We start from the raw sequence: 52,028 nt of genomic DNA, 5'->3' as shown, positions 1-52,028 counted from the left end.
TCATTTATCTGAATCATCACTATTCTAAACATGAACAAACATTGAATTGTTTCTAACCATGTGTGTCCCAAATTTTAACAGATGAAGAATTCAATTTCATCTTGACATGTACACGCCTATTAAACAACGAGTAGTGATCTATCAACTATAGTAATAAAACACTTGACAACCAACATTAGGAACCACATTGACATGGCCCCTATAGTCACCATTGGATCAATCAAAATCTGTTTCTTTGACCTATACTAAATACATGAACAGCTGAATTTTCCTTTGGGACATGACATACTCCAAACCTGTTTGGTATTAAGATTATATGAGCGCCAAGCTGTTAAGAAAGTTACCTGATTTGTAAAGCATGACCATCTGTAGTGTCAGTCTCTAAGTGAATATTTTGGGTCAGGGTTTGAAGCCAAAGTGAATACTGAAACTTCGCTTGATGTGAGTAGAGCCGTTGAGGAACTAGATTAGGGATAACGTCCATGTTTCGCATATGAGTTATAAGGCCATAGAAGTTAATTGGTTCCCATTCATCTTCTTTCTTAATGGTACCGTAGAAGGCAAATATGAGTCTAAGAAGAAAGAACCACATATAAATGTATCATTGTTTTGTATTATACAACAGACAACCGGAAACAAAACAGGCAAAAATGGGAATGAACCCGGGAACACACAACACATTAGTGACGACATATAGTTTGAAATGCACATACTGCCATATGAACGGTGAAAGAGGATGTTATCCATTTGGCAAATTAATGGAATGTGGATTGGTATTAGGTTGAGAGAATATACTAAGTGTGCACAGACATTTGAATCTGTTGGGCACCGCTGTTCAGAATCCTGATGTACATTCTGAAGAGATGAAAACTAAAAACCACATTTGACGGTTACATACAATTGGAACAGTAACCACCTGATTAACAATCCCAGTTAGACTCATGTTTGATGAGAGTATTTGGGAGATTAATCAGAATTTGGGCAAGTGACTATCACAATTGTATTGGAATTCCACTCAAATAGTCACACGAAAACTGTATGGATCTCATTACTCACTGTTTGCAAGAGCCAGCGCAAAATTTTCATGGCAGCATTTGCCGTTAGGTGGACTTCTTTTTCCTTTTGGTTGCCGAGACATCTAATTAGAGAAAACACATGAAGATGAAAAAACACATGTTTCTAAAATTGTAAATCTTCCCCTTGTATCAAACAATGTTGTAACAGTATAAGAAATCTCTTCATTTAGTCCTTTGAAGAAATTCAAAAAACCACAGAGGGCTTCATCACTTAATTGTTTACAATCAAGCCTGAATTTCACTGCTGCCAACCTGATTTATTTGTCTTTTACTTTTCCTCTTAAGAAAGTAATAAGAAATCCTTTCGCACAATAAATCGTTTGTAATGGCACTCATAAGCCATATGAGCGTAATCGCAACTTGGAGCAATATGAGAATCCTTTAGACCAATCAAAATTTCAACACAGTATCAGATTGCTGTCTAACAACAAAATATCAACAGGTTGCAGTACAAGTTGGGCGCAAAATTTCCGACTGCTAACCTGTAAGTGGCACATGGTCGGACAAGTTAATTATATTCTATCCCAAATGAAAATGATTTAAGTTAACTAATTAAATATTCAGTATGTGAATACAAACTAACCCCGCGATAAATACAACTCACATGCAGAGTTTTCAAGTGAAACTCTAACGACCATCACTTCTTACTGTATGGGAATTAATTTTCATACTTCACTAAATCCAAAGTCAAAAAAGCAATGGGTAACATAGGAGAAGCGTATTTCTTAATTTCTCATTGGCCACATAGATAACAGCATATTCATGAAATAACTAGATTGTTTGCACGCAGCCATGTAGTATGGGTGAGAACAGACTTAGATTATAGAAGGAGCAAGGAAGTGCGAGCCTCAATAAAAAACAAAAAATGGGCTAACCGGGGGGATTTGTTGTGTAACTGGGGTTAATAAAGAAAGGGTATGTGAGTGTCAGCCGACATCCATTCAATTATACTTATCACCACTCAAAGAAATTTTAGAAACACGTACAGAACCACACACAGATGACCGGATGATCACTTGGATTAATTCAATGGACTGGATGCAATCATCAGAAAGATTGTATCATGAAGCGAGACATTTTTTGAGACTGGTATAATTATCAGCAGAATCATGAGTCTGAATCAATTTACGAGGGAAATATAAAAAATTTTGCATATCACAAACAGAATTTTTCTTCTTTGTAAAGCACAAACAAAGATAAAAGCTTCACTATTAAAGCTGGGGTGCAATTTGATACGTAAGATAATAAACATGCGCTACAAAGAATCGAATCGTATCGGCGTTCTCAAAAATTGTGATCAGGCGTCCGAATTTTCTGAATATATCGGGATTGCGCAGAATTTTGAGGCGCGTCTGGCTAAAGACAGAGCTTTCGTGGGTTTCTAAAAATGAAATTAAAAAAAAATTAGCGGAAGGACGCAATGCTGCTGCATAACCAGGTGAGTTTATACATAAGTTTAAAAAGAATTTTTCTCTACATAGTCTGCTTCAAATAACAAAGCGTATAAATGTGTTGGATTTATATATAACAAGAACATCAACGAATAAAAAAACAACTAATAGGCTAACTAATTGATCTAGTCTTCTCAATTCATTCTAATTTAACTTTCTATAGTTGTTTGGATTTCAGTTTCTCGAACTGTTCAATTCATGTAAAGCAGCATATTTAACACCACCTTATTGATTCAAATTATTATGATCAATATATCATGATATGAGAATACAGTAGATTAATATAGGTATGCACGGCGCAATCTCATATATATTTTTGTTTTCGTCTCGTAACTCTTCCTCAGCCCAGCGTGGGCTGAATAATAGGAGCAGGTAGACAAAAATAGTATTAGTATAAAAGAATGCATCATTGGTCATCAATTTAAGAACGGAAAGGGTATTGACCTACACTCAATCTCGGTAGAATCGTTACTGGCATCTTTATTTTATCATTTTTGGGGCTGTCCACCCGAGACAATCCATTGCACACAAGCGAGCCAAAAACACTACAGCACAAGGAACCGAGTATGTTTTGGTGAAAATAGGGAATTTTTTTTTTTCATTAATTAATATACACATAGTATCTAACAATTGAACAAACTACATTTTTTACAACACAGCACAAGGGATAATGAGATTTGTCCTTTTACACAATATGATGCTAGACCCTGACACTTTATAACAACTTATCTCTCTAGGTCCAAAGAGCGATTTTTCCCCAAATCATCCTACTCAAAGTAGCGATTATTTCACCAAGTCTGGCATACACTCCAAGTTCGAGATTGTTCTTGCACGAGAATAACCCCAAAAGTGACATAGTGTACATCTGCTACTTGGCGAGCAGACAATTTTGAGTTAGAGGAAAAAATCGCTACTTGGACTAGCGAGATTACGTCAGAGTCATTCTGGGAAATACTTCCCAGAATGAGGTATTATTTAATATATTTTTTTAAAAAAAAGTTAAAACGAGAAAAAACTCATTGAGACTAAATGATCATACCAAAAAAATTAGCATGAGGAAATGGAATCATAATTCAAATTTTGGAGACGGGGAAAGCGGAGAAGGAGAGGAGCAAGTTGCATAGAGGAGAGGGAGCACTAAAAGGTGAGTTTAAATAAATAAATAAATAAATATAATTAATTCTTATTTTTCTATTATAAAAAAAGAATTTTTCTATAATGTTATAATACTATTGCCTATTAAAATATAAATATATACATTTTCGTAGTTAACATTATTGGTGAAATTGTGGGGGACAAACTTCAAGATGAGTTCAACTAGATTCTTTAATTTGTTAATTTCTTAAAATATTAACAATACAATTTAGTTTTCAAATTAATGTGTAATTATGTTGCAAATATTATTTTTTATCTAAATGGTATCATGTTTACGATTCATTATAATTTAGCATTACAAAAAATGAAAAACAACATCTTAAGTCTTAATTAGTTATATTCAAATTAAAAAATATATAAAAAAAGTTGTGCAAGAAAAAGAAAGTATCTTGTTTAACATTCTTGTTCTTAAAATTAAATGGACAAATATATTTTCTCATACTAACATGGTTAAGTTTATAAATGAGTAAATTTGATTTGTTTAAATCAATAACCCAAGTTAGTTTGATGAGCACTCAGTCTTTCAATATGCTTAATTACATTAATTTAGATCTAGCAAAATGGATACAAATCTGTTAATCTAAATTAAATTCAGCATGGGGTCCGCTTTAAACAGAAAACCTTATACTCAGCCCACCTTGTTAATTGATTCAAATATAGAAATTATATCATTTTAATATCGAGGCCTTATCACGGTAATAAAAAGGAAATTGGGTTTCCCAAGTCCGAGCGGATATTCTATCAACCTGCTTAAAAGCCCATCAATTGACTAACCATAAATCCCAACCACCCAGAGGAGCTCCCCGCCCGGGCCCCGCCCAAAAGAAAAGCCCCCCCCCCCCCCAGGCGCATGCATGCTGACATACAAGATTGGGAGATACAATCAAGTCTACCATAGTGTTCACTATTTAGTGAAGGTCAAGTGGCTACATCTCCCCTCATAGTTGTTAGAAGAATACGGTTGTATTTTAATTGCTACTTGATAAAAAAATATTGTATTTAAATAGAATATTGGCCATTGAGCGTGCGACTGCTGCGACAGTCTCAATGAGTAGACAGATTAATTATTTATTTTAACGTGATATTGATATTGATAAAAAACATCTAAGTATTGGGGGGAATAAATATTGGAAGCCCCGCCACTTTTGTTTTTGTTTTCGTCAGAAAAAAAATATATAGAAATTAAATTTTAAGTCCGAATTGAAAATTGGATGGTTTTAATAAAGGTTCCGAGCGCTTTTCAAGTTTATAACCTTGTTTTAAAAAACTGAACTTAAGAATTAGTTATACACACAATTGGGGTAAGGTGTGTCATATCCTCACTTCAATATATTGACACAAAATAAACTTATTAATAAATTATATAATAATGAAATGAACAATTCATCCGTCACGCGCGTTATATGGGAAACTTATTCACCTGGATCCAGTCTAATATAAAGATCCTTTACTTAAACGCTCGAACAGCGAATTAATGATTTTTTCACCCGATAATCCGGCGCCGTAATCCATTAAACGGAGTTATCCACGGTAAAAGGATAGTAGCTATGCACTGAAGCTTCTGACTTGGACGTTTAGGAAGGGTGCATTCGGTCAAAAACCCTACTGAGAGATGTATTTTGACGCTCATAACTTTATCATTATTTTCTACGTCGGTTTTATATATATATGTGGGACTGACTATCCTACGAATCCTTCATTGTTATGAAGAAGAGCCATTTTGGAGAAAAAAAACGGTACTGATTCTGATCCTAGAGTTCTGTGGAGTTATTCCACGCGTGCCCCTCAAAAAACTTGTGCTACTCTGATATTAAGACTAAGATTAATATTCTTTCAATCTCTATTCGGTATATGATATCTAGACCTTTACTTAAACCTGGTTTTCGGAGTCTCATCACAATAACGGCGTTGATTCAATTAGCTAAAATATCGAAGAATCGTTAGTTTGAAGGTATTTCTCTCTCCAAAACCTTCTTCTATGTGAAATAAATACCTCATAAAATGACTAGTATTGATAATTTAGAACCGATTAAAGAAGCAGTAATTGCATAGTCCAAATACCTCTCTCTCTCGTCTCGCGGAGAAAATCTTTAGTTGTTTGTTTCCAATATATTCAACACACTAGTGTCATGTAAGGTTTGAAGTCCTAATGGAAGCCTAAGAGCGCGTAAACCTTGCGGGTTTGCCGACAGAAGTGCCCCAGACCTATGTGGGATGAAAACGAAGAACTACTTGTCATACAACTGGCATTCGTGATCAAGGATTTGAAAAGTTAGAAAAATCACATAGTAGAGTAATAAATTTCATTGTTATTGCCTTAATTTTCCTATTCACCCCGTGTGTTTTTTTATTCCCCCATCCTAATTTTTATGTAGTCAAATAGGATTCGCGAGAAATTGGTACACATCCCGTTGGCCTATTCAATTTGACCTTAGGAGGGAGAAATAATGGTATGAAATTATGATCACAGCAAAAGATATAGAAGCCAAAGATGCCAACTTTTCTATCCGAGAGGCTTCCTTAAATCACGCAATCATAATATTTAGTGGAGAATGTTTAATAAAGAATTTGGAATCAATGAGAAGAATAGTTCAAACTATATTGGGGCTTCTAAAACCACTTTTGAATCAGAGCCTATTTTGATAGATCTAAGAACAAAATTTCAGACAAGGGGTCTAGAATCACAATTCAAACAATAAAGAGTTGAAAGACAGCTTAGCTTTAATCAATCTAAATTAGACAAAAACAATGGGTTAAAGGGCAGTTAGACAGCATCCATAGTCAACTCTAGATCAGAATCAAACAGCCAAAATAAAAAAACAAATAACTCATTCATCCGTCTGCAAAAGTAAATATAAGTGCAATTCCAATACACGAATAAAATTGAGAAATATGAAAAATATTATGAGGACAAAATACAATTCGTCTGCGTGTATAGGATAACGGAGAAGACCCTAAAGGCTCAGTGAGAAGTAACGAATATTCGTAAAAAATAGATCTACGCTGCTAAAAGACTATGAAAAGAATGCACAGAACAGGAAGGTTCAGAGTGCCCTCGAAGACCTTGATGAACAAAAAGGTTTAATGTTCAGCATGAGGGTACTGAGACACCAGAATGCTCGGACGAGTAATGGATAAAGCTTTCTTCATCCGTGAAGAATAGGTGTACTAAGACATGAGTCCAGTTGATTGAAGAAAAAGAAAAAATTAAGTGAAGAGGCGTAAATGATGTAAGACCCCAACGACACCGAATAATAAAAAAAAAAAAAAAAAGCCAGTGCGAAAAACATGTACTTTCAAAACGAAGCCAGTCAGGTTCAGCCAAGGATTGGATCTGCAGAGAGCAAAAAACCGATATCGTTTTCGGTTGAAACAGTGCCCTATAAAAGTGGTACTAGAGAAAGATATAATTTCATCTAGATGGCTGCAAAGCCCATACATGCACACCCCTAAGAAATGGAACTAAAACCTGGATAAAGGCGAAAAGAATTTTCTTTCAAGAAACTGCTCATCCCGGCAAAACCCACAAAACGGAGTTTGGGAAAAAAAAAAAGAAAAGGGGGGGAGGGGGGGGGAAGGGGGGGGGGGGAAAGGTTTTTAAATTATCTTGAGAAATTCAATAGAAATTCAAAAAGCGCAAGAGATAGTTTCACAGAGGAGTTCCCCATAATAGGAACCAAAATTCATAAAAAATGCGTCATTGAATCTGGATAGTGTGGAATCAATCATATAAATTTGCAGATTACCACAACTAAGATTAAACAAAACCTGGAGAGATTTTTGTTGGTAGATACGGTCAAGTAACAACTACAGACATCATTACACAATATAATCCATAACACTATAACAAAACGTCAGCGAAGGTAATCGCTGATCATAGCAGATTGTCCTCAAACAGAGTTTTAAGGATATTCCGGCTAGTTGATAGAGGAGACGAGAGCTGTATGAAAGCCAGAATGGGCGCTGCACAAAAGATCAGAGTCGGTATGCATGTGTGACTACGTTGAGAAGAGTATGCGTTTGTAGAATCCCATTTGGTATAATAGGGTAAGCTCGGACCATAAATCATCAAGCCTTACCAAAAAAACAACAAAGTCTTTATAAGCAACTACCAGAACCGTGAGCGAGATTGAAGCCATGGAAGTGGAAAACAAGCGTAAAAAAAATAAGCATAGAATTATAAGAGAATAACAGAAGTGATACGATGAATACTCTCGGAGTCAAAAGAGAATAAAGACAGTAAAACAGAAATGTATAAACGAACTTTACTGTATGGGCAACACACTTTAATCAAGATGAGAAACAGGTGTCGTAAATCTGAATCTAGAATCTGTCGGGGGCCAAAGATCACAAAGTTGGGATAAGCGGAAGAATCTGGCTAACCAAAAAACCACTACGATAGGCCAGAAAGCGATAGAAACTAATTTGTGTTGAAGGATTGGCACATAAAAGAAATATCCAAGTCAGGAAAAGGAGAAAGCACTTGGAGTCAAATTTGGAACAGAAAGATCTAAGAAAGGGCATAAAAAACTGATGAATAGATATACAATAGATCACTTAGAGTCATAGAGAGGATGTCAAAGGAATCTTTCCAAAGAGAGAGTCTGGACGATATCACTATGTCCGCAAGGAAAATCATTTGGATAATTGTGACTATTGTAAGGTTACTTGTGGAAACAAAGAAGTAGGGCCATAAGCTTATATGTATGATCCAGAACAAGCAGAAAAAGGAAGGGTAGCCTCAAGAGCTCTTGATGGGACGTCTTCAACAAGTTCTATGGAACCTCTTATAGGGCAGAGGAATGACTCAATGATGAGAGGATGATATTCTATTTGTCGATTCTCAGAATCACTCTATGAAGCTGATGAAGAAGAAGGAGGAAAAGATTCGAGAAGAATCTTCTATAATTATAAAGCTAGTCAGGCAAGACGACTTGATGAGAGCGGTAATAAGCACCAACTAAGGAGTTTTCTCAAAGAGCAAAATGAAGAAGAAATCTAGTGAGAAGGTAGGAAAAAAAAGACTGTGCCAAGCAACTAAATCTTTTCAGAACAAAGGTAAGGATTTGTGTCAGAATGAAGGGATGCCTCGAGCTGAAATTTGGTTGACAACATACCACAGACCTCATGGGATACCTTACAAGAAGAGAACCTATAAATAAATTAGGTCGAAGGGGGGAAAGAGGTGCAAAAGAACGGGCAAAGTATCCAGTCAGGATGCAGGTCGTTTATGTGTCCACAAAGTTCAAACATAACACGGGGGGCACACAAAGTCCCTAAAGGCAGCAATGTCCCAAGTAGTCAACTATATGGTCCCCTATTAAATTAATTGACAAGTTGGCAATCTAGTCCAATTATAATTAGAAAAGCGCAAAGAAATCTAGTAACACTATCATTATGCAGTTAGTGGAATGGAAAGGCTATGGTATTTTTTGAGTCGTACCATTGGGGCTAGGAGGAGGGCAATAGCTACCTTTGCATCTCGGAAGCAGCCTGTATAAAAGTTATACCAGATTTACATAATAAAGTCAATATACAAGATAGATGGGTGTGGGGAGTCAAAGCTCTAACATATAAAAAGAAATTAAGTAGCTAAAAGTTCGTGTGGGACAAGATATTGTTGAAAATGTAGCCCAGAAAATACGGCAGGATGGCAATTATAAAAGACCATAACATTGCCAGATATCAAATTTGAAGATTTCTATAATACGGGTGAAGTCCAGCCCCTAAAGGGGAGTTAATTAGAATTGCACGGGGGGGTCAACTCTTCGGACCAAAATCAAAAAACCGACTCCGTTTCAGATGATTAACAAACTAGAGTAGGAGTGTACATCACGAGAGCAATAAAATTTGGCCACAGATGTGGGTGCAAAACACAGACCTGAGCACGAGAGAGTGGCAAGAATTGAAAATCTTGTAAGCCAAAGGATGGTCAATGATCAAGGTGAAACAAGAGCAAATCGAAATTAATAGAATAACTTGCGACTTAGAAAATAATTTCAATTTACATATTTTTACAAAACAGAAGCTTAACCTAGCGTCAACCATTTTCATCCTAATTAACATCAGGTACTAATATAAAAGGAAAGTTATAATTTATTCGAAAAGGTGGTAGAATATTATTAGGAAGGAAAATCTTGATATTGTGTGAAAACTAAGAAATTGTTTAGAAACGTGATGCCGTAAATATAAGTCCTAGCATAGTAGAACGAAAAGAAATTAATCTGGAAGAGTGCATAAGATGTGAAGAAACGTTTTCAGAAGAGTGGTCGAGGGAAAAAGCAATCCACGGAGGCATTATGGCAGCAAGGTCATCCATAAGGCTGATATGTGCTCAAAAAATTCGGATCATTATCGGAGTAGGAATGTACTATTATCCCCAATACCTGATAAGGGAATTTGAGAAACACATTCTGAACTATAAATTTGAGACTAATTAAAGCACAAAAGTACCAAGTTAGCAAAGACAGAATGCTGCATTTATGTGGGTGACAAAATCATAGCCGAGACCAAAAGTTGATTGACGAAGCTAAATAAGTAATTAATTGTGAGTTATAGAGATCTGAATAGAGAAACAAGAGAGGATGGGTATAACTTACCTAACCAGGAATCTCTTAGAAATAGAATAAGAAGGGAGAAGCCCTCAATTTATTCTAAATTCAATCTCAAATCAGGGTACTAACAGATAAAGGTCAAGGAAAGAGCAGTAGCTCTTACAGCCTTCACTACACCAATTGGGCTTTTTGAATGGCTAGTTATGCCATTTGGATTAAAAAATGCCCTAGGAATCTTCCATAGAATGATGGACAAAGCGTTTGAAGGAATGACTAGATTTGTTGCAGTTTACATCGATGATGTTCTAGTATTTAGTAAAAATACTAGGGATCACCTAAAACATTTGAAGCAGGTGACACAAGTGTTCAGAAAAGAAGAAATGGTTCTTTCAAAAAGAAAAACCATTTGGATGAAACCCCAGATTGATTTCTTAGGGTTAAAAATTCATGGGAGTGAAGAAGAACTTCAACCTCATATAGCAGAAAGGCTATGTGAATTTCCTGATGAATTCAAAGATAGAAGGCAGTGTCAATGCTTTCTAGGAGTATTGAATTATATCAAAAAATTTATAAAGAATTTGGCAGAAAAGGCAGCGCCAATTTAGAAAAAGGTTTCAGTAAAGAATCCCTAGAATTGGACTTCAGAGGATACTGAAGTAGTAAGAGCCTTAAAAAAAGAAGCCAAGAATTTGCCAAAATTAGAATATCCAGACGGTACAGAATTAGATATAATTATAGAAACCAATGCCCCAAAAGATTGATAAAACGTAACACCTCAGTAGATATTGTAGTGGGTGTTTTAATGGAGCAGAATTGAATTACCCAGTACATGAAAAAGAGTTGTTAGCAGTCCTTAAAGGAATTAGGGCTAATGAACTGTTCCTGGGTAAACCATTCATTGTTAGAATAGATAGTTCCTATGTAAAGCATTTCATGGGAATTAAGTTAAAACGATGTATCCAAGCAAGATTGGTTAGGTGGAGGAATGAGTTACAATATTATTCATTTAATGTAGAACATATTAAGGGAAAAGATAATATTATTACTGATATTTCAACCAGATACTTAAATTCTTGCAGATCAAATGGCGAGTAGTAGTAGCAGCAGTAGCGGCCATATCAAATGCCCAATTTGTCAAGAAAGGCATAAGGTGGCAGATTGCCCAGTTGCCATATTTGTTGACAAACAAAGACAGATAACTTTCAGCTTTAGAAAATGAGAAGGAAGTAGTCAAGGAAAAGGAAGTGTTTCTCATAAGAGAGAACGTCTAGTTTCAGTTTTGGAACAGAACCAAATGAAGAAGGGAACTGCATCCAGAAAGGATGATAAGCCCAGCGATAAAAGTCATATTCAGTGTTTTGTCTGCAATCAATTTGGACACTACAACACCAGTGTGTTCAAAATCCTAGATCCAGAAAGGGAAAAGGAGAAGGCAAACAGAGAATTGACTTAGCTACAATCAACATTGATGTTTCAGAATCCAGGAGGGATAGAGAAACAATTGAAGTTGATTTCATGATTGAAGATTTTCTAGGAATGACTCTAGAAATTACAAAGGGAAAAAGAGTTTCGTTAGAAGGGTTAATCCAGCAACACCAGTAAACACACCTTTTTCAGTAAGCCTTAGAGAAGTAGTAGAAATTTTGGAAGAATTCGAATCCATTATTTCAAAAGACTTCAGGGTAATTAGTAGGGAAAATACGTCCAAACTCATTAATTAGCAGATTAATCTCAAAGTTGAGATGGATATTCAGTTAAAGAAATACAATTTTACTACAAGAGCGATAGTAGCTATTTCAGAGCATCTTGAGTTGAAAAAGTTTTGGATGAGAAGTGGTCTGTGTATTCCAAAATTATACATACCAAGAAATATTAACCCTGAGTTGCTAATAGCAGTACAGAAGGCATTGAGAACAAGAGAAGTCCAGTTTTTCGGTTTCAGCAAAACAGGACAGGCTTTTAATGTTCTTCCATCAATGGTAAAGCATGTGCTAAACTTCACTAATCTAGGACGGATTTGGTGGACTGGCTACATCGAACCCATTGAGATAAAATCAGGCAAGATTTTGTTTTGGAATCTTATTCCAGAAGATTGGAAGGATGGAGCAATCTCTAATTTTCATGAAGAAGAACCAGACTGGGAAGATTTCCAGAAGCACAGAAAGTTCTTTGATTTGGTTCAAACTTTATGGGGACTTTATCTTCTAGAAGTTAGAACAGTTTTAGATTGTATTTTCTTCGCAGATCATGAAAATTTAGTTGCTATTGAAGGAAAATTTCTCAAAAAATTTGAAGAAACATCTTTAGCGGAGTATGCTATTGAAGTTAGAAAAGTCATCGATTAGATTAGAGATTGGGAGCTTCATCTTCCTTTAACTCAGGCCATGAAGAGCAATCTTCAGTTAGTACTCATAGAGCTAGCAAGAAAGGAGCACGATGAAGAAATCATTAGTACCCTAAAAGATCTCTGAAGAAAGACGAGATCTAGTGACAAATGTACAGATTAGATGATAGTCCAGATAATCATCATATCTCAAGCCAGATTGAGCGAGCTACTCAAGAATGTCATATTAGACACCTATCTAGAAACGTGTCATATCCCAGGCCTCGCCGAAAGAACGATTCGTTGGGTCATATCTTTTGTATTTAGTCAAAAGTAGCTTTAATTAAAGTTGTCGGTAGCTTGTTTTATTATAAAGGTGAGTCAACAAACATGTGTTGTCCCCTCCTTTATTAAAGTTGCTTTTACTTTATGCTTTTTCTTTATGTCTTGTTTGTAAGGCATCTGCTTTTGAGAAAACAAGTTGTGCTTATCCTCTCGCAGTTACTTGCCTATATAAGGGAGCTTCGACCCTTGTGTTCGGAGAGGGAAAATTAAGAACCATTAATAGAAGCATATTCAGTCCAAAGATCTCTCTCTCTCTTTTGAGTTGTTCTTTCCATTTTCAAACACTATTGCGTGAAGGTTGAAGTCCTAACGGAAGCCCAAAAAGCTCGTAGGCTTGTAGAGGTTCCACAAAAGCACCAAGCATAATAGTGGGATACGAAGAACTACCTGATACAACTTCTATTAATTGTGTGTGCTTAATTACATTAATTGTGTTGTACAAATGATAAAAAAATGATGGTTGCTATTATTACTGTATGAACTAAGGATGAGCTCAACCACATAATCTAATTAAGAGAAATTATAAAATAAAATATAAATAGTTTTTCAAGGCATTGATCTAATTAGAAGAAATAATAAAATATAAACATTTTTTTAAGATGCCACTTTGAGTTTGTAACAGTGCCTCCTACTGCTTTAATTTCAAATCAGATTTTTGTTTGAACCAGATTTAGATAAAAAAAATAGTAAAAACACTGATTCATCTTCACATAATGAGCATCAATGCACAAGGGTGCAATGCATCAGTTACTCTACTGTCCTTTCTATAATTTGTGACTAACTAGTTAATTTGTAATTGATTAGTTAATTTTAAGTTTCAAAATTCACAGCTCAAGTGAGCCAAATTAACAGTGAAATTATACTCAAATTAATAAGAACTCGATCAAATTATTTGTTTTGAGTCGTATAAGTTGAAGTGAAATTTTGATCTTCAAGTATTAAATCAATGTTTTGAATGTAAAAACGGTATAAAATAGAATAGAGTTGGTCTTTATACTTTTGCGTGTTCGTTACAAAATTTTTCATTTTATTTTATCCTTAGTTTGTTCTATTTTAACATACCAAATAAATTATAAATAAAGAAAAGTAAAGAAACAAACCCTTTATTTTAATTTAACATACTAAACAAACTATAAATATAGCAAAAACAAAAGATATTGACCTTTCTTGAGATTGATAAAAAGACAAAGACCTTTCATGAGATTTCAAAAATTGCAGGGACCTCTCCAAATATTAAAAAAAATTCAAGAGATCTCTCCTGAGATTTGTTAAGAAAAAGACATAAATCTCCCCTTATATTTTGTAAAAAAGATAAGTCTTCTAAAGGAAAATTTATATTTTTTTGACAAAATTTCAAAGGAGGTTTGTGAGAATTTTTGAAACCTTAATGTCCCGTTTGGAACTCAAAAAATATTATAAAAATGAAAGAAAAATATCAATAAATCCACATTTTCATGTTGGTTATCAAGGAAAGTGAGAAAGAAAATAAAGAATATGCCAAATCAATGAACAAAATATTAATTTTCCACATCATTAATATTTAATTTTTCTTAATTTTTAGTCATATAAAAACAAACTTTCATTTTTATGGTATTTAATAAAGAAGAAAAATATAAGTAAAAAAGGGTCTCCTCCGGTCTTCCTTATTTCTCTTTCCATTTCTTTCCTAAAACAAAAGATTTAAAAAAGGATGTCAATTAGATATTTGAAGTTTTAGGAAAAAAATTATTATTTTTTTGGTCATATCTCAAAGTATATTAGCTATTTTACTTATAAATAAAAGAAGGAAACAAACTCTTTGTTTTAGTAAATTAATTGAGCACAATCAGTCAAGCCCAACCCACCTTAGGGAAAAAAATAAAAAATATAATTAAGAGGAAACAACTAGAAAGAGGGAGCTCAATTAATTGCATGACCCAATTGATGAACACATTCATACATAACATACAATAAAATTGAAAGACATCAGCACGTAAGAAGAAGTATCGGAGGTTCAATTTCAGACAGATACACTCACGAAGCCAGCGTTACCTGTGGATGGTGAGAATTTATTTTATAAATTAGCGGAAATCGTGGATGATGAGAGTTTGCTTAGTGAATTAACGGGGACCGTAAATGGTGAGAGTTTTCTGTGAATCAGGGAGAATCGTGAATGGTAATGAAAATGTGTCTCGGGGGTCGGATTGACTGAATGTTTAACTAATGTATGGAAGGCATGTTTGCATCCGAACTTTACTTTGATTAGCGAGACCCGAGGACAAATGACTCTAATTCGTAGGTTTAATACCATATTAGGGGATTCAAAGGATTCGTTGATGGTTGAAATTTTTATGCAATAAAAAAAAAAAAAAGTATGGTACGTGGGATTCTACACACAGGAACTAAAAAAACCTTGTGGGTAGTGGGATGGAGCTTGACCAATGATGAGGATTTAATTTGAAGCGTGTAAAGTAGGAAGGCGGGTGGAGAGTTGACCATGACGTTATTGCTAGCAGCCGCCAAGGCCCACCGCCCCTCCACTCACGCGGACGTAGTTGAAACGCGAGGCCGCGTTTGGACTTTCAAGTTTGAACGCGCCAATCGCCCCGCCGTTTTCGGTCATCCCATTCGCCACCCCCTTCCCCCCCCCCCCCCCCAACAGTTTAATTTTGTTCCTTTTATAGATTAAGTAATTTTTAAATTTTAATTTAATTCTCGAGTAATACACAAGTCAAAATTAAATATAAATGAATAATTTTATCTCGCCTCGTTATAATCGTCTCGACAACAAGCTTGCTTAAACTCATTCAATCAACAATAATAGGACTGAGGAAGGTTCGATAGAAGGTAATAAGTTTGTTTATATAATTATTTAATTTATTGAGTTTAAATTTCATAATAAAAATAAAAAAAAGTTAATTTGGCAATAGATAAAAAAGTCTTTAAGAAATCATTTTCACATTTTACTGCACAAAATGTGATAGGTTCAAAAAAAGTCATGTTACTCGTAAGCAATTGGATAGTTTGGTCAATATGGGTTCGTTTAGTTTATTCATTTGTTTAACAAATAATTTTGAGCAAGTGTATTCGAGTTCAAGTTAAGCTTGATTCAAGCTCAACTTAAGTTCAATTTAGTCAAAATTTTAATAAATTCGTTTAGGAACAGTAGAGTTTAACCCGACTTAATTCATGAATTCATAAATATTTTTCCTTCTTCTGGCAAAGACAAGAGTAAGTGTACAACAGAATAATTAAATATAAATATATTATAAATTTATATTTATATTTATATTACATTTATATAAATATATTTATATTTAATTACTTGACACTTGAGTATTGACATGTGCATGATGATTTTAAATTCAAATTTTTTTAATCTAATAATTAAAATTTGGGTTATGTTGTATTCTAAAAATGATCTATATCATTTTTTATGCCTCAAAACTCATTTGAATGTGGACATATATCACCTTAAATACAAAGAAATATTTACGCATCAAAGTCACATGAATTTTCTAAATTTGTTCTCTCAATATCTTGTAATCCTAATAATTTTTATGTTGTATATTTCGAGTTCAAATTTTTAAAAACAATTTTAAAAAATGTGTACTAAGTAATGAGTTATTTTCCATTACATATGTTTGCCTAATGGGTCTCTAATAAATTTTGAAAAAAAAAATGAACAATCTATTTGTTTTAATAGATTAAGGCGTCTAATCTCGACATATTTCAAAATAATTAATTATATGTTCAATTTTTAACCATTTTTAAGTTCATCAAAACTTCTCAAAAGAAAACTTGATTAAATTATTAAATTTAATTTTTTCTCTACTCTGAAATCAAAAACCCTCGTCGTACTAAAGTCCTATCTCTTCTCAATACTTGAACATAAATGCTGAAATATTTAAAATTATAAATGTGGGTTATTGGTTGCGGATGGGAAACAATGTTGCATACAAGTAATAGAGATGTGTCCAGGGAGTTGGGTTGGTCGAACGTCAAACTAATACACAGAAGTCATGTCTACATCCAGACTTTACCCTGATCGGGGAGACTTGGGGGCGGAGGACATTGATCCATAAGTTTGGTGCCGCATCAGGGGGTCCGAAGGGTTCGTTGGTGGCTGAAGTTCCTATGTAATAAAAAAAAAAAATGAAATGTGATAAAAGTTTTCAAGAGAAGAGAATTGGACAGTTCTTACGAATTCAAATACCAAGTAACACGAGGATGACGTAAATATATTAATGGTTTTAGAGAGAGAAGCTCTAATGTAGAGAGAGAAAGTTTATAACGAAAATAAGGATAAAAAAGCTCTCCAAATGAAGTGAGAAGGGTGGTATTCATAATATTAATTGAAAGTGTGACTTCTATCGAATTAGTTAGGATTATAGTCGGGTATTGGATTTCTGCCAATTAGAAATAAAATATTTGACTGACATGTGATAAAATGGAAAATAAAGCAATATCACATGATTCGAGTAGCACTTGAATTATATAAGGAAGAGTCAAGGGAAGTGGGTTGCCCTTCACAAATCCCAATTCGAGTCAAGTCAAACCTCTCTATAAGATTGATCAAGAGAAGTTTCCCATAATTAATTTCAAGTACATACTAAGATTACATTTAATTTACGGAATGTCTATTATTAGGAATAGATCCGTTTGAGTAGATTAATTATAATTAGTTATACGGGAAATTATTGTTAGTCTAAAACATATAATAATGTAAATTTTTTTATGAGTTTATAATAAGAAATAGATAAGGAATAATTGTCAAATTTTATCATGAAATGTTTATTCCTTTTTCATTATATAATGAATTAAATAATTAGGAATATATCAAGAATAACTAGTTAATTGATTTTTAAATTAATAAAAACTTTAAATTAAAATGTGTAATAATAGGAACAAGTTATAATTTTAATTTGTAAGAAAATATGGCAAATTAAAATAGAAGGTAAAAATAACGGCCTTGTTTAGTTATGAAAATTATTTTATTTTTAAAAAAATGTAAAATATAAAGAGTTTATTCAGTTGTGAAAAGTAATTTTTATTTCTTTATTTCTAAATATTAAATAATTAAAAAAGATAACTTATTTTAAAATTTTTCAAAAAACATATAAGGTAGTAATATTTTGGGATCATGAATTTTGGAGGTCTAAATTTGAATTTTTGTGGATTTGGAATTAATTTCATGCATAAAGTAAGAAGTTAGAAATATAAAAAATAATATAAATGTGTTTTTCAACATCTCTATATAAATTTAATAGATTGGGAAGCCAGATGAAAATTTTGTAATTATTTAAAAAATAAAAATAAAAAATAAAACTATTTCGACAAGAAAATAATGCGAAAACATTTTTTCGTTGTCCATTTATTTATACAAATGCCGTGAAATTGAAAATTTGCCTAACTTTATTTTGTGATTCTTCGAAATTTTAAAATAAAAATAAAAGTTATTTTTCACTACTAAATAAATAATTGTCTATATATCAAAATGCTAGTAGTTTTTTTTTTTTTAAATAAAATTAGAAATGTTTTCCTAAGTTCTTTTGGCACGTGGTATATAAAAATGCATGTTTTGTACGGTTCTTTTGATTCATTAGACGAGACAGTAGAAGTTGACTCATCTCCCGTTCCATCCCTTCTCACCCTTTTGAGATTCGAACATGTAAAACACCAAAATCTAATATTAATATCTCATCAAGGACACACTCCATCCCTTCTCACCCTTTTGAGATTCGAACATGTAAAACACCAAAATCTAATATTAATATCTCATCAAGGACACACTCTCGCTAGCGTAAGTGTAAGAAAAATTTATTTTAGCATAAAACAATTAAATCATTCTTTAAGTAATGTCTTAATCATTTTGAGTGTAATATCATATTCAAATCTTTGAAAGGGCTACAAAATATGAGTTGAGCTATCTACTTGTCAATACATATGGTGAGTCAAAGTTAGTTATATTTTGATACAAACTTTATTGACATACGTCTCTCCCAACTTTAGTAACTTTAATTATTATTATACCGTTAAATGGTCGATGAGTTTTAAATCTTACAAATGACTTAATTTTGTAGAAATACTTTAGGCACGTGTCACGAACATGCCTTTCGACTTTCCATAATCATGAATAATAACAAGAATGTATACTGCATGAGTAAAAATTAAGAATAGTCGTGGCTTAAATGTCTCAATATACAATTTTTCTTATTAAATACTCCCATTTTCTATGGGAGTTTTTTTATTTTGAAGAGTAGAAATTAAGTTTTGGTTAACTCATTTTTTGAGTTTTTACAAATTTAATTCTTAATTTTGAGAGAAACGTTATAAATTTGAAGTTTTAAAAGTAAAAGATTAGTTTTTTTCTTTCTATAATAAAATTTCACATTCAGTGTTTCCTTTATCTTTCACTGATGTTACGTAATTGCCGATGCGAATTTATTAAACTAATCACTTTAATAATGTTGTAATTAAAAAAAAAAAAAAAAAACTCATTGATGACTCATACCTTTGCTTGGTAATTTCCATTTTCATGTGACAATGATTTTAATAATCCCTTAATTTCTAAGGCTTATAATGTTTATAATGTTTACTTTGACTTTTGAACCCAAGTTTTAGTCCTGCCTTATTATTGCAGTAGGTGACATGTTTTAAATATGACAATAAAATATATTTTTTTGTGAGATCCATGTTTTATTTATTTATTTATATTTTGCTTTTATAATTTTCAAGTTAGATATCAAGATTGGAGTCCTCCACTTTTTTGGCTAGTGTAACAAAATTACTATTAACTTGTCTCCCCGAGATACAATATGTTGGTTTGAATCATATGATTTTTCATGATTTTGTATAGATGGAAGAGTCTAAACTCTGAAACTCTACAAAAGAGACTCATGCGTTTGATTGTCAAACTCTTTAGATGTACTGTAAGCGATAGAGGTGGAAAAATGGGATGGAACCCGACATGTGACCCGCCTGTTTGATTTGGGTTTGATTTTGACATAAGATAATCTGTTTATAAATAAGTCAACTCGAACCCAACCATTTAATAAACGGGTTAGGTGGGTTTGGGTTGGGTACTCGCCGGGTGAGTCGTTTAATTTGATGTATATGTATATTACATTAAAAAAATATTAATTAAATAGATGAACTATTTTTTACATTTTATGTTTTTTTGTTAAGATATTAATAAATAAAATAAAAAATATTTTTTTTTTCAAAAAAATTTAGGTCACTTTATATGAAATGTTTTAAAAAAAATTTAAAATAAATAAATTAACAGGTACCTGTTTATGACCCATTTATTAAACGAACGAATTTGAATTTATATGTTAGTCACCTATTAATAAACGAGTCAACCCTAACTCAAATTTGTTAGTAAGTGAGAATAAGAGAATTGTATGACGATAATGATGTGAAGAGATTGGTGATTCGTGCCATTCTTCATGCACTTAATAAATAAGATGAATTCAAAATAAATAGATACATATACAAGTTCAAGGTACACTCAATTAATATTATAAATCTATAAAACACACGAGCCAACAACTAAATTAAATATAGATACAAAATCCGTTTCAAGGTATAATGTCATTTACCAATATACATTAACTAATATTTATAAATTAGTAATATTAAAATACACTAACATACAACATTAATATTCCTAAAATTTTTAGGTTCCATTTGAATAAAATATTTTGTTTGAGAAAAGGAAAGAATAAAAAATAATAAAGAAATTCATTTTTTCGAATGTGTTTTCACTCTATATCAAATACAATTTTTTAAATAAAAATTTTATCTCATATGGTTAAAATGTAATAAAAAACAAAGATTAACAAGTGCAAAACACATTTGTAATTTTTTTTGTTGTTTTTTTTTTTGAAATTTAACCATGGAAAAAGTAGATTTTATTATATTATTCTTCCCCTTCTTCTATATATATTCGTTAGTATCAAAGATTTTTGCATTATCATTTTCTTTATAATGTAATATTTACCCTTTTTTAAGTTCTCAAAACCCATAACCAGTCTTTATTGAGAATATACTTTTCTCGAATCAAACATTATATAATATGAGAATTCTTTTACATTAGATTTGATTTTGCAAATCAAATGAAATTAAGAAATGAATGAAATAAAAATTGATTCCATTCAATTTCCACATACCAAACATGTAGTTATGGTAAAAAATAAAATTATTCAAAGTTTGTGGATATATTTAAAATTCATAAAAGGCTAACCTATTCTTATGGCCCGAACGAACAATTTTTTAATGATTTTTATGACAAATTCTAAGATTCCATTAGAATAAATATTTTATATTATTCGCATGCGATGATAAATAAATAGAGTCCAATTATTTTTTCGTATTATCTCGCATATGTTTGTTTGAACTTTTAGAATAAAGTAAAAAAATATATTATCCCAAACAAGGCTAGAATATATTTTCCTAATTAAATAATTTATGTTATTTAAATTTATATATAGCGTGTAAAAATATAATAATTTCAACATACAAACTATATGACAACATCATCCTCTGGTTTAAAATCATAAAAGTATATTTTCATTAAAAATTAATTTTACTGAGCATTTATCAATGTCGAAGACTTGTCAAATAAGGAAAGAAAAGACCTTTTGACTGTCAAAAAATATTAATAAAATTTCATTTGCAATGAAAGAAGTAAATTAAAAAAATCTACCCTAAGCCCAAAAAACTTCTATCTAAAAGGAAGTAAAAAAAAGTTAACAAAGTTGTTTGGGTATATACCATATGATATTAAAAACCGGGAGCGATGAATAAAATAAGTATAATAAAAAGTTTTTCCTCTTAAATCAATTTTCTGATCAGAACAATATTATTTGCTAATTAAATTTGTACAAACACGTTATATAAATCAATAATTAAAATTATTTTTTAATAAGCTAGGAATGTGGCACTTTTTGTGAATTTGATTTAGATTTGGTAGGAAGTTTGAATTTGAAAAAAGATAGAATTTTGAAAAAATATTATCTTTTTTGATATATTTGAATTTAAAACTATATTTTGAAAAAAGATAGAGTTTCGAAAAAATATTATCTTTTTTGATATATTTGAATTTAAAACTATAATTTGAAAAAGATAGAGTTTTGAAAAAATATTATCTTTTTTGATATATTTGAATTTAAAACTATATTTTGAAAATATTCTGATTGAATTCAAAATTCAAACTAGGAAAATAGATAAGGAGAGAGCTAAAATTTGAATAAATAAATATTAAAGGCATTTTATCCCATTAAAAATATAATGACTCCTAATAATTAATTATCTATATTTCCATAATGAAATATATAGATTTTAAAGGAAGATTTTTTGGGGGGGTGCATGTGCACATAGCCACTTTGACCCTGCACCTTGCTTTGAAGCCCAGGTAAGTGACGTATTCTTGCTCACAGAAACCGATCGAAACGCGTCCCAGCGTGAGAAACGTATTTGTTTTCTACGAAACGCCAGGGAATATAAAATATCCATAGAAAAAGGAAAAAACCAGTCTCTGCCGATACAGATCATCCTCCGCTCTTTCTTAGCAGTCGCTCCTCTGTCTCGTTCCTCTTCTCTCTCCCCTTCTTTCTCTCTCTAGACTTCCTCTGCCCCACCCCCTTCCCTCTCTTTCTCTCTCTATGGAGCTTCTCTTTCACCGCCATTGCAGTTCTAGGGTTTCGTCGCTCTGATCTCTCAGATCTTCTGTCTCGTCTCATTCTGTTTTCTAGGGTTCGATTTCTAGATCTGTTCTTTCCCCTTCTTTTCTGATACTTTGTTTCTCTTTGCGATTTAGGGTTTCTTTTTCTGCGTTCTTTTGGATTTTCCGGGCAAAGTTTCGGTTTTTCTTTAGCGTCAGGTCCGTTCTGTCTCCGCGTCCGATCAATTTAAGTTTAGGTTGGTCTTGGGACTTTGTTCGTGTCGGCATGGCGAGTACTCAGGTTTCAAGTTCCCCACCGCCCCCTCAGCCGTTGGCGAAGCAGTGCGGTGTGACGAAACCAATTTCCACTGCGGGGCCTAGCGAAGCAGATTTGCTGAGAAATCTGGAGTTAGAGAAGGTTTGTTATCTATTGTTTTCGTAAAGATTATTTCTTTTGTTGGGTGCGTGGAGAGGTGTTTGGTCTGAAATTTGTTTTGTATGTGCAAGTATTTGCTTAAAGCGGGGCTTTATGAGAGCAAGGAAGAGGCTGCTAAGAGAGAAGTGGTACTTGGGCGGATTAAGCAGGTAATTTCATTTTTATTATGTAGCGGAATTGTGTTACCGGGAGAACTTGTCCTTGTTCTTTTCCAAAAGTTGGGGAATCCTTGAAAAGAGAAAGAATAAAACTTGTTCTAAGATCTCCTTGTTGGATGACTTCAATTTTTTATAATAGCCAGAGAAATTTTGACCCAACTATGTTGGAATTGCTACTGTTAAAACTCTATGAAGAAAATATAATGCAGAGTCAAGAGAGTATTGCATTTTTTTTAGTGCTTATCCAGCTGCATGCAGAAACGTTCAAGCTCTGAATGAAATTTAACTTAATGTTGAGTAGATGTACAAGTTGAATCTAGTGAACTATTGAAATGGTGAAGTTGTAAATTTATTTATATGAACCAAAAATTTATATGGGACCAAATATTTTTCAATTATAAGTTTTCATGGTGCACAATCAATTGATGATGTAGTGGGACACTCTGAATTTCCTTTTTAGAATCCATGCTTTCCAATTGCAATTGTGTATATTAAACCGATGATACTGAAAATAATAGAATATATTACTCAGCCTGGTTTGGCATCAAATGTTGTGTCTAAAAGTTCCAGGGAAAAGGAAGTTGGAATCTCAATAATGATGGGTACGAATCCTCAATTGGAACATAAGGGCTTTGATTTATTGCTAGATGTCATAAAAGTTTGAAGAATTTGTTGCACATTGATCCTTTTTGGAAATGCTGATTGGTTCAGACATGCTGATATTGCCATATTTCCAGGTGGTGGCATTGGCCAGCTAATAGAACTCAATGTTGGCTAATATGCATTGATATTTGATGCATAACAATTGGTCTAATAAAATTGAAAGTGCATTGAAAACAAGTAAGAATTGGTAAAAAAATGCATTCATGGTTCACCTTAGGGAATTTAAATACTGTTTGTTTAAAACAACCTTATCAGAGTTTACTAGTTGTGGTACTGGTGGTGGTTTAAATTTTAAAAAACTAAATGAGGTTTGGGTATTAAAAAACATGAAGCTATATTAAAGGTGCCGATGACTTATAATTATGAATCACATTCCCCCTTTTTCAGAATCCAAAGATTCTCTTATCAGTTACGATTTTATCAACTTCCACAAGCCTCAGCTGTCCAGTTATTATTTTTTAAAACCATGGTCTCCCCTTTAGTTATGCAAATGGCATCTTGCTTTGTTAGATGGTTGGATGATTAAGAGGCTGTGCATGAATTTGATGAATCGATGAATCCAAATTTAACATTTAAAGCAAAATTTACTTGATGAAGATTCCTAAAAACAGATAAAAATTATATTGGTGAGTTGATTATTACTAATGAGAATCTTACTAGAGAGTCATTTTATTTTACCCCATATGGTGTAGCTGTCTCTACCTATTGAACAGCATTCATCAAATAAGGTATTTTTTGGCTGCTCTTCAGTAGCATCTTTGTTGCATTCCATAATGGATTTAGTTTGTAAATTCTTGGGAAGCCTGCTCCACTTGTATTTTATTCCATGCTACGTTACATTTGAAACTCGTTTTGAATCTAGTGTGGTTGGGAATCATTGATTCAGTATAGTCACTCCATTTGAGGAGATGACAGTTCACTCCCCCCCTCCTGTGTTTGAATCATTGACATGGGAATCAGAATCATTAGGATGCCTGGAGGTATTTTTATATTTTTGGTTCTTGTAATGACAAGCCCATTCTGTCCGCCTGGATTCCTGTTATCATGTATTGCCATGAAGTCACAATATTGACTGGGATTTCCTCTATGTCATAGTGGTTGGCCTATGAGATTTTCCCATTATCCCAAACATACAGTTTCATCCCCATTCTTCCATTATTCCCTTTCCTTTGATTCATTATAGAATCCCAAGCATGGCCTTAATGTTTTCTAGAGAGAAGATATATAAATTTATATTTATTTATTGCTGTTATCCATTGGCACTCTGCTGTACTCTTTCATAGATTATCATGCCTCATGTTTGTGATAGTTTGCTCATTGTCTGTGCTTCATAGTGGACAAGTCAATGAAGAATTTATATGTATTTTCTCTTTGTTTAGTGTCGAGTTTTTACATGATTCTCTTTGTTTGCACTGAGCTGGCATCCTTTTGGTGCCCTTAATGGATCCTTTGCTTGTAAAAGAAAAATGCGGCGTAGAGCATGTGGAGTTTGCTGTCTGGTGTTGAGAATTTTCTAATTGTTTAAAAAGAAAAATATCATTAAGTAGAAGGTACCAGGGTGGTGCCAGCACCAAGCGTTGGAAGCCTTTAGATGTAAAACATTAAACATGTTGCAATATTTTTTCTAGTTGGTAAAATATCATGATCTATTACCATCTATTTAAGCACTGGGATAGAAGAATCCTTCCCCCAAAAGATTTCTGATTTCCCTTTCTCATTGAGGATTATTATTTGTTTTTTTTTTATTTGGATCTCACCCTTTGAAGCCTGAAAAGCCTATCTTGAACAGATATGCGACATGGATTCTCACAGTTGAACAAGTGTAGCCCCTAAGTGTCTTTTCCAAGAACACCAAAACAAAAGGCGTTGGCATGATTTCAGCTTGACCTTTACGTGTAGCATCAATTAACCATGGTATCAACACCCTTTGAGGATTTTCTCTGGTGAATGTCTTTCTTCACACTGCTCCTCTTGCAAGAAAAGCCATTTTAGAGGAAGTACTAATCCTCCAAATTTCCTTCAAAGGAAAATCAGCCTGCTTATGCACAACAGTGTCCATTTTCAATGATCTTATAATAGGATACATCAAAGCAGCCCTCATTACTCAAATTTTGTCCTATTTGACAAGTTAAAACCATGCTGTAGAGCTGTGCTATTTTCAGCTGAATCTGTGAGTGTAAGTGCTTTTTTGACACTCCTGTTGCGGAAGTTTGTGTTGCTTGATCTCACGTTACTTGCCTCCTGTTGTTTCACGGTTTAAAATCAAATTGATCTGGTGTGCCTGTATACTTGTAAATTGTAATCATTTTAGGCCACTCTTTTTGCTGGCACCTGTTGGTTGAAGATTGCATTGTGATTGAGAGATTACATGGTACATTACAGGTTTGAAAGGTAAGAAGTATCTGTATGGTGACTTGGGGGGGGGGGGGTCTTATTAACACCTTTATTTAGTACATGCATGGAAGAAGCAAGTGGGGAGTAAAAAACATTTAGTTTGGGTTAGTCTAGTTTGCTACTGAGCATATAGGCAAAAAATTCATTTATATTATGCTTAGAATAGAGTAATGATGACGAGGAATTTTTAGATTGCCTGAAATCACAGTTGTTGTATGCACCTAGTTGAGCCCACAATATATGATTTTAAATATACTGTATTAAGCTCTTGATATAGTTGACATGTGCGCATTGCACTCGATAAGTCCATTGTATATTGCACGTAGCCATCCATGTTAAAACTCTTACATGGTCTGTTCTGAGCTACTTATTGACATATATTTATTTTGGTCTTTGAAATATGCTAGATTGCAAAGGATTGGGTTAGGCAACTTACGCGCTTGAGAGGATACACTGATCAAATGGTGGAGGATGCCAATGCTGTCATATTTACTTTTGGCTCTTATCGACTTGGGGTAATTATTTTTATGTTTGTTCTATCTGTGCACTTGCAAGCTTTCTTCGTCCAAAATTATAATCAGATAACTGTATAAAGTTAACAGTGATAAACAAGTTCTGATGTCAATTTGATAGCTTCTTTTTGCATAGGGCATTTTCTGGTTTTTTGATAGATGATTATACAAAGTTTACAATAATTAAGAGGTTTAGATTGCCGATGTGAGTAGAGTTATCTTTTTGTATAGAATTTCTTTAGGAGCATTTTTGTATTATAGTTTAAATTCTAAACAGTTGAATTGAGGTTGTTCATGTTTGGAAACAAAATTTGTTCAATGCAGAATTTATCGATTACAGAAAGAGATTTTTTTTATTTGTTCTATTTTAGCTGCTGAGAATTTCTCACTTCTTGTTATGGAGGGATAAAAGTAAATGCAAATAAACTTGCATTAGATGCCAAAAAAATGAAGAGAGAAGAGGTTGACTCATTCAAATTTTCAATTTTTTGTCATGGAGGAATAAAAGTAAATGCAAATACATTTGGGTGGGATGATTTTTGGTTGGGGATCTCAGGCATCATGTCTCTGAAGTTGATTCTGATTACTATACTACTATTTGTTATTTAGTCAACACTAATGCCTGTTGATTGAAACGTGCAAATGTACTCTTCAAAATGATGTGTAGCATGGTGAGATACCAATTTGGTTAGAACATGCAGGAACGTATATTGCTGAGGTTCTTTCTAGGCATCATGTCAATGTATTGCTCACCAAGTTTCTGTTTCCACTTCTTTTCTAATTCCAGAGGTACATCTACCCAATTCTCAAAATATGTAGGGAATGCATTAATATTGATGGAGAATGTGACTTAAGTTCCTTGGAGTGGAGGAGTATAATAACTTCTTTTGTTCTTTGTTTCATTCTTTATTCCTCCTTCCTACTGGAATTGCATTGGGTTTATGAGGTGCAAGGGTGTGGGGCATTGGTCATTTTTGTTTTACTGCACCACCTTTTATCCCTGTCCTTAATACTGTCCATGTGGATGATATTTTTTTTCATGCTGAAGATCTTAACAGAAGCTTAATCTTTTGACAGGTACATGGTCCTGGAGCTGATATAGACACTTTATGTATTGGGCCATCTTATGTAAATCGGGAGGTAAATTTTGAATTTAAGAATCTATCATTGATTGACATTATGAACCCATTGAACATTCTTTATATCTTAATAACTTGTGTATATTTATCAGGAAGACTTCTTCTTTATATTGCATAACATGCTTGCGGAGATGGAAGAAGTTACTGAACTACAACCTGTTCCGGATGCTCATGTTCCAGTAATGAAATTTAAGTTTGAAGGAATATCAATTGATCTTCTTTATGCGAGTATCTCTCTCTTGGTTGTACCTGAAGTAAGTATATGAAAAATTTTTAACTATTGTATTCTGTTCTGCTTAACTGATTGCTATCCAGATTTTTAGCATGCCTTTATGAAATGGCAAAATAATACTTGAAATTGTCTTCTTTTACCTGGTTAACTATGGCTTGAGAGTTTACAAATTTAGTTATTTTTTCTTTAGTTTTGCGACTTAAGAGGTCTCCTGCTTCTCTGCTTGCAAGCACTTTTGTGTGATTTCAGAATATATTTGTATGAGCTTGCTCAAACTAATCATTTGATTTTCTTCTGTAGTAAATTGTGCTCTCATATAACATTTTGTTTTTGTTGCAAGTGGTAGTGGTCTATCCCTCTCCGGGGTTGAATTTGATAAACCAATGAGAGCTTGTCTTTCTTTATAATTTGTTTGTCTAGGAGTGATTTCCAATTTGATTATGATGTTGGACTGGTTTCTAATGGATGCGCTGGATTGTGGTTGAAGGAGGTCGCTGTCATAAATCCTTTTTTGATGGTGGACTGATGTGTGTGTGTGTGTGTGTTTGGACTTTTTAATCTAGTGGAGTCTATTTTTTTTTTCTTTTTAGAATTATTCTTTGATAACTAATTTATCAACAGGACTTGGACATCTCCCATCTGTCTGTGTTGTACAATGTTGATGAGCCAACTGTTCGGAGTCTAAATGGCTGCAGGGTTGCAGATCAAATTCTTAAACTTGTTCCAAATGTTGAGGTAGTTATTTGAACTGATTGCCATAGTTTGCTACCTTTATTTTTTTCTGAAGTCTTAAGCTCTTTTTGCAAATTGTAGCATTTTTGCACAACACTCCGATGTTTAAAATTCTGGGCCAAAAGGCGTGGTGTCTATTCTAATGTAAGTAGCATTCTTTTCCTGCTTTGCTTCTGTTGTTTGCTGGTATCTTGAATTTTTAGAGACCTTTTCATCTTCCATTTTATGTGATTTTCAGGTTACTGGATTTCTTGGTGGCGTAAACTGGGCGCTTCTTGTTGCTCGAGTGTGCCAGCTTTATCCCAATGCAGTGCCCAGTATGCTAGTGTCCAGATTTTTCAGAGTTTATACACTATGGCGTTGGCCAAACCCTGTGATGCTGTGTGCAATAGAAGAGGATGAAATAGGATTTTCTGTTTGGGATCCTCGTAAAAATCCTAAGGATCGGACTCATCACATGCCAATAATAACACCTGCTTACCCTTGCATGAATTCTAGCTACAATGTCTCAACCAGTACTCTCAGGGTCATGATGGAGCAGTTTCAATATGGTAACAGGATTTGTGAGGTATGAATATGGAGAGTCTACATTTCTCTTTTTTGTACAATTGACTACTGATATTCCTGTTGCTCCTTGTTTTGTTTACATTCAGGAGATAGAGCTGAACAAGGCCCAGTGGAATGTGCTGTTTGAGCCATACTTGTTCTTTGAAAGCTATAAAAATTACCTGCAAGTTGACATTGTTGCAGAGGATGTTGATGATTTGCGTGCTTGGAAAGGCTGGGTGGAATCTCGGCTTAGACAGCTGACTCTGATGGTAATATCTCTGCCTTTAGGATTGTTAATGAAGAGCAAAACTTTGGTCTTTTCTGATAATAATAAAATAAAAAACTTTGGCTTATAGCTATATTGTTCTGTGTATGATTTTAAATAAGAACAAGAAAAAAAATCCAAATTGTCAAAAATTTACCAATTCTTTCCTATTCAACATTTAGCATACTAAATTTTTTTATTTATATGAACTATAAAATTTATATAAAGACAACTATAATTCATGGTGCTATTTTATTTTTTAACTTGTTATCCAATATAAAATTTGTAGATAGAGCGAGATACATACGGGAAGTTGCAGTGCCATCCCTACCCACATGATTATGTGGATACGTCCAAGCAGTGCTCCCATTGTGCCTTCTTTATGGGTTTGCAGAGGAAGCAGGGAGAGATTATTCAGGAAGGTCAGCAGTTTGATATACGTGGGACGGTCGACGAGTTCAGGCATTCAGTAAATATGTACATGTTTTGGAAACCAGGGATGGAAATCTATGTTTCTCATGTCCGTAGAAAGCAGATTCCTTCTTACGTTTTTCCTGATGGTTACAAACGACCTCGACCACCAAGGATGACAGGTCAACAGCTGGCTGAAAAATCAATTCAAGAAAATGGTGATGGATTAAGAGCTGGGTCTGGGGAGAGGCGCCTTAAAAGGAAAAAAGATTTTGAAGGGATGGATGCAAAGCAAGATAAATCCGAAAAACGACTTTCTATTAGCCCACAAAGGCGGGATTCAGTTTCTCCTGAAATTATCAGCCATGGAGTTGTTGGTACATCTCCGGAGTGTCAGGCACCAACCTTTGTCAGAGTAAAGGAAGATTCTGATGTGAATGGAGCATGCAGTGTTGGCATTGGTGAAATGGAAAGACATGAAGTGTCCAATGTTGCCCCTGCTGAACCAGATAAACAGGTAAAGCACATTGAAAATGTGGAGGCTGGAATCATCGCAAACTCCAGTGTCGTGCCAAACTTTACTAGTGATGTCAGTTCGTCTGAAGATGCTGGATTTGAGACAGTAGCTAGCAGAGAAGGGAACACAGAGAGTGCTGAAGGAAGTGACAACCAGGGATCTTTGCAGGGTCATTCATGTGATGCAGATGCGAACTTGCTGGGAAATGGTTGTGTAAATGGCAATGGAGCATTCCAGGATGGATTGCAGGAAGAGTTAGAGGTTTTGGATTTAAGTTCTCAACCCTTTATTTTAATTGTTTTTTATTTTCCTTACAAAATTGCTTGCTTCTTTAGTTTTTATTTCCATTTTCTACATTCTTTGGAGACTTACTCTGGCTGAGTTTATATGCTGTTCAGTTAATCCAATTAATAGGATTGCGTGAGGTCAACCGATGGGTATGGGGTGCAATTTTTTGATCGAACAATAGGAGAATGAATGCAAACAAATGTCAAATCTAGTGGGGAAAAGGGGAACCAAGATCCAATACAGCCAAATGAAGAACCTGCACAAATAAGTAGGACTTGAACCTCGATTTTAGGGCCCTGGCTCCTTTTACCATTAGGCTAATAACCTTACTTTCTGGATGCTAGGTGTATTATGAATACTAAAAATTAATTTGGAACTATATTGTTATTATATTGTGATTGTTAAATGTGTTTGGTGCCCATTGTTCTTGATACCTTTATGAGAAAATCCCTATTATTTGAAGTATTAGCCCATTTTTCTTGGCAGAATTGCCAATATGCTCTTTGGTAGGCCACTTTTGCCCACAATGGAGTTCAGCATAAGCAAATCAATTTCGTTAAATCCTTACCCTTATTTCTTTGGTCTGAATATGAATTGCTATTAGTTCTAGTCTGTGGATATTGATTGTTTTATACTGTCATGTATTATTTTTGCTGACCAGCCCACCTAATTTTTTGCTGTGTTTTTGTGTTTTGTGAAGCCAAATGCTGCGCTTGGGATGGTACTGAATTCCAGGGGTGGAGTGAACTCAGAACCTGTGCAAAAACCTGTGATAAGGCATGTGTATTTGTATTTTAAAGACGATTACGTGAAATTTTCATGTTATGTTTATCTTTATACTGCTGCCTTTGTTTGGTTGTCTATTTCATATTTTATAGCAGGTTGAGTCTGACGTCAACAGCCTGAGAGGGGTGAGAGAGCGAACTGAAAAATTGGATCATACCAGGTTGTGGAACCATATCAAGTCATCAGCTAGATCAGAAGAGAGACTGAAAGCCAGCAGTTCAGGTAAGCATTATGTTAATTGCTGGCTTTCATTTCTTTCTATTTTACAGGCGCATTGTTGTGTTATGATCTAAGTGGGGGACTGGAAAGCAACTGCAGCAATTCGAAGAAGAACGCTGTGGACAGTGCTGTGTCGTGTACAGTGTAGTTTTTCTTGTATTATGCTTTGTGGCTGTGTGCCTTTAAAAAGGGTGTGAGCTCTTGCTCCATACACTCTCAGAAGAGTGAGGTGCAGATATTATGCTCTACTAACACTTTTTGGGGCAGTAAGGAGCATATGATTCTTCTCTGCGAGTGTGTGAAAAGTGCTCCGGGAGTGAGTGAGTTCTTTTTTTCTTTCTGTTTTTTTTTTTTTTTTTTAAATTTTTTAATTTTTGAGGTGGAGTTGGGGTCGTAGGGTTTTTGTTTATATGAACAGAGGAAAACAATTCGAGGTGTGGGTGTATTTGAGGTTGTAGGGGTTCAGTTTTTCTCCTCTGGTCCTCTTCCCAACCTTCTTATGTACACTTGATGCCTTGTAATAATATATATTACAATCCCTATCCCTCTCTCTCTCTCTCTCTCTCTCTCTCGTGTGAAATAATAAACTGCCCTGCTTGTGGATTTTTATTTTTGTGAATTTAGACATTGTAATATAGCTTTGTAGTGCACTTGGTTCAGAGACCCTTAATTTTAAGGTCAGAATTTTGACCTAGCCATACGTTTGCGAGCATGGATTTTTAGCATGATAAAACTTAACATACTAAATTATGTTTTATTTAAATTTATACATATACAAATTGAAAGTGCTACTGTCATGATGCCATTTCCATAGGCTCAGATGCAGGTGCAGTTAAAGAGCAATTTTGAGTATTTTGTTTGCACATTTAATGGCAGGCCGTCGGGGCAACTTGACTAGACTGATGATTGTATGCTGTCGTATTCGTGATTACTTCGATATAACTAAAGCATGTGATGTTAATACTCCCATCTTGTTAAGCAGTTGGCACATTGGTGTTGAATTGCCTACTCGACATTGGTTAGATATGAACATGATTGGGCCATGATCTTGTCAAGTAATTGGGATTCTCAATTACCGGACCTTAGATAACTAGGGGTGTAAATTCTATGAATATGATATTGGTAGCATGGGACTTGTGTGAGATGTTTTTGCACGCATTGTGGCTGTAATCCTCTTTCTTGAATAAGATTGAGGTTGCTATTTGTTTTTGTTATATTGTTACACTTACATTATTCTCTTTTTTAAGACTTAAGAGGACTTCACCACTGTATTTGATTGTTTGCGTTACTGGCTTAACGAAACGAGATTTGGTGTTATCATAGTGGCGGAAAACTTAAATCTTGTGACGGTGAAAATTGTTGTAGGGATTGAATAAAATATGAAATCAATTGCTAGAATTGAAATTCTATTTTTAAATTGAGAACTTTTATGTCAATAGCGGCTAGGACAAAGTACACCTTACTAGAAGGATAAATGACCAAAGTGTTTTTCATGAGTTGAGCAATGGATATTGAAACTCAATAGATGACAAGAAAAATTGAGATGAAACATGATGGAAGGGATACTATTTTTCATTTTCTTTTCCCAAATAATCTTGAGTTTCTTATTTAATAAAAATAAGTAAATCAAAAACTAATACGTGAATGAAAATATGAAATGTGCGCAGATGGTTTATCAGATGAATGAATTTATCTTGGTACCTCGTTAATGTTGACTTTCTTGTACCCCATTACTTTTTTTAAATGGTGAATTATAAAAATAATAACATTTTTGTGATGTTTATTTTATTTTATTTTTTGAAGTTTGATTTATTTGGTAATAATTTTTAATGGAAAGAAATACATTGTTTTTTTTTTTTAAGGTTTATTTAATTAATGTGATGATATTTAAAAATGCAATACTTGTAATAATCCAAAAAATATGCATACATGAATATACACACAAGTATTACAGTTACATTTTATAGTTACAACATACAATTTACAGTTGCAGTTTGCATAAATTTATATATGTTTTACAGTTTTTCAAATGCAATTTTGAAATTATAGTATTAAAAGTTTACTAGTACAAAATTATGAAACAAGTAAAGGTCATCTTAGCGACACAGTCATATAATCTTACTTACTTACTAAGTAACGTCTCACCCAATTATTTTATTTACCTTACAAATAGCTTTGTGGAGCATGCTGGAACTTAGACTAAGAGAGCTTATGAGCGGGCTTAGATAGAGAGACAACTCTTTTAATAAGTATTAGCATAGTACCAATTAGAGATGTGATTAGGTGTTATATGTTGGAAGTTTTAAAGTTCGTTAATTAAAGAAACTCCTATAAGTACATATATTTAGTACTTTGGTATAAAAGTATTTGAGATTTTATTTACTTCCACTGTTTATATTTATTACGAAAATATTTATAGAAAGTCGCACCTTAGACCCTATCGGGTTCAGGGCATGACAACTTAGTATCAGAGCCAAGGTTAAAGGTTCTGTAGACTTTAAGGAAAAATTTTTACTAGAGTATAAGTATAAATCATGATGAGGGTAGGAATGTGTTGTGTAAAACCCCCCAAATATCCATAGCGAAATATATATATATATTTGTGTAAAAGGATCAAACATAAATAATGTAGCAATCTAATGGTGAATACAAAACAATTCCACAACTACAGCAAGTAAATGAAAGTAATAATAATACAATGACACCAGGAATCAAGTGGTTCAATAATACCTACATCTACTGGAGCAAACAATAATGATTCACTATCTTCTTGTCCAAATTACAAGAACAATACAAGAACCCTCTCAACACTACTCTCAACTACACTTGACTCATTATATAGAACATATACTATGTATACATAAGCCTCCTTGAAGGTTTCCCCCTGAAACCCAACCTTATTAATGTCCATTTCCATTTATTCAAAACTTGAAATCTGCACTAGAAATCTTGAGCCAAACTGTCGACGGTTTCAAGCAGAATATAACATCGCCCCAAAATCGTCGAAGGTTATAAGGAAATTGCTGATAGTTTGCCTTGCTACACCCCTGATTTCCTTTATGGTTTCCTTTAGAATGTAAGTCATATTTCACAACAATCTCCACCTTGGCAAATATATGCCCCTTAAGAGAAATCAAAAACATGAACTCGCTTCTCCACCTTGAACTTGGGACATTAGGTTGGGATCGTCTCCTGTCTAGCAACTGGAGACAAACACCAAGTCCAAGTTGTAACGACCTCCTTATTTATCTATTTATTTATTATTATTTTATATATATATATATATATATATATATATTAACTGTTCTGATACCCCCTGCTATGGAACTCGAGCCTCAGAAGGCATCGAGGTGAAACTGAATATAAAATCATACCTATGCAGTGAAAACATAATCTATACATCCATACACATCATACAATACCCGAAATCCGTATTTCTATACCATAACTATATAATACATCTCTCTCTAAAATACCTGTCCCAAAATATAAAACCCTACACAAACTTACCCTTTAACCTAGGTTAATCAATATACTCTCTATCCGCGAGCCTGATTTGCTCGCCCAACTAGCTCATCTGAAAAATGTTAAAGTCATAGGGTGAGTTGACGCTCAGTAAGTAGAAATATGCTATTATTAGTGTGTGACAGCTAAGTTAAGAATACTTTTTAAATAACAACTGAATTGTAATACAATAATAAATTCGTAAAGCATATCTTTCTTTTCATAATTTAAAATATAACTGTATCATCTGTGTTTTCTACTTTTCATAGTGCTAATATCATACTATACTCACCATATACTGTAAAACTGTATACATATATGTAACTGTGTTTTATCCCTGAAACTCTGTATGTCATGATTTGACCCCTCATGACAAGGTTGTGCGGCCCATAAGTGGGACTTAATCTGGTCGGCCCTCCAGATAAGTCAATATACTCTACACTACCTCAGCTCGACCAAACTGCATCCACTCCTAGGCTCGGGACTAGCTGCTACCTCGTCAAACCGGCTCCTTCCACCCAGTGAACTGGGGAGCTGCATACTCTCCGAGCACGGTTGACGGTACCCACATACTATTCGAGATATGTGGTTGCACTCTTTCTGTATATAGCAACGGTACCGTGCTCTGTATTCTCTATATGTATCTGTCTGTATTCTTTCCTCAGGGATCTGATACTACATATATATACATATATACTCTTTTACTGCTTTCACCATGTTTCCAAAATTACTATAACGTTATCTTTCTGTACTGTAAATACTGTAATCTCTGTATACTGTATCTATAGCATCTTGATGCTATCTCTGTATATCTGTCTATATACTCTGTCTATATACTTTGTCTATATACTCTGTCTGTATACTCTGTATGTTATGGTAATACGAAACATGACATACTCTAAACACTGTATATATTGTTCTGTATAAAGCTGTAATATATACTGATTTGAGTAAAGCTGTAGTATACTAATTTGGATAGATATCTGTGATATACTAATATGTATAAAAATATAACATACTGATCTGAGTAAAACTGTAATATATTGTTCAGGATAAAATATATGTAATATACTGTCTATATCTGTGTATTTTGTATAGTATGATATACTGTAGAAACTGTATATGTTCTTAATTATCTACTCAGGCCACACAAGCATTTAAAACACATATTCTGTAAAACTGGGTAATAAGCTGGTATATACATATATAAAAATCTCTGATAACATTATAAAACTCCTAGTATAGCATATTTCCCTTACCTTAGTTCTGAAAAGCCCCTACTAAATTCTGGCCCTATATCTGCAGAGTTTTCTCCACTCAACACCCTGAAAATCAAATCCCCCAGAACAAAACATCAGTATTTCTTTTTATATTGTATTTCTTATAATTGAGGGAAAGGCAAATACTGAATAAAATGCCTTACCCTGAGATCGGGATGAAATCCAAACCAACTCCACCAACAATCAGTTCTAGCAGACTTGCGGAGAACTTCGCCAGGAGCATCGTGGTGGCTTCAGATTGTCGCTCTGGAGTAAAACGGGCCCAGAATCGAAGAGAGAAGGAGGGAGGGGCATAGAGAGAGAAAGAAGGAAGAATTGCACCAAATAATTGCTGAAAAATTCGGGTTTTCATTATTTATAGAGTCGGATTCATCGACGAGACACATCACCTCGTCAACGAGTTTTTCAATAATTTCGTCGACGAACTTCCTCTCTCGTCGACGAATTTCAGTTTGTTCCAAAAACTCTCCTTGGTATCTTCTCGTCGACAAGTCGTAGCTTCGTCGACGAGGTCCCTTGTCCACTCGTCGATGAATTCCCTGTGTTCGTCGATGAGGCCCTATGTAAGAATTTCGGGTTATTATCTCCAAATTGCAATGTCGTCAACGAACGCTTCAACCTACTGCCTCCTTCTGTTTGTGTTTCCATTTCCCTCCCTCTTATTATTTAAATATCATTATTTTTTGGGTCGTTACATTCCCCCCTCCTTATAAAATTTCGCCCTCGAAATTTACTATTTGTATCTCCATCTATCATCCCATAAAGGCAAATGGTCTACTTATTTTATTACCTGCCCTCACTTGTGGCAGAGGAATACAGTGGTTACATTCATGTTCTTGGAAATTACACATATAAAACTAAAAACTATCTACTAACTAAAATCAATACATGTATCTGTAAGAGAAACTTATCTAACTATTATGCTTTACCTGAGTACCTTTATACCTCTTGGAACAACTGCGGGTATCTCTGTCCGATTTGCTCCTCGAGTTCCCAAGAAGCTTCCTCTATAGCGTGATTCCTCCACAAAACTTTAACTAACTGTATTTCTTTAGTGCGTAAAGTCTGAACCTTCTTATCCAAAATCTGTACTGGTACTTCTTCATATGCTAATGAATCCTTAAGCTCTATCTCTGTATAGTTAATGATGTGGGATGGATCTGGGACGTATTTCCTTAACACGACAATATGAAACACGCCATGAATTCGAGCCAAAGTTGGCGGAAAAGCTAGCCTATAGGTAACTAACCCTATTCTCTCAAGTATCTCAAAAGGGTCAATATACATAGGGCTCAACTTTCCATTCTTTCTGAACCTCATAACTCCTTTCAGAGGAGTTATCTTCAAAATTACTCGATCTCCCACGTCAAATTCTAACTCTTGGTGGCGAGTATTTGCGTAGCTTTTCTACCGACTCTGTGCTGTACTAATCATTTCTCTAATTAATCAGACTTTTTTGGACGCTTATTGTATTATCTCGGGACCCAAAACTCGCCTTTCACCTACTTCATCCTAGAAAAGAGGAGAACAACATCTCTTGCCATATAATGCCTCGTATGGAGTCATGCCGATACTAGCCTCATAGCTATTATTGTAAGCAAACTCAACTAACGACATAAACTGAATCCAATTGCCTCAAAAATCAAGCACACAAGCACAAAGCATATCCTCTAGTGTCTGAATTATTCTTTCAGTCTGACCATCTGTCTAGGGATGAAAAGCAGTGCTAAAAGCTAACTGCGTACCCATAGCCTCCTAAAAACTTTTTCAGAATCGTGAAGTAAACCTAGGATCTCGGTTCGAGACTATGGATACTGGTATTCCATGAACACCAACTATCTCCTAAACATATATCTTTGCCAGTTTGTCTATGGAATAACCGATTTTAATAGGGATGAAATGAGCAATTTTCGTCAGACGATCTACAACCACCCAAATCGCATTCAATCCCTGTCGTTCCGGTGGTAACCCCTTAACGAAGTCCATCGAAATGTGGTCCCATTTCCATTCTGGAATGAAAAGTGTCTGCAACTGTCCTACCGGTCTTTGGTGCTCAGCTTTAACCTACTGACATGCCAAGCATTACTAAAAAAATCCGACTATCCCCCTCTTCATTCCACTCCACCAGAAATACTTTCGCAAGTCCCTGTACATTTTAGTACTGCCGGGATGGACCTTGTGTAGGGATCTGTGAGCCTCCTCTAGTATAGTTCTCCTGATTTCAGTATCTGTAGGAACACATAGCCTAGTATGGAATCGCAGAGCTCCGTCATCTGATATGCTGAACTCCTCTCCCTAACCATCCCGCACTCCAGCCATCACCTTTGACAACTCTGCATCATCGCCCTAAGTTGCTTTAATCTTATCTTATAGTGTAGGCTGAACCACTAGACTGGAAATAACTGGCTGAGGACTTTTCTCTACCAATTCTATATTGAGCCTCTCCAAATCCATTAGAATTGAGTGCTGAATCTCCATAGCTGCCAGTACGGGTCCCCCTAATTTCCTGCTTAGAGCATCTGCCACTACAACGAGCTCAGGTCATCGGCACTGAGACAGAAGCGAGAAAACTAAAGCTTAAGAATCAATTACTTTTAAAGCATCAAAATAAAATTCTAGTGATGAAGATGAAGATGAAATGGACGAGGATGAACTAGCTTTCATATTTAAGAAACTTGCATGAATACTAAAAAAGAAAAATAAATTCAAAAGAAAAATCCAAAACTCAAGTTCAGATGAGAAAGTTACTAAGAAGAAAGAAACAAAGAAAGAACTACTTGCATGCTATAATTGCAAGACAGTTATACACCTAAAGCTGGATTGTCCGAAACTTAAGAAAGATTCTAAAAAGAAAAAGACAAAGGCTATGAAGGCCACTACATGGGATAATCTAAGTAGTTTAGAAAGGTATCAAGTGACCAAGAGGTTGCTTATACTTACTCTATGGCTTGGGACGATGAGGAAAACTCCTCATCCAAATCCTTTAATACTTCTTATGATGATTTAGCAGAAGAATCCAATGATGAGTGTATGCCCTCTTATGAAGAACTTCAAAATGATTTATTCAAGGTGCATAAGATGTTAGTTAATGTGACTAAACGATGCACATCATTGAAATCCAAGAATGAAGGAGTTATGAAATAGTTGGAATCGTTAAAACTTGCTGAAAGTGAAAAAGATTTAAAAATCCAAAGACTAGAAAGCAAGAATGAGAAGATAATAAAGGAACTAGAGGATTTAAAGTCCAAAACTTCCATGGATAATGAAAAAGACTTATATATTTTTGAATTAGAGAATAAAATCACTAAGATGCCTCAAAACCAAGAAAAGGTGAAAGAAAAGGGTAAAAGTATAGAAAATTCAGAAATCAGTGATTTTAAAGGAAAAATTCAAGATCAAGCTAAAATAATCTACAATTTTACAAGAGAAAAAGAAAACTTTGATAGAATGGTTAGTACACAAAGAATGTCCTTAGATAAAGAAGGCATAGGATTCAATGGAATTGAAAATATAAGGAAAAAAAAAAAAATCTTTACATGGGATACTTTACAAAAGCATCTAAAAATTATGCTAGCACTTCTTTAAATGCTTACACTCACACCACATGCTATCTATGTAAAAAGAAGGGTTATATAAAGTTTGAATGTCCATTTAAAAGAAAGGGTGTGAAAACTAAACAAGTATGGAAAGTAAAAGAAACATCCCTTGTTAAACCATCCGGACCCAAGAAAGTATGGGTACCCAGATGAAATACTATGACTAAATCCTTCAATTTCAATTGATATCAAATCTATGGAAAATCATACAAGGATATTGAACAATATTGAAATAGAGAATAAAGATAAAATTTTTCAAGCTTATTAATGCTTATCTTATTAATTCCGCCTGTGATGCACTTAATGTCCTAATTTTTTCACACGCAGCCGGTCCCAAGCCCAGGTTAAGAAGGAGGGTTGCGTTAGGTAGCTGATAGCCAGCGTAAAATTTGTCATATCACTATGATATGAATCCTTATTGAATATTTGCTGGGGCGTCCCCTACGAGCGACGCATTGCACTTGAACCACTCGGGTGTAGCGAAAAGTGGGCGAGGGTGGGTTAGGTCGTCGCGTCGAAGCGACACGACGTGTCGGCGCCCGAGTACGATGTCAAATATGCGAGGGTTCCAGCATCATTCTGGACGTGGGCAGGTAAAGACGTTAGTTCAGGAAATTAGGATTAGATTAGCAACTTGGAATATAGGGACACTTACGGGTAAAAACATCGAAATTGTTGATACAACGATTAGAAGAAGAATTAATATAATTTTCCTTCAAGAAACTAAGTAGGTGGGGGAGAAAACTAGAGAAATCGATAAATCAGGATTTAAACTTTGGTACACTAGAAAAGAAAAAACATAAGAATGGAGTAGATATTATTATAGACAAAAACTTAAAAGAGAGTGTTGTGGATGTAACTAGAGTAAGGGATAGAATTATAAAAATCAAGATGGTATTAGGACAAGAGATAATAAATATCATTATTGCTTATGCTCCTTAAGTTGGCTTAGCAGAAAATCTTAAGAGACAATTTTGGGAAGATATGGATAGTATTATACAAGGCATATCGGGGACTGAGAAAATATTTATAGGAGGAGATCTGAATGGACACGTTGGAAGAGATAATAAAAGTTATGAGAGGATACATAGAGGATATGGATATGGAGACAAAAATGAGTCAGTGGAGATGATCTTAGACTTTGCTATGTCATATGATTTTAGTATAATGAATACTTGCTTTAAGAAGAGAGAAGAACACTAAATAACCTTTAAAAGTGGACAAAATAGAAGTCAAATAGATTTTTTTTTTAACTAGGAGGGTAGATCGTTTATCATGCAAGGATTGTAAAGTTATTTCAGGTGAAAGCCTAACCACACAACATAAAGTCTTAGTGTTAGATATATGTATTAAAAAATGAAAGAAAATAGATAAAATAAACCAGTGTAGGAGAACTAGATGGTGGAACCGAAAAGGAGAAAACATAATAAAATTTAAAGATAAAATGATCAAAGATGGGGAATGGACCTTAGAGGATGGGATAGATACAAATATTCTATGGAATAGATTAGTTAGTTCTATTAAAAAGATAGCAAAAGAAATTTTAGGTGAATCAAGGGTAAGAATCTCGAATAGCAAAGAAAATTGGTGGTGGGATAAAGATGTACAAAAAATCATAAATACAAAAAGAATTTGGTATAAAAAGTGGCAAAAATGTAGAAATAAAGATAACTTTGAAAAATATAAGGAGACAAGAAAAGATACAAAAAGGGCTGTTAGTGAAGTTAAATATAGATCATTTAATAGTTTGTATGATAGATTAGGTACAAAAGAAGGGGAAAGAGATATATTTAAACTTGCTAAAGCTAGAGAAAGGAAGAGCAAGGACTTAGGAAATGTAAAATGCATAAAAAGTGAGGATGATATTGTCTTGGTTAAGGATGAAGATATTAAAGAAAGATGGCGAAGTTACTTTAGTAAGTTGTTTAATGAAAACCAAATAGAAGGCTTAAACTTTGAGTTGTCAAATGAGGAAAAAACTAAAAATATAAGATTTATTCGCAAAATTAGAGTTAACAAAGTTAAATTTGTACTAAAAAAGATGAAAAATGGGAAAGTTATGGGACCGGATAACATCCCAATTGAAGTTTGGAAATGCTTGGGTTATAACGGAATTATATGGTTAACTAATTTATTTAATACAATTGTAAAAACTAAGAAAATGTCAGATGAATGGAGGAAAAACACTTTAATACCTATATATAAAAATAAAGGAGATATTCAAAATTGTAATAACTATCGTGGAATTAAACTTATGAGTCATACGATGAAACTATGGAAAAGAGTTGTTGAACAAAGATTAAGGTTAGAAATGAAGATCTTAGAAAATCAATTTGGTTTTATGCTTGGGAGATCTACCACAGAAGCTATTTATCTTTTAAGAAGATTAATGGAAAAGTTTAGGGAAAAGAAGAGGGACTTGCATATGATATTTATTAACATTGAGAAAGCATATGATAGGATACCTAGGAAAGTTCTTTGGTGGATTTTAGAAAAAAAAAAGGTATATGTTGTAGGTATACTGATGTCATTAAGGATATGTACGATGGAGTAATGACTATAGATGGAGAAACTAGAGAATTTCCATTTACCATAGGTATACATCAAGGAGTTGCTTTGAGTCCTTATCTTTTTGCTTTAGTGATGGACCAATTGACTAAGAGTATTTAAAAGGAGGTTCCATGGTGTATGTTGTTTGCAGATGATATTGTATTAATTGACGAAACTAGGGATGGAGTAGAGGCTGAGTTAGAATTATGGAGAGAAGATTTGGAATCTAGAGGCTTTAGGATAAGTAGAAATAAAACAAAATATATGAAATGTAATTTTAGTAATGATAGGAGGATGAAGAAATAATAGCACTTGTAGATTTTGATACCTTGGATCTATTATGCAAGCTGAAGGAGAAATTGAAGAAGATTTAATGCATAGTGTTAGAATTGGTGTTTTCCCAAGAGGGGGGGGGGGGGGGAGGGGTGAATTGGAATTTAAAACTTTTTCTCCTAGGTTAATCTATCCTACAACAGTATATACACAACCTAGGGTCTGTCTATTCAATTTCCAAATGCGTAGATAAATATAATGTGAAATTTAAGTCATACGCATCATTCACCCATAACATACATGTGCGGTAAATATAAAATGCGGAAATATAAATGAACACACGATATGTTATCGGGGTTCGGCCAACCATGCCTACGTCCCCGCCTCAAGCTCGCAAGCAGGAGGATTCCACTAATAGCTCACTTAAGGGTGGAGCGGCACTGTTTACAACCAGGTCAAATTAACACAGGGCTGACCTCAACCTTAACCAGGTCAATTAGCGGGGCTGACCTCAACCTACACGCCTTAACAGGACGACGCACCTAGCTTTCTTAACCGGGTCTAAGCCAATCCAGGACTATTCCAGGGCTAGTCTCCCTCTTCAGGCCCGTGCCTGGAAATACAACCAAAGTGTATTACAATGAAATGGTACAGTGATTGTGCTTTCAAGTAAAGCAGATAAGTACCCAAATTCGCACAATAATATACACCAAAAATATGATTCAATATGTAAGCTCAATGTGGTCTAGATGATTCAACTCTCAAAGGTATTTTCTATCGGTGTAAAGCGTACGTGAGAGTGTCAAACAAACAATCTTTGTATCACAAGATATTCAACAAATAGTTTCACACAAAGATGTCAAGTCTTATGTATTTCAATCATTAAGATATCTTAAGCATGTATGTATTAAACGATGTATATGCTTGGTTTGCAAAAGACGTGTAATCTTTGTATTCAGCAAATAATATATGAGTGAAAGAATATTGCAACAAAGATTTTATCACACTAACAAATATCTCATCAAATATTTTCAAGATAAAAACACAGTAGATATTTGAAAATGTTTTTGCAACCAAAATGAAAATACCCTCTTCTTAAGATCTTGCAATGAAGATGCAAGCTTAGAAGATCTAACAAAGTTTTCTTAGGAAATACTTATTAGCAAAAGCCTCCTAAGAATCCTAAGGTTTGGCTCTCAAGAAAATCACATCAAACAAGTAGCATAAGGAGAGCAAACCTATTAAACAAAACACTCAATCAACTTACAAAATATGTAGGCAATGCTAGAAGGCAAGTATGAGTGGTTTGAGTAATAAAATGAGCAGTATAGGGTTTTTATTTTTCAGAGAATTTTTCTCTAATCAAGGTGGCTAATCTCTTACTAATTTTCTTAAATGAACTTGTATATATAGGCAAAGGAGAAAATATGACCGTTGGGGACCTATTGGGTATTATTAAAAAAATTTAATGACGTTTAAGGCATTTTAACCCTGTTTAGAAAAATATTAACTACGGTAAAAATTGGACCAACCCGAGAGGTCCGGTCGACCAGAACTGGTTCGGTCGACCAGGACTCAAGTAGCTCGGTCGACCAGGGCAATTTTGAACTGAGTGGCTCGGTCGACCGGAGAGGGCGATTTGCCAAATTTTTGAGGTTCGGTCGACCGGGGTCTTTTTGAACTACAGGGCTCAGTCGACCAGGCCGTTGGGAATTCTCCCAAGACCCCTCGGTCGACCAGGTAGTTGGAGTACAAATCTGGTCGGTCGACCAGGAGGTCAAAGAGTTGACTCCCAGGAGGTTCGGTCGATCGAGGTCAAATGACCTATAAGGGCTCGATCAACCGGGCCTGGGTCAAACAGTTGACCTGGATCGGTTTCGGTCGACCAGGCCAAGAATGAACTGTTTTGGCCGGTCGACCGAAAGTGCACCAAGTGTGCATTTCGGTCCCTTCTTGCAACATATAAACCCTATTCAAGTGCCTATTACATACAAGTGCAAAGGTGAGTGTCCTAAGGTCACTTGGGGTCTAATTTGAAATCACCGAAAAAGTCCGGTGTTGGTCGACCGAAGGTTCACCCTAAGGTCTTTCTATGGTTCGGTTTGAGCTTACAAATTAAATCATGCATGTGATGTGTGTGAGCTTATTACAAACCAAAAACCCTAATTACTATTACAGACAACTTCACTGAAAATTATTATAATTAAGAGTTATGAAATTGTCTTCAAGCCTTTCTTGCTTTGTGCACATCTTGATCTTATCATTCTTGATTCCTGCACAAAACTCAACCACTCATTAGATACAATGAGTATTTGTCATAATCAAAACCGGCCGTGACCAATAAGGTCAACAATCTTCCCCTTTTTGATGATGACAAATACGACAAGCGAAAATATAGGGTTAAGCCAGCCTAAGAAGGCTCCCCCTCACAATATGCATCTAATGTATTTAAATAAATAAAACCATTAATCCATTATTTTTGCCCTTTCCATCTCCCCCTTTTGGCAACAGCAAAAAGGGCCATTTGAATTTAAAATCCTAGGCAATGGGTGATTAGTGTACTTATACATGATGAATTTTGGAAAAATTTCGGCAGAGTGCCGTTTGTAAATAGCACTTTCCAAAAGATATCCTGTATAAGTATGACCTGTTTGAGTTTAAATTTTCTAACAATTTATCAACAACTACTCAAACAGTTCAGTATGGTCCAATTATAGCAAGTGAAATATTAATTATGAACATGAATTGGACAAGTTGTGCAATAAAAGTATAAAGTGTGCACATAATCAATATATCTGGTGATAACAAGGTTCAAATGACGTAGCAAACCTGATTAAACTAGAAATATACACAAACCATTTAACAATGAAAACATATCATAAGACCCGTGGAAGATTTGAGTTAAGGACACACGGCATATGATACCTAAAAGAGGGTTTGAGCATAAATATAGTCTAACTAGTTCACATGTATTTTCACATATTATCAATGAACCAATTATATAATGCAACACCCTTAAGATATTTCATGACGTAAGATTTCAATACATGGAAGGCACAAGTCATGAAGGCATGTAAGCAAATTAGCAAGACATACAATATATCCAAATTGAATTCAATTCTTGCTTTCATAGATAGATGTATACATATTCCCTTTAGTATGTGCAAAAGGTACTGAGAAGTTGCTTGATGAAAAGGAGAACTCCAATTTTAAGATAATCAAGCAATATTTTTCTGGGTTGTCAATTGTGCACATACTAAATTATAACTAGAAAAATCATAACCATAATGATCCAAAAATTTAAGATTCACATGCATGATCATATGGCAAGTCAAGTAACAGTGGCAACAGGAACATGTTTCAATTTTATGATTAAAGCATTCCATTTAAGCACAGGCCACACTTGATTAAAAGGTAGATATAATCCATACATATTTTGTGAGCAAGACAAGATAGATATTTATTTTCAGATTACTCCCCCTAAATGTATGCAAATTATGAAACAATTACTTCACATGAATATATACATTTGGCACACACAAGTAATTGTTTTGATTATTTGGGCAAATGGCTACAGAAAATTCGGCAGCATGCCGGCTGTAAACAGGACATTTCCCAAATTTTACTTGCACAAAAACGTTCTCAAACAGACAATATTATAGAAGTAGGGCACACGAGAACCTATCATCTACCAGCAGGCAATTCTCAACAACTGCATCCGCCATGCAGTAGGCATTCTATACTACTCATGCATTTCAATATTACACACAATTAACCACAAGAACATGTAAGTCAAGAGACTGCAAATACATATATATATATATATATATATATATCATAAATAACCAAGGTAGTATGTCAATAACATCATGAGAGTACAAGATTAAACAAAAGAGCTGTTTTATTTAATACAGACCAGATGATATAAAATAACAACAAAAAGAATCAAGGCCCATGCTATCTGATCTGTGGACAACTCTGGAGTCTAGATCTCTCCTCTATCATCTCCTCCATCCTCTCCTCCATCATCACCATTGGCGGCATCAAAATCAAAATCCATCGTCATCCTATCTCTCTCATCCTGCATCTCCTGAATGCGGTCACTCAGCTCACTGAAGCCAACTGTCATGGTCCGCTCCAAATTTGTGAGGCGGCTATCAGTGGAGATGAAGTGCTGCTGGAACTCCTGCCGAAGTGCAGCGGATGACAATGCCAAGTCCTGCAAGTTTGACTGGACTGATCCTTGAAACTGTATGAACATATCAGACAAGCCAGAGATAGCAGCCATAAGATCCACATTCGATGGCTGTGGAGGTTGTGGTGGCTCCTGTGGGGCCACAACATGTGCTGCACCTGCTCTAGAGGGTGCCCAAATGTTCCCTACGAGCTCATACCCCATCAGTCTAAGGGTCACTCCAGAGAAGGTGTCCGCCGGTCGTTTCCTCTTCAGTGAAGCCACATTCGTCCTTGTGACTCCAATACTTCTAAACAACTTGTTCAGGATTCCTCCATATGGCATGATCACTCGGTGGCTAATCGTCTTGGCCATCATCCATCGGATAATCAAACTCGGCAAGTCCAACTTCTTCCGAGCAAAGAGGCACCACATGACGAAGCAATCTAAAAAGGAGACGTGCACTCTAGATCCCGCCTTAGGCAAGATATTATACGTGATTAGATGATGCACGATCTTAGCCTCTAAGCTGAACTGTCTGTACTGGGGAGGATGGATCTGGCTAGCAGTGCCAGGGTCAGATATGGTCAGATTGGCAAATGTGGCTATGGTAAATCCCTGATCAAGGATCCAGGAGTTACCCACCTCGGGGCACTGAAAATCACCACGGCCAATGTCGAGGACTTCAGAGATATATTGTGCGTCAAACCGCACATCTGTCCTCAGAACACGAGAGAAATACCCGTTCTCATCATTGCCAAGGTTGGCATAGAACATCCTAACGAACGTCGGGTAATGTCCCCCAGGCTGGTAGGAGATAAAGGATCTCCACCCTTGATACTCAAACATGTCTAAAATATTTTGAAAATACTGGCCCATAAATACCAGGTCAAGTATCTTACCTAGTATAGCCTCCTTGGGGCGAAACTCCCGTATGTACCCCATCTTGCATCCATCTGAGCGAAAATACTCATCCTCGGCATGTGCAAGATCGTGAGCTTCAATGTGAGCCATGGGAATGATGATGTGAGGCTAGGGTACTGGGTTTGCTAGGAAAGAGGGAAGGATCTCTCAAGATTTCTCGCGCAAATGAGCTAAAAATGAAGAGATTCAACATATATATCGCAGCTCGGTCGACCAGGAGTAGATACGGTCGATCGAGGCTTGAAATTCCCCAGGTACCGACACCTTTCGGTCGACCGAGGCGAAAATGAATTGGGATGGCCGGTCAACCGTAAGGGTGTATTGTGCCACGTTTCGGTCGACCAGGGGGAAATCGAGACTCCTGGTCGACCGAGATATTTTGTTCATGAAGGTTCGGTCGACCATGAGGGGTCAAAGTCAACACACGCTGGTCGACCGAGGCGTTTTATAACTGAAGTGCTCGATCGACCGAGCATAGTGGATTTTCCCGGTTTTTTCTGATTTTTGATCCAAAGTTCTTCCTAAGGTCCATATTTGATGTGTAACTGTATAACCATGATTCTTAGGGATCCTTGGTGAAAGATATTTCTCAAGTGAAGTGAGTACCGAGAATCGACTTTATCGACCTATTTTAGGAACCGGGCACTGCGGAGTATGACGCTTTTCTTAACTTGTGCTCAATGGTGATTGGATAATGTCCTACAGAGATGATGGCATAAAGGAGCAAGGATACGAACCAAGAAATAAATGAGAACTCACCGAGTATGATCGTGGTTTGGTGAAAATTCCCTATGGATGAGATATAAGACGAAGCCCTAAAATTTAACTTTGTACAATGGACAACTGCTGCTTAACTTTATGTTTTTCATGACGGCAGGGGTTAAGCAATTAGACCTAGATATCGGGCGTACATGCCATGTCCATTTTGAAGTGGATAAAGGTTCTTAGTACAACAAGATAGCTTAATGAGTATGCATACTAAGAATTTTGTTTTAATCAACAATCACTTCCTAATACTACAATCGTCACAACTCCCAAACCTAGGAATAAAGAAAGGATAGCAAGAATGCATTTTCAGTTTGAGTTTGCTTTTCCTTAAGTCCTACGAGATTTGCTTCGCTGATTATCCATCTCATTTCCTTTTCTAGTCCTCTCTCGCTTCTTAGCAAGCAATTAAACCACATATGGCACACAAATTTGCAAAATAAGCAAGCATAGAATATATGTGAAGGATTATGCTTATTTATTCCATTTCTCTTCAGTGAGGCCAGTCTGTTGATTCTATGTAAGCAGCCTGAACCCTTTTGGAAATGAGTTTTCTTTTTAGATCCGAAAGGTTTATTATGATTATTCGTATCATTTTTAATGTCCAGAGCAATTTTCGAATAATCATCTATTTCTTCATCCAAGCATGCAATATTCAATATCTTCTCAACCTTTTTCTTTTCAAGAATAGCATAAAGATTTTTCAGCCCTTGTAATTGTTTTGCTATTCTTTTGTTCTCATTCTTTAGATGTATTTCATGCTTAGAGATTCTAACTAGAAACTTGTGCATTTTCAATAAAGTCTTTTCTAGTTCTTCATGTGATAACAAGCTTTTAATATTCAAATCAGCACATGATTCCCCAAAAGAATTATCACAACAGTTTTCATATGAATCATTGCATGCATGCTCAATAGGACTATCATGAAGTACAAGGGATGATTCATTCCATAATATACTGCAACATTTAATATATGAATCATCACAAAAATCACTATCAAAGCTATTATAATATTCAACAGATGATCCAGCATTTGATATGTCACAAAAATAGACATATGATTCATCATAAGATTTATCATAGTAAACATTGCATGAACCATTTACCACATTATCACAAAAACCACCAAATGGGCTAGAGTGAGAATCATATACCTTGCCATCGATGTCTAGCTCATGAATTACCTCTTCTTGATCATTAGAGCTTGGAGCATTTGGAGGAGTAACCATCTCTGATTCCTGGGATTTTCCATATTTCTTTTCCAGTTCATCCCAGATTTCCTGTGCAGTCTGACATGCCACAAACTCAACAAAGATATCAGAATCTAACGCAAGATATAACATGTTCATGGCATCAGAATTAATCATATCAAAATCATTTTCATTTATTTGTGCACATCTTCCTTTGGCAGTCACAAGCCAGACCCTCCAGTCCATAGATTTCAAGAATATTGTCATTCTAACCTTCCACATGGTGTAGTAGACACCACAAAATACTGGAGGACTGGAAAGTGACTGTCCCTCAACGAATGGGGATACACCAATGTGAGCCATTGCGATCTTTTTACAAAAACGTTTAAGTCAAGTGCAACGAGGCTCTGATACCAATTGCTAGAATTGGTGTTTTCCCAAGAGGGGGGGGTGAATTGGAATTTAAAACTTTTTCTCTTAGGTTAATCTATCCTACAACAGTATATACACAACCTAGGGTCTGTCTATTCAACTTCCAAATGTGTAGATAAATATAATGTGAAATTTAAGTCATACGTATCATTCACCCATAACATACATGTGCGGTAAATATAAAGTGCGAAAATATAAATAAACACACGATATGTTATCGGGGTTCGGCCAACCGTACCTACGTCCCCGCCTCAAGCTCGCAAGCAGGAGGATTCCACTAATAGCTTACTTAAGGGTGGAGAGGCACCGTTTACAACCAGGTCAAATTAACACAGGGCTGACCTCAACCTTAACCAGGTCACTCACACATGTATGAAAGAAAATGTAAAGCAAAAATCAAGCTTATTGCATGAATATTTGGATTAAGAAAAAGTTTTTGAATAAAATGAGAAATATTTAAGAATGAGAACAATTTGAGCAATATTGTAGCACAATGCACATGATAATGATATGCTGATATACTTCTATGCTAAAATGTTGAAATTACCAAAGACATGTGCATGACTTGACTTGACTTATATTGATGATTTATGACTCACTATATATTGAAAATTTGAGTATGAAGTTATTGAGCAAGATCATGAAGAATGAAATCTTGATATAATATATAAGTATGAGATTAATTCTTAGCAATGTCAAATGATGGATCACCTTATATATATATATCTCTTGCATGATGTGACATTAGCATTGATATTTATGAAGTATATTGGTATCCATGAATATATCAATTGGTATTTGAGTATGATACCATACTTATATCCATGAGCATGTTATGATATTAATGATATTGACATGATATTAGTATTAGTATTCATGAGCACATACATGATATGAATAAATATTTGAAGCATGCGATGATAAACTTAAAAGCATAATTGGTATCAAATATGAATGCATTCAATTCAGAGGGAGTGTTATGACTTATCGCTTGTATTATGGTTCTTCCCTAATTTTCAAATTGGTATCATATGAAATTATCAAATTGGTATCATGAAATAAACAATTGGTATCATGAATTAATGTTAAAAGTATCATGAATTATGAATGACAAATATGACTTTTAAAGTATATTTAGCTAATATGAATTGTGTACAACATATGCTTGTTTTTGAATTAAAATATGTTACAATACATATGCAATATGAATTACAAATATGAAATATGCATGACTATTAATGAAGTTTTTAAGCAAATTTTGCGCATGATGAATTTTGAGCTAATATGAACCTTCACTAAGATCTATACTTTTGCTTATGGTTGCTCATAGCCCTAGTAATTATACGTTTTTCTTGTCTATCTTACTCTTCTTGATTGATGTCAAAAGGGGAAGAAGTTTTGGGCAAAAATTGAGCACGAGTATGATATTAAAAATTGAACATGATATATATATATATATATATATATATATATATATATATATATATAT

General features: G+C 34.6%; 1 protein-coding gene across 3 annotated transcripts; it reads left to right on the top strand.

The window, feature by feature from the left end:
• The first annotated feature begins 22,419 nt into the window (after positions 1-22,419).
• Positions 22,420-32,395, top strand: LOC131164340 (nuclear poly(A) polymerase 4-like). 3 transcript variants are annotated; one of them, XM_058121455.1, is made up of 12 exons: positions 22,420-22,968; positions 23,058-23,135; positions 26,609-26,716; positions 27,791-27,853; positions 27,945-28,106; positions 28,706-28,819; positions 28,898-28,960; positions 29,055-29,384; positions 29,470-29,634; positions 29,920-30,819; positions 31,547-31,623; positions 31,728-32,395. In XM_058121455.1, exons 1-12 carry the CDS (start codon positions 22,837-22,839, stop codon positions 31,750-31,752), a joined length of 2,217 nt encoding a protein of 738 aa, XP_057977438.1. In that variant the 5' UTR covers positions 22,420-22,836; the 3' UTR covers positions 31,753-32,395. The 3 variants fall into 3 exon arrangements, with proteins under 3 accessions (XP_057977438.1, XP_057977436.1, XP_057977437.1); XM_058121453.1 differs by having other exon boundaries at positions 31,547-31,627; XM_058121454.1 differs by having other exon boundaries at positions 22,438-22,968; positions 31,725-32,395.
• Positions 32,396-52,028: the final 19,633 nt, after the last annotated feature.

This window comes from Malania oleifera, chromosome 9 (genome assembly GCF_029873635.1).
Source record: "Malania oleifera isolate guangnan ecotype guangnan chromosome 9, ASM2987363v1, whole genome shotgun sequence".
Taxonomy (NCBI): domain Eukaryota; kingdom Viridiplantae; phylum Streptophyta; class Magnoliopsida; order Santalales; family Ximeniaceae; genus Malania; species Malania oleifera.
Note: the sequence above shows the minus strand (reverse complement) of the source record. Positions and strands in the feature narration are given on the sequence as shown.

Coding starts and splice junctions, on each gene's coding strand:
- LOC131164340 (XM_058121453.1), top strand. CDS start 22,837: ATGGCGAGTACTCAGGTTTCAAGTTCCCCACCGCCCCCTCAGCCGTTG. Junction 29,635..29,919: donor TTAGACAGCTGACTCTGATG/GTAATATCTCTG, acceptor TAAAATTTGTAG/ATAGAGCGAGATACATACGG. Junction 30,820..31,546: donor GATTGCAGGAAGAGTTAGAG/GTTTTGGATTTA, acceptor TGTTTTGTGAAG/CCAAATGCTGCGCTTGGGAT.